General features: G+C 36.3%; 3 protein-coding genes across 3 annotated transcripts; all 3 read left to right on the top strand.

Moving 5' to 3' along the window:
- Window positions 1-9,524: 9,524 nt before the first annotated feature.
- On the top strand, window positions 9,525-17,191 carry LOC133516235 (ATP-sensitive inward rectifier potassium channel 11-like). The gene is made up of 10 exons (XM_061849051.1): window positions 9,525-10,314; window positions 10,492-10,645; window positions 10,956-11,147; window positions 12,955-13,026; window positions 14,362-14,472; window positions 14,919-15,025; window positions 15,412-15,561; window positions 15,650-15,769; window positions 15,976-16,074; window positions 16,599-17,191. Exons 1-10 carry the CDS (start codon window positions 9,857-9,859, stop codon window positions 16,765-16,767), a joined length of 1,632 nt encoding a protein of 543 aa, XP_061705035.1. The 5' UTR covers window positions 9,525-9,856; the 3' UTR covers window positions 16,768-17,191.
- A 245-nt stretch (window positions 17,192-17,436) lies between these two features.
- On the top strand, window positions 17,437-31,393 carry LOC133516233 (G protein-activated inward rectifier potassium channel 3-like). Its single transcript, XM_061849050.1, has 9 exons — window positions 17,437-18,305; window positions 20,921-21,047; window positions 22,382-22,570; window positions 23,264-23,335; window positions 23,483-23,590; window positions 29,270-29,376; window positions 29,571-29,723; window positions 30,461-30,580; window positions 30,958-31,393. Exons 1-9 carry the CDS (start codon window positions 17,761-17,763, stop codon window positions 31,286-31,288), a joined length of 1,752 nt encoding a protein of 583 aa, XP_061705034.1. The 5' UTR covers window positions 17,437-17,760; the 3' UTR covers window positions 31,289-31,393.
- Window positions 31,394-42,375: 10,982 nt separating this feature from the next.
- On the top strand, window positions 42,376-69,353 carry LOC133516232 (hyaluronidase-2-like). Its single transcript, XM_061849049.1, has 8 exons — window positions 42,376-42,659; window positions 56,564-56,738; window positions 57,093-57,261; window positions 62,858-63,000; window positions 64,908-65,083; window positions 65,589-65,775; window positions 65,970-67,142; window positions 69,133-69,353. The coding sequence occupies exons 1-8, from the start codon at window positions 42,601-42,603 to the stop codon at window positions 69,232-69,234; spliced, it is 2,184 nt and encodes a 727-aa protein (XP_061705033.1). The 5' UTR covers window positions 42,376-42,600; the 3' UTR covers window positions 69,235-69,353.
- Window positions 69,354-70,708: the final 1,355 nt, after the last annotated feature.

Here is a 70,708-nt window from a genome sequence, read left to right as displayed (position 1 = left end):
AATACGTATGACTACGGTAAATATTATTTCTGTAAAATAGAATAAGTTATATTCCATTATGGACTCTCCAGTTTGAACAGCCAGTGATAGTTATGCATAATAGGTTAATTCACCAGGCAGGCATTGGTAGAGCTTACCGCGCACATGATATGATAGCGATTACTAATGCTCCATGACAGCAAATGATGTACGTTGTACCTTCTCATGTCGTGCGCAACAAGCGCGCGCAGATTACGCCTTCATAGTTAGCTTGGATTAATATTTTTCTACGGAAAAGCGACTTTTTGCCATATTATTTTTGACCATAGACCATTCGAGACCTATATTTATAAATATAAATGCTAGCAGTTCCTGCCAAATAGTCACTAAGATTACAAATTATAATAAGTAAAACATTATTCAAAACATTTGTCATAAGAACTTAGGTATGATGCTGAAATGGATGGTTTTATGCTATTTAGTTTACACAAACCTCAAAAAAAGTGAGCTGCGGCGCGGTGACCGCATATTAACCGTGGTCCCAACTGCTTTGTACCACAGTGGTTCCACGGGTATTTTTCTCTTTGTAGGTACCACCGTTCTAAACCCCTGTTTAGGCTTCGTCTATTTAAGTTGTGAAGGAAACATTTTTTGAAAAGAAACAGTGCAGTGGGACCATGGTTAAAATAAATTACCCGTTGACCCACTGTGGTACAAAGCAATTCAGTAAGTACTAGGTAGTACCATTCGGTAATCACCACCCATAAAAATGTTTAATTTTATCAACTTTGCCTTACGTAGAATGAAAATGAATCAAGATAATTTAATTTTAATGATTAGTATTTAAGCATAAATCTGTCCCAACTAGGTAAATATTGAATAGGTACTTAATACAAACTTACAAAGTAATATGATTTATGCCCCAATGACCACTTAAACTTTTTTCCGTGATTCTCATAATATATGTGCTTATTAATATTTTTATGAGTTCATGTTTTTTTTTGTTAATATAATACCTACTTATACAAACATTCCATAGATACGTATTATCTAAAGTTGCGGTAAGTAGGTACAGTCAGCATCAATAGTAGCGGATGAAACAACGCGCCAAAAGTATCTGATATTCTGGATAACTTTTCCAAACATAGATTTATCTCTAAAATTTATATTCGAAAGTATATCTTTTACCGTCTTAATTGTTCTACATATAGAACCATCACATTTTGTTAAGCTGTTACAGAATGATAGGTACTTTGGAAACCTTGTTTGATCTGCTACTTTTGATGCTGACTGTACATAAATGAATGAACTTATCGGGTTTCACTGCTCACAGCTCAATTTGTCGAAGAGATTTCTAGCAGAAATTAATTTTGATTATTTGACAAATTGTGTTCCTAATAAGTTTATTTCTAACTAAGTACAAGGGTATATTTATGTCCCTTTTGCGGTGGAAACGGCGGGCTCCTGGGGTGCTGACACCAAACAGTTTGTGCGTGACATAGGAATAGGACACAGGCCTTCGACGTAGGCAATAGGGAGAGGATCCCCATTCGAGTCGTTTCTGATGCAAAGGCAGTCCATAGCCATCCAGCGTGGTAATGCCGCAAGCATTATGGGCACTTTTGCATCGTTAACGACAAACAAACTGGTTTTACTAGTTTCTTAAGCTTATTAAATGTAAATATGAAATGGTATTTCATAGAAAAATTTCCGTTACTTCGTTAGATTCGAAAAGCTATCCTTCCTTCTTAAAGATCCTCCTTCCATCCATCCATCCTTTAAGGATATTCGACATATTCGTTTCTTATTTGTAACAGTTTATAGAGAGTTTAATCCATTTATAAAAATAGTAATAGTTTAACGATATTTAGTAGTAGGTAGGTAGCTAAGACATCTTAATGTAGAGACTAACATTACCTATATATTTGTGTTCATATTCATAGTTAGCTGATAGCAATATCTTTCGAATTATATATGTTTAATTGTTTTACAGACAACATTATTTATTAGGTAGTATATCTTCTTATACATGTTAAAAAGTACTTAAAATTTGTCCTTTTATCAAAGGAACAGAGAACAGATGGTTAACACAATTTGGGTCACCTGTCTTCTAGCTACTCATTCCGAATTAGGCATTATATATAATATAAAATCCATTAGAAGCTGTTTATTTTTTAAATTGTAAAAAAGGCTAGGTATCCCATGGTGAACCAAAACTTAATGATCAAAAACTGAAGAACCTATTAAAAAAGTTGCATTCGGTAATATAAAATTAACACATACAGGCAAACTAAAAATTTGAACATCTATATGATTTATTCCACATAATGTATTTGTGCCACTAATTGTATAATATTTTTTTAATATTGCAATTTTGAGACCCGATATTAGGTAAAGGGGGCAGGAGCGTGTTACATTAAAGTCTGTGCAGAAAGACAAGATAGACAAGTCGTGGAATATATTGTATAAGGGAACTAAAACGTTATATGACTCTTCTCTTTCCACACAGACTCTAACCGTGACCAAACAGCCAAAACCGACTTTTTAATTTATAAAATTAACGTAATAATCGTTTTTTTAGTTGTGCCTACGTTATACTAGTCTAATTAAAACTAGTTTTCACTAAGGCACTTAGTGTAATCTAATTTTGACTAAGAACAAACAGTGAAAACTAGTTAACCCGTTAACACAGCTTTTAAGTTGACGCAGTAACTAGCGTATAAGGCCGAGTGAAACTCATGTTGAGGGCACTCTGAATACAAATGTTCACCAAGACGTTTCAGTAACTTTAGTTTATTAGTGAGAACGCATTGTCAACAAGGCATTTCGGAGTCAATAGATAAATTAATCTTCTATATTTTTTAACAAAAATACAGTACCTATTTCAACTTCTATCTGTTTTTCATAGACACAACGCGTTTTTAGGGTTTTTCAGTAATATGTGCATAACAATGAAAGCAACGATAAACTATTGCCCGTTTGACCAAATATAAACTTCAAATCTTGCGCATGCTTTAATACTTATTTAGGTATATTCCACAACCCATATATTTATGTCTCAAATCAGAATCTACGTAGAGTACGTCTACGCTTAGTCACCCGCCATCCCACCAAGCTCTAAATACGTATAGTCTGCCGTTCAGAAAATCTATACCTATAGGCATCATCAGTACCACTGATGGTAGTGGCTAGTGTACACAAACTTAGCGTGGACGGATTTTATTAACAACTTTTTTCCTCAATGGGAACGAACTCGCAATAATGTATATACTTATAATAAAATAACGTGGTGTCACAAGTATATGTTTAAATGTGATATATATGAATGCCATATTATGTAAAATGTCAGGCTGAAATAAATGCATAAGCAAATTATATTCTGTTTTAATTCTTCTTCCTCTCATCTCCGATTTCCGTGTTCCATCCTAAATAAGTCCGGGGGTCCGCTCGATAATCTCTTTACTACCTGCCGTTATCTCGACCTTTTTGCTACGATTTGTTAAAATTGAAGAGGATTGGTGCAGACACAGCTTTTTACTACAGCGATAGTCATCCCTTCCAATCCAGGGGAAAACTAGGTCTTGTTGGGATTAGTCCCACTTTTTTATGATGTTCTTCTTTACCAAACACTTCTAATATCATAGATGATTCGCTGATACATGAATATAATACATATTATAAGAGAATTTAATTTATTGATAAGTCCTACGAGCCGAGATTCAAACCCAAAAGTATCTTAAACTTCGTTTGCCTGACAATTTATGTAATTATTTGATAATAGCATTACGTGAACGACTCAGTGTAATTCAACCTTAAAGAAAAAGTTTTTTGGACAACATTGTCTTCCTTAATCACTTTATTTGCTGGAACTGAGGTGCAAATCCCAGCTTAGGAAGGATTATATAGCGCGGATAAAAATGTCGTAAGGTAAACATTCTAGTATTTAACAGTTTCATACTTAACTGTCATGTTACGAGTAATAGGTAGTTGACATCCTATCTCTCACCTACGAATATATTGCTGGGATTCAAAATTAAAGGTGACATTTACTGTGGGGATGTACATCACTGGTAGGTACATTAACGTTCGAGTATTTTCTCGGTACATGTTTATTGATATGACATGTCTTTAAAATCAGTCAGTATGATCGACGCTGTGAAAGTTGTGTGTCAGAAACGTGATCATACTTTAAGCGAGAATATGGACACTTGGACACTGCGTAATAAGCGAATAAGATAGATTTTAAGTAACTACTGTTCAATTCATTTGGTGTCAATATTTTTTTAACTATTAACTTGTTGATCTTCAATGCTCCAGTTTATGCTGTTTTTACATTTTTTTGTCTTATTATCAGCGAAAACAATGTAGGGGCAAGTGCTCAACCTGTGGACACTGTCCAGATTTTGAACTATTTTTGAATTTCGATAAAACGCCATCGACAGTACCATTACGTTCATTATTTTATTCAAAGAACAAATAATCAGTCTTTAATTACCACAGACTTATATTATGTTAGCTACGTGGCAACAAGAGATATAAGCTTTTTTAAAAAACGCAGTTATGTCCACAGGCACATCACATGTTTGTACCTATGGACATTGATAACCTACCTATGGACGTGACTGTACCTAGGGAGATAAAATCGACTATATAGGTTAAACAAAATTTTCTTCTGAAACTCTTAATTAACAAGACAAATATAATCATTAGGTAGCTAGATAATACGTTGGGCATCTTATAATACACCTTTAGCTTCTTACCATTTCAATATTCTCGGTACAACTCTTCAACAAATTCTTCGGAGTAAGACGAGTTTCCGTCATCGTCACAGTTATCGGAATCATAATTCAGCATTCAACATTTATGACAAATGAAACTAAGTTCAAAGTCAGAATCTATATTGTCTTTGTGAGCTTTTTAAACGCATTTTGTATGGTATCTAGCCTTACAAATAATTTATGTAAGTAAAGCTTTATTGCTATATTTTTATATACATTACATACATTTTACATACATTTGGGGGACAACGGTTACTCGCGTCCGCAGGATTTACCTTAGATGCCCTGCACGTGTCCCCTGGGTGGTGCTAAAGAGTAATCAACTTTGGCCGCTGCACTGCACTTTGTACTAAGAGCCTCGCAGCAAGTTAACAGAAGCGAATACTATAAAGAGATACACTATCACAATGAGCACTCAGACCAGAGATCTCGGACCATCAGTCCGTATTTGTCAAATCAATGTAGAAGGTATCAGCAGACCGAAATGCGACTACATTTCTAGACTAATGATAGAAAATAAAATCGACGTCCTAACCATACAGGAAACCCATACCAGGGACGATCAAGACTTAGAAAATAGAGGACTCATCCCCGGCTTTACACTTCTCAAAGCGCTGAACCACCGCAGCTACGGCATCGCCACCTACTGTCGAGCCGATATAAAGAATAGTAGTGTGATATTCGCAGACGCCTCCGCCGACAATTTTATCATCGTCGCTCAGGTAGATGAATTTAAAATAGCCAATATATATAAGCCTCCGCTAACCAAGTGGGCAAACAATGGCCCACCTACCTTTGGTCATCCATGCATCTACACTGGCGATTTCAATAGTCACCATACACTATGGCGCTACTCCGCAGACGACACCAATGGGCTAGCACTTGCACAGTGGGCCGAAACACATAATTTGTTCCTCGTGTTCGACGCCAAGGATAGAGGGACCTTCCATTCGGCTCGATGGAAGAAGGACTACAACCCCGACTTAATATTCGTTACCAAAGATGATTTGGGCGGACCCCTTTCTGCAGACCGGGTAGTTCTGAAAGACTTTCCAAACAGCCAGCACAGACCAGTAATTGTAAATGTGGGTACAAAGATCCCCCTTGTTAGCTCAATGCCCCTTCCTCGCTGGAATTTCAAGCGTGCGGATTGGAGCAGTTTCGCCAAATTTATCGACGCTGCAATTCGCTTCATCCCTCCTAAAGCAAAAAACTACGACAGATTCCTAGGTTTGGTCCAATCGTCGGCAAAACGTCACATTTGTAGAGGCTTCAGGAAGGAGTACATCCCAGGATGGAACACCGAAAGCGAAAGCCTGTACAGATCTTACCAGGCTACTGGGGATTGCTCGTTGGGGTCTGAGCTCTTAACTTCCCTAGACGCGAACCGGGTTAAGAAGTGGAAGGATACAGTGGAGTCAATGGACTTCAAGCGGTCAAGCCGCAAAGCGTGGAATGTTCTGAATAAACTTACGGGGAAGACGACATCACCACGACCGACCGCTTCTATTAAACCAAACGAAATTGCGAACAGGATGGTTTCGACCTCCAGAGCAAAGGGCGACAAACTTGAAACAAAAAAGATAAAGAAGAAGATCAAGGATCTGAAATCAAACTTCACAGAAGATCCAGAGCTAGGTAGACCTTTTACGGCCGAAGAAACCCACCACGCAATTAAAGGGCTACAAGCTGGGAAAGCCGCAGGTCCAGACGAGGTCCATAATGAGTTTTTGCTTAATTTGGGCCCTAATGCTGTGAAATGGCTCTCCCTTTTCTTTTCTGACGTTCTCAGCCGTAACAAACTTCCCAGATCCTTTAAGGAGTCGAAAGTCATAGCAGTATTGAAGCCGGGGAAAAAAGAAGACGACCCTTCCAGTTACCGACCAATAGCGCTGCTTAGCAATTGTTATAAGCTTCTTGAGAAACTCATTTACCGCAGGATAGCGCCCCTCATAGATCGTGTGGTCCCGGTAGAACAGGCGGGCTTCCGAACTGGACGGAGCTGCACAGACCAAGTTCTTGCCCTTACTACACACTTGGAAAACGGTTTCCAGAAGGGACTGAAGTCAGGTGCCGTGTTTGTCGACCTCACTGCAGCATACGACACGGTCTGGAGGGAGGGGTTAATCTTCAAGCTTCTTTCGGTGGTCCCAAGCTTGCCTATTTCTAACCTGATCTCTAACATGCTTACTCAGCGAAGGTTTAACGTCTATTTGGGCTCAAATGTTAGCGATGTCAGAAACCTAAGTAATGGGCTGCCCCAAGGATCCGTGTTGGCACCTATATTGTTCAACCTCTACATCTCTGACCTCCCAAAAACCAGCGCACGTAAGTTCATTTACGCCGACGACATCTGTATCGTAGCTCAAAGCAAAAACTTCGACAGCCTGGAGTCTACGCTATCTGGTGACCTGAAACTGTTGGCGAACTACTTTAGAACCTGGCGACTAACACCAAGTGTAAGCAAAACAGAAGTGTGCTGTTTTCACCTGCACAATCAATTCGCAAAGCGTGAGCTCAAAGTTCATTTAAATGGGTCCCTTGTTAGACACAATTTCTCTCCTAAATATCTCGGCGTCATCCTCGACCGCTCCTTGACGTACAATCAACATCTGTCCACAACGGCTCGCAAGCTCCAGACTCGTAACAACATCATCCAAAAACTTAGTGGCACCTCCTGGGGAGCAAATGCCGAAGTATTACGAACCTCGGCGCTATCTCTGGTGTTTTCCACGGGAGAATATTGTGCAGCGGCCTGGCTTGGCAGTGCCCATGCCACCAAAGTGGATGTCGAGCTGAACAAAGCCATGCGTGTTATCTCCGGAACGCTCCAATCAACTCCTTGCCACTGGCTGCCAGTGCTCTCTCGGATTGCGCCACCGGACTTAAGGAGGAAAGATGCCCTTCTTAGGGAAGCTGCCAAGATTCGAAACGACTCTCGTCTCCCTACTTATGCAGAGTTTATAGCACCCGCTTACCACCGTCTAAAATCAAGGAAGCCCCCGTACAACATCGCTAAGGAACTAGTGGATGGCCAATTCGACTTGCAACATGAATGGTCCAAGACGTGGTACTCCTTAATGGCGGAAAAACTAGGCTCCGGAATTACACCTGGCTCCAAAATAAAAGGATCGGACCTTCCGAGGCGATACTGGTGCAAACTCAACAGGCTTCGTACCGGCCACGGACGTTGCGCTCAATATAAATACCGCTGTGGATGGGTGGACTCTCCTGCTTGCGCTTGCGGTGCTGAAACCCAGACTATCCAGCACATAATTGAAGACTGCCCCATATTGCGCTATACTGCCGGTCCTCCAGAAGACCTGATATCCCTGTGCGACGAAGCCGTCAAATGGCTGACTGGTCTTTGTGTTGACATTTAAAAAAAAAATTTGGTTATTATATGCTTCTGTATTATGTTATGCCATACGATTAAATAAATATACAATGTACAATAACGCATTATAACTTATTGTCCTCTAAGATAGATTTTTTGGTATCATCTGTCTGTTTAGACTTGCTAGATCTAGGTAGTTCTATGTCTACTTTGTTTGGCTACTTATTTTTACTAGGAGGCACTGAAATTAAAGAAAACGGTAAGAAGTATTTAATCGTCCACAGGTAAAATCAGCAATGTTGAACGTATGGACAGTCCACAGGTACAAAAATGCAATTGTCCACAGGTAAAAATTCCTCACTTTTATTTTTAAAACGTTACTGATCATATTTAAAAATACCGGCGAAAAGCAAAAACCCAAGAAAACAACGATCAGATATTGAAATTAGACATGTGTTAATAAAATCAGTCGTATTAATCAATATTGCAAAAAAATATGCTGAGAATGCGAGTAAAAATTGACTTTTTGGCACAAAAACTTTTAACAGCAGAAACATATACAATTCCGTCCATTGATAGAAATGGCGTTTAGCTAGTGTAATCATACGAAATAAATACTTTTCGGATAAGTACACGATATTTGTCTATGTTCTGTTGTTCTTTTAATACCGGCAGTGTCCAAAGTTACAATCGTCAACAGGTAAAACACTTGCCCCTAAATTCTGGGAAAATCTAAAGATATATTTTTAACCACAATAGAGAATTACTGCCCGAGTATCTATGTATGTATGCAATGTACCTAACCTACAGCAAAACACTTTTTTCGGATTTATGTATTTTTTGGATTTCTGGACTCATACTGCTATCGGGCCACCATTATTTAGGAAGTGTGTACACAAACAGTTTTGAATGATAATAGTACCTACCTATACTGTAACATGCAGACAATAAAATATAGTGAGGAGTGGCGCATAATGAGGCACTTACTGACGCAAGCGCACTATTCTGAAACGTTTAATAAGTTCGAGAATTACTCACTTTTGGTAATCGCTGGATAATAAAACTAAAATAAGGTTTCTGATGAAACTGATGGTATAAATATACCTTGGATAGAATACAGTAAATATAATCTACTTTGTTCCAAAAATCTACTGAAAATCTATGTACCTAATATGAAACATATATATTATAAATACATATCTATTTAAATTTTCAAGTGATTCTTCACAAATACACTGTATCCACCTGAATTTTGCGATGTCGCTAAATTGGCTAGAAGTATTATTTAACATAAAGATATAAAAGAAGAGCCATCTAAAATTGCTGTCAAATTCTTATTTCTAAAAATGTTTGTTAGGAATTCGAAAGATTGTAGAATATCCCAGCATCTTGCAAGGTCAGCTTAGCTCTCTCAATTAGCGTTGATAACAGAGATAAAGCTGATTGTGCCGCGATAACACGTCGCCGGAGAGAGTCGGAAGAAAACTGGTGACGTTCCCAGGAATGTAGCAGACTTTCCGGAATTCTGAAGATTGTGATAATGATTGCATACCTTGCTGGATTTGAGCCTTTTCTTTTTAATGCTCTTTATTAAGTTTGCTGATCAAACTAATTGTCTAAGACAACAAGTGCAGCTTAGTAAAATATGTGTTAAAAGTGAACTCTAGTTATGCGTGAAAAATGAATTGAATCAAAATATATTTGTATTGCAAAGTGTTATTTATTAAGTGTTATTTTAATAATCGTTGAAACTATTTCAAATATGGAAAAAGACCAACTAATAAAAGATGTTGAATTTAACCAAATAAGTCAATTGTATGAAGAATGTTTGACTTATTTACAATCGAACATTAAGCACGGTCCCAGTGACATTAAAGAACTCAATTTGGATCTCGAAGAACATATATCGAATGAGGATGACGATGGTATAATATACGAAACTATACAAGATAATAAAATACTTAATGGGTTTATAGAATCGTCTAAGCCTGAGTTCATAGTTGAAAATGAATTAAACAATGAAAAATCGGAGAGTGTCAACTCAGTAAGATCAGAAATTAAGTCGGAGCGACTCAGAAAGCTCTCACAAACTTTACCAAGAATAATAATTACTCAGAGCAATGCAAGTTTAAATGTCAATAAGAACAAGAAAGTGGTTTATGAATTTCAGAAGCCCAAAGTACCTAGTATTGCTAAGAAACAACCAATAGTGCAAAACAAGTAAGTTTATGTATTAATAAAAACAAGGCATATTTTTTTTGCTTTTAAGTTGCCGTAAAGTTAAATTATTATAGCCATAAAGTAGTACACAAAACTGTGGAGTATCTGGTGTGGTAAGCGTGAAACATAAAATAACACGTAATTATTTGTCACATATAGAATTCTTGAAATTTTCAGTTTCGTCAAAAATCCACCGCCACTCCGTAACCGTTCAGCTTACGGTGACTTCCCCAAGAGATTAGTATCTAAAGGTGGAGGCGAGAACGTGGCCCTCATCTCTAATGTCCCGTTTGAGAAGATTCGACTATTGAATGACACATTTCATACTCTGGTAAAACTCAAACATTCATGAAAACTAGTAATTAGCAAACCATATGACGTATAAATTATGTCAGTTTCATATTTAAATTGAGCATTAATAGCGTTCACATATTTAAGTCACTTTATTACAGAATTAATAATTGGATTTTTGGAGTATTTTTTTTAACTGTGCTGAATCATTGTGTATAACTAAGGGACCATAAGTATTTGAAATCCTGTTGTAGTTAGTAAACATTACGAGTATATTCGTTTTATATGCATGAATAATGTTAAAATATTACTCATACAAATGTCAATGGTATTAAATATTTTCCGTCAAGATCAATCTTCGTTGGCGTTGGATTGTAATCGGTACGGTGGTTGTCCACTTCACCATGTGGGCGGTGTTCGCCCTGTTCTGGTACATCACGGCGCTGGCACATTACGACTTCGAACCAGACCCTCCTAACAGGCCCTGTATCACGGGGGGAAAGGACTTTATCACAATCTTCTTGGCTTCTGTTGAGGCTCAGGTACTATTATGAGTTTTAGTCCATTTACTCGTATGATTCATATGAGGTAAAATTATTTTAATAACTAAATTGGTTATATATGTTGCTTATAAAATTAATCTACTTGGAATAGGGGAGGCCAAGGAGGGTTGTGACAATTTTTACTTTAACGGAAGTATCCCAGCAACAAAGCATACCATCGCTATGAAGTTTATAATAATGTGCAGCTTAAATCATACTTTTCCAAAACATGTTACGATCATGAATTAAAGTATAACAGCTTTTGAGAAAATCTACGAATACCAGAATAACTCCCCGTGTCACAACTCTCCTTACACCAAGGTAAGTTGTGACAGCTTCTGAGGTAGGTTGTGGCACTTCTTTATTTTGACCATTCGATGACTATGAAAAAAGTACTACTTACAGTCATTTTATAGCTCATTTGTGTTATTTGTACCAGCTGCAAAAATTTGTATCGAGAGAATCGTCTCATAAATATTGTACTAGGCTCTTATTACACGGGAATAAGATGCTATGGCACATATTTTTGAGTAAGATGTGTACATCCATATTTTTACACTTGACTGTGCGTAATACTTAATAGCTGGCGAAAAATACTTAATACGAAATTGTACGAGTAGCATGATTCAGGACCAGCCGTAATAAAAAAGTCTAAAATCTAATCCTGATCAAAAAAATAATTATTATAGACCGATTCTAGCATACCTTCGGTGCAAGTTTCGTGAGACTAGACTTGGAGTTCATGAAATTGAACTCACTTCCTTTCATTTAAGGCAACACAAGCAAAAAAGGACATTTTCTGCTTTGTTTTCATAACTATCTACTTTCTTTGCGACTAACTTTAAGTATCTACTATTGGCTTATAGAGCCGAAATTTTATCCTTGATAGGTCTTTCTGTGGTCATCGCATCAAATTCAATATGTTGGCTATTGAGTTGATTATTTTATCTCAATCATTTGAAACAAGAAATAACTTTTTAGAATTAGACAGTACACTAAAAGACCAAAAAACCACCTAATCAGCAAAATAAACTTAAATAGGAGACTTCTGCATAGTTACAGAAAATCACAAACTCGTTATAATTCATAATTGCCAAACAATATGCAAACTCTAAACAATTTCACATCGGTCATATCTTGAAACTTGATAAACCAAAGAATATAAGATAAAATATCATAACAACGTAAACGTAATACTTTATGATATTGACACAATCGTAATTTTTGGGGAAAAGATACTTTTCGCGTTTTTCTGTACGTAAATGTTGTAAACCCAAAACCACTTCATATACGCCGTTGGCAGGTACTACGTCAAAATGCGCATTTATAAAGGGGCTTAAAAGCGCTGGTGCCAGCTCGCTAACAATCATAAATTAATAATAATCATAATTTTCGAGAAATCTTCATAGTCACAACCCTCCTTAGTCTACCGTACCTATGTAAGTTTGGTTGAGCAACGGGTATTTTGGCAGAATTTTTATAGCATAGAGGGTCTGTCCGACGTCCCACAAACCAGACCACGTTCGACGTGTTGCCTCCCCGTCACACTTACGTACAAATTTACAAGTGCAACAGAGAGGCAACACTTCGAACGTGATTCGCGGTAGGCCCTCAGGAAACGCTTCCGATAGTCCTTGATTGCCAATTTGCCCAGTCTTTGAAACTTGCCGACAAATTAAGATGATTTCTCTCGCCTTAATTCCAGTTAAGCGTTTCCTTATTACCGGCGGAGCGGAGTCTTTTGTTGAATTTACTTTTTATGTTACAAGTATAATGGATAAGTTGCATTGTGAATTACTTTTTTCAGACAACAATCGGTTTTGGAGATCGTGCCATAGATGAAGAATGTCCAGAATCCATATTCCTGTTTATAATTCAGGTAAGCAAACTAAGGCCCGTACCGAAAAAAAACTGTAAATTTCAAACCGCTGTAATTTTGTCTCTAAGCAAGATGACTACGGCATTCTTACCGCGATAAAAAGTCTTATTATTATTTTATTCTATATACCAATATAAATCTTTCTGGTTTTACGCTGTGCGACTTTACACCGGTAAATTGGTATTTTACAAATAGCAAGAAAATTTGTAACATCCTACATGCCTGATTTAGAAACACTTAAAATTACCTCGAAATTTCGCGCATTTCATAATAAATTACTAATTTAGTATGTTGTCTCTTGAACAGAGGCCTCGAAGCGGCAGATCTCTAGGAACAAGTGACTTTGGGCCCATCACAAAGATTGCTAATAGAATTTGCGAAAACGAAGCATACTCGTACCTGTCATTAAAATAATTCTACGGATTACACTCACGTATTTTTAGTCACTCGCCTTAGTTTTTAGTTCATACCTGTCATAATTATCGTAAAAACTGGGGTACATATGCGGCTAAATCGAAACGAATGACGATGAAAGTCAGTTCAGTTCTTCATACGAAGGTTAGGATAACTAAAGTTACAGATAATGTGTGTTACTTAATTCTAGGCCAAGTCGAAAATCATACAATTTCCTCCGTACAAGAATCGCGTTTGGTAGTTAACATAGAATAGAGTAAAAGCCCCAAACGTCCTGCAGTGCCGTTGTCTCAACTATTATTGAGCTCAAATCAAAAGTGTATTAAAAAACAAGAATGAAAAAGCCAAAAAACATTAACAATTCCAGCAGGTGATGAGCTGATGCAGGCAAATATGAAAAACGGGTCCGTAAAAAGCTGCCACTGAATGCGCTAGGAAGAAGCTGCCTATCACTCCTATAGAAAAAATAATAAATAAAAAACTGTCAAACATCTAAATTAAAAGTCGCTTTTTATTGTAGTTATTCTAAAAAACTTACTTTGTTCTCAATCGCATTAGTTTTTTTTAATTGAAGTTTAGTTTTTTGCGGTACACCCCTTATGGTCAAATCCCAATCTTAAAAGTAGCGATTATACTAAAAGTAGATTATAATACATATTATTCGATACAAATATCTCAAGGTAGGTTATGTACTTATATTTTCTTCTTTTATTAAGTTTTTTTAACAGGTCTTAAAATTATATCACACACATAGCATACTTATAATTATTCCTCTGACATGACAAAAATGCTTCAAAATGACAGTTTCATTTTCACAATTATAAATAATAAAAATCTTTTTTGATGTTCTGTGTAAGAGTTAGAGCTACTCAGTTTCTTTTGTAGAATACTGCTTCAACCATATTAATGTATATTTTCTAGTTAATCCTAGGTACCGGTCTGTCTGGAGTTCTAACTTGCGTCGTCTACGCCAAACTCACACGGCCAGAGAAGCTCTCCAGAGATGGCGTTGGCTTCAGCAAAAAAGCTGTGGTTAGTAATATGTTCAATGGAATATGGTAAATGGAGACTGTATTTAAAATTTAAAATACGAACGGTTATTTTTTTGTACATAAAAGTTTGGAATTTATTTTACTATAGGTACTTATGTCGGTACGCATTATTTATTCCCATCAAATATGTATGAACGATGTTGACGTAAGGTAAAACGAAAATTGCTGTAAATATTTCAAAAGGCGTTCAAAAAAGGACTTAGGATGTGTACGTAGTGTGCACTATGTAGGTGTTAGTTGCGTTGTAGGTTAGTAAAATAACTATTATGTATTTGCAAAACAAAAAACATCTTATCTCTTGCAACTAACGCTAGATGGTGTAAATCAATCCTTCAACCATATCACATCACACATATCTTGTCATGTATATTTATTTTGCTTGTGCTAAAACTTTACGCTTCGAAATTAATGGTGATGACATTTCAGATCAGCATCCGCGATGGGCGCCTCTGTCTGATGATGCGAGCTTGGGATCTCAACTACGACCACATCATCAGCTCCGAGTTTACCGCCCACTTTATCAACACATACAGGTTCTATTATAAGTGCTAACTACTAGTGACTCTGTGAGCTGTAGATCCCGCAAAACCCCATAGCTATGTAATTTTGAAGAAAAGAAAAACGTTTTAACATAGAAGTTCGACACAATTATTGAACCTGTTTACAATTTTTTTAACAAGAATGGATTGAGAACTGTGATCTGTAAAGAGAACAGCCGGATAGACAGCTGAACATACCTATTAAAACATCTTTTCCCAAGCTGACAGATATTACAACACCTCTGTTATTTTGGTTCCCTAGATTCATTTCTGAGGTTCCAGAGGCGGTTGGAATACGGCGGCTTTTCAAATTAAGTATGAATTACCCTTAATAACTTGATGTTTCCTTACTCATATTTTCATATTTGTATATATTATAGAACAAAAGAAGGGGAGATAATCCGATACTACGCGCGCAGTTTGACCCTGAAGCATCGGCAGTTCCTGCTGTGGCCGGTGACGCTCGTGCACGAGATCGATGAGGACAGTCCTCTTTACCGATACACGCCGGACGACATTAGAAACATTAGGTATGAGGATGAATAACTAAGATTATCTTCCTTGATAAGAAGCCCTTTTCTTGAAAAAAGAGATCCAATAATCTGTAATTGTTTTCAGTTTTGAAATAACGGTTGGGCTGAAAGGGGCGTCCGCTTCCTTGGGCACTTTTACACAGAGCCAGACTTCTTACATGCCCAGAGAGGTTATTTGGGGACATCGGTTTCCTTCTGTTGTCAAGTAAGTATTACCATAAAATATCTATTCTTGTATGATGGAAAATATAATATAGTTTTCAAAGACTATCCCCATACATATATGCACCAACCAAAACCAAATGGCTTGCACCAGCTTGCACCACCGTTTTGTCATAACTATCCTATTATTTTTGTACAGATTTTGCAGCTAAGTTAAGACGTTTAACTACTTGCTTATTTTTTTTTTAGATACAACATTCGCAAGCAGAAATACGCGATAGACCACACAAAGCTGGACACCATCGAGCCGGTAGAAACACCGCTTTGCAGCGCTTGTGAGTTTTACAAGTAAGATTCTTATTTTATCATATTATTATTTTACTGGTTGCATCTAAGAATATATGCACTAGTTGTACAAAAGCAACCGCCATTTAAAGCGGGCAACATGACTGTTAGAAGATATCATGTTGGCCAAAGGCACCTATACGACTACTACGAGTTGGCGTTTGACATTTACAGTAGCGTCTGCATGAACTCGATCGCTATCCCTCTCTATCGCACCACTCCATCAATACATGAGTACGAGCGAGATAAACTACGATTGAGTTTACACGGTCGCTAACGTAAACGTCAAGTTTAGTGTGTGACTTATACGATTATTTGTGCAGTGACAAATCTCAGGCAATGTTGCCTAATAATGATTTAAATGATTTCATTTTGTGGTATGACTAGTCAACATCACCTCTATCAGGTTCTGTGGTCTCGATTGAGCTTCATTAGTTATCAGTTCGTATCGTTCGTATCAATGGCTAACGTATCGTAACGTAACGTTCTGTTGCTTCAACTAATTTTACGTTTACCATTATTTCCAGAACAATGAAGTCTAAGTCACCACCCCCCTCGCCCCGCACCCCCGGCACGCCCGGCACCCCCGGCAGCTTCAGCGACCAGCTTTCGGGATTTCAACTCTCTCGCTCCTCTTCATTCCGCAAGAAGAAACTTACCGATCACAAATCAATGCCTAATTTTCTAAAGGCTTGAGGATACAACTTAAGTGGATTCCAAAAAAAATGGGACAGTTTTTATTTCGTAGCCGAATCAACTCATCTCCTAGTAGTCATGATTCTAAGTAGGAACACCTACCCTAACATTTCGTGAACAGTTTTCTTGAACAAGAACACCTGACCTACAATGATTTCTTAAAACACTTTTTTACCAATTAACATTTTTGAAAATATATTTCTCCCATTTTTCTGGAATACAAATTACGTCAACTGTAAAACATCCAATCATTACCTCACTCGTTGTATATTGGCAAAGACCCATTTTTTGCCTATTAACATCTCAAGAGGCATTGTTTAGTACAGCACATATGTTGTTAAACTATACTTCATAAACGTTAAGTTATTTCGTGGTTATAATATTAAAATAGTACATTAGAAGATATTATATATTCACTCAATAATCGACTGTTTTATTCCAGAATTCATCTTCAAAATCATTTCGTTCAAAATGTTCTAATTTCCATTCCCAACATCATTCAATATGTATTTTTATACTAAAAAAACATGTCTTAAAGTTTCTAGGCCACCTGATCAAAACATACAATACAAATATATGTAGGTGCCTCTTATCTTTTGTAGGATAAAGGTGTGTTATCTCGACAAGATAACATAGCTATAGTTCTGTTTTACGATCCTTTAGTACAACACACTTTAAAATATCGATTATTTAACTAGCTAGTGATTTACGAAGAAATAGTATATGTTTATGTGTGTGAAGCATAACACAAGCAATAGAAAAGTCGAATCAGTTACAGTGATAGTTATAGACGGTAAATAATAAAAGTGAGCAAAAGTATAGTTTGGGCTACCATGTAATCAGATTTCAAAACAAAGAATAGCATTTACTTTACTTACCATCGCCGATTAGATGCGAACCACGTTTTTCTAGAAATCCCTATTCATGTTTTTCTAGAAATATTATTATAATTATAGTTACTGTTGTGACTTCAAAAGCAAAATAAATGTCAACATGAACCTAGGTCCTACTTTTGAGCCTGAGAGCAGGAGAGGCAGCCGTAGTCGCGCTCTAGAACGATCTCTTAGCTACTCTGAAGCCATTGGAAATGGCTCAAAGCGCTCGTCTATAGAAATACCGCGCATCGTCGACACTGATGTATACAATAACGAGGAATTGAAAAAACAATACAGGATATCCCAAATAGAAGGAAAAGAAATCGCTTTCCCAACAGTACAGATAAATTATGATACTCAAGTAGTACCGTCAACTCAGAGTTTCGTTACTGGGAGCTCACTGTACTCCAGCGAAGATGACCAATGCCAGGGTCTGGTGATGACTATAGACGTGGAAACCGATAGCCCTACTACTGGAACGACAAGAATTTTTTCAGATGCGTCAACAAGACCTTTAGAGAGCTCTAATGTGACGAGTGACAATATTTATGATACAATTGAAGTAGTAGAGAGCGTGTACGAGAACGACCATTACACCGGGCCGCCTTCTCAGGGTTATTCATCGCGACTGGGCAAACGGAAGAAGAAGGAAAATAGACATCGGTTAGTAAGTAGTAATATTTTTTTATACTACGTCGGTGGCGAACTAGCATATGGCCCGCGTAATGGTAAGCAGTCTCTGTAGCCTATGTACTCCTGCAAATCCAGAGCAGTTACATGCGCATTTGTACGATATTGAATATTATTTTCTTCTGCGCCAACTCAACTTTGAGTTCTAACGTTCTATGGCTTATTGATGGAGAATGACGTCCACCATTTGCAAATTGTTTTGTGCATACAGTTTAAATACGATAAATACAAATGATATTTTCGACTTATATATAATATTGTATACTATATAACATAAGTCCCGAAAATATATCATAAATAAAAAGACACGATGGGCAAAATTAAGCGACAAATTTGATAGCTCTATATTTTGATAAGATATTGAGTTACTCACTATTGGTACCTACACTAGAATTCCGCGGAATTTGTTTTGTGAATTAGGAGTAGGCATTTTAGTAGGAACCCATACAAAACACCTTAAGAGTCGATTTTGCGAAATACATATATAATGTGTTCTTCTTGACACGTTATCACGGATGTGACCTACCATCTCACTGCGACATATAACTTCCAAACAAAGCAAATGTATGTAAATATATCTATATTACTTATATATAAAAAAAACAGTTACAGCCAACTTTTTAATACAAATAAAAACATAGATAGGTACGTACTTTCAAAGTAACAAATGAATGCATCAAAGCTTAAAACTCATTGTAGTTGTAGCCATTGCTAATTAGTTAATTACGCATGCAATGAAATGTAAAATAATCTTTACTATCATAAAGGGATCGCTCAAACAAAGTAGAACATAAAGGATGTAGAAAAAAACAAGTTGACGGTGGGTCGGTGGTACACACTAACTATCGCAAATGCTGAGAAAATGCAAGGTACTTCTAATATATAATCCAGGCCGCGTAGCCAACACGCAAATCGCTTACGCTCCGTAGCGATCGAAACGCAACTGTCACTGTCGCACTAACATGGAAGTGTGATAGAGAGAGACAAAGCGTTTCGCTGTCGAAGCAATAGCGATTGTAACCTTGGCTAGGCCGGCAGTAACTATAAACATTAGCGTTTGCGTCAAATACGTAGTTCTGATTTTTTTCAGGCTTGTTTATGATGTTGGCCCAATGAATAATCCAAGTTTGAGACCTCGAGCGCCGAACGCAACTTTGTCAAACTGAATCACTCGATTATTTTTCGGTACCTTCCATATACAACGATATATTGTTTTTTGCTTTGACCCAATAGTGTGGGGTATTGTTGGATAGGCCTTTCAAAACGATAAGGGTCGTAATATTTTTTTTTCATAAAGTTAATATTTTCAGAAATAATCGCTCTAAAAGAAAACGAATATGTGTCCCCCCACCCCTCTAACTTTTGAACCATGTCACTAAAAATATGAGAAAAATCTTGAAACAGAAGCTTAGTAAATACTTTCAATGAAAACTATAACGAACATGATCAGTCTATCCGTTTTAAAGTTATTGCAAATAATCTTTTATTCTTAGTAAAAGGACGTACAAAGTACAAAGCGCTGCGAAGGAACTCCCTTATGCTTGTAATGTAGTACCAGCACGACACTTACTAAATAATAGCCCCCGTTAGGCCTGTTGTGATGGAATGGTAACTACGAAACCCTACACTGAGTATGGCCCGACATGCTCTTGGCCGATTTTTTTTTTATATTAACAAAAAGTTGATTTTCTTTCTATACAGGTAAATATTGTAACAGGGTATTAAAGTCTAATTAGGATCTTTCTGCATCTGAATTAGGAGAATTTATAATCTCAATATTTTTTTGACCTATTTAATTTAGTATATTAATTGATTAAGTCTTCTTCTTCTTCTGCCTAGCGTTGTCCCGGCATATTGCCACGGCTCATGGGAGCCTGGGGTCCGCTTGACGACTAATCTCAAGATTTGGCGTAGGCACTAATTTTACGAAAGTGACTGCCATCTCACCTTCCTACCCAGAGGGTAAAACTAGGCCTTGTTGGGACTAGTCCGGTTTCCTCACGATGTTTTCCTTCACCGAAAAGTGACTGGTAAATATCAAATAATATTCCGTACATAAGTTGGTACGAGCCGGGGTTTGAACCGAAACCGAAGCCGTATTGAAAGCTGCACGCTCTCACCGCTAGGCTACCAGCACTTTCTATATTAATCGATTAAATATTTGGTTTTAAGAAGACTGCAAAACATTTGAGCCTATAAGGTATCAAAATCGCTGCCAACTTAGCTTGATCTAACTCTAGGCAGTTAAGTAACAATTGATCGTTTAGGACGCCTAAGAAAAAACTTATTGTTTCCAGACTGGCCAAAAACATGACCTACCTACTCATAGCGTGTCAAAAAATATGTGGTTTCTTTTATTTATTTTGCTAAAATAGTGTATATGTGTGTGTGTGTGTGTACGAGTATATATGTGTACGAGTGACATTTTTAGGCTGGCAAGTATTAAATTACTTACCTCATTTGGGAAAATATGTTTCTGTCTATTACTTTCTATACTAACAACACGACAACAACAGAACTTGGCCTCGAAGAGGCATTTCCACAAATGTTTAACTTGTAGAAATTCGTTAACAACTGCTTGTTTGCAGACGCAGAGCCGGCCGCAAGACTCGCTCGAGACGCGTGGTGTGCAAGGACGGCGAGGAGAACGTGCCCGTGCGCAGCAACATTCCCGCCAAGTCCATCAAGTACGCGCGCGACATCGTCAACACAGTCGTTAGTAACTATTATTATTACCTACATATCATTAAAACAATGTATGGAATGACATCATGCCTCATGTAGGTACGGAGCTGCAAGCTGTGTTACTTACTCGTTATTGTTGTAGAGGGCGATAGCCTTCTTTTTCTAAATGAAACCCGAACGATCCTTTTTTTTTGTGAAGTGATAAAAAAAGGCCGAGCACATTTTTATCAATCCTCATCCCCACACAAAAAATCTTGGGTCTCAGGTATACGAAACCCTCGAAATCGAACGTATTGAAGTTAGACTAAAATTGTATTGAATGGTTCGTCCCGTTTCCGCTTTATGAGCAGCTTAAGAGTCTAATAGCATTGCGATCCTAACCGAACGTATGTAATTTTTTAGGGAGAAAACGGTTTGCACTAAATGTTAACAAATTTTGATTTTGATTTCGATTGCTTCAGCATAATATATTCTAGGTTTATAAAAAATATTCCATAGTTTTTAATGTTTTTATAAAACAAAGAGCTTAATTCGAATAAGTTTTAATCACATTTTACAAGTTTGTTTTATGAAAAACTACTTATGTATACTTTTAAACGAAACCTATAAACTAAGAATATATTATGCAAAATGTTTTCTTGCGAAATGGAAATTTCATCAAAAATGTAAGTAGGTACGTTCGGTTAGGATTGCAAAGCTATTCTTCCCTCTTAAGTGAGAGACCGGACTGCTGCGCACTCAATATTTATATTTGATTGGAATTATATTTTTCGCCGCTAAATGAGGCTCTTGATACTGCGTTCGTTACCATGACTGTTGACGAGCCGAGTTCTCGTATGAGCCAGCGTAAAGGAACCTACAGATTCATACTAACTATGCGTAAACGGGAGATGTACTTATACTGGTCCGTTTATGCTGTTGATTTTCCCTTGCCTACCTACACAACCGGTTGTTGTAACGCCACGTTAAAAAAAACGTAGTGCGTTTACGATAACACTGCTTATAAATAGTTCCCGAGACATGATTCTAACCTATTCGCCCGCCAACCACATGGCAGAACGGAGCAAACTAGTACGACGCGGCAGTATTTAGTTCAAAAGGTATTTTATACTAAGTATATAATGACCTACATTCTCATATTTAACATTGTCTTCGGTTTCCAAGAAGGATTAATGTGTAAAATGCACATTGTTCCATAACAACGAGTGCTAGCTTGAGTGGTCGGAATATGTACATATACATTCATAAGTAATTTAGGAGGATTTTAACTTCAAAATGTAATTTAAATTTTAAAAACCTTCGGGACTTTTCCTTGATTTTAATCATAAAACACGTGTTCTTATTATGTGAAATGAATTTTGCAGATCAACGCAAAATGGCGGTTCATACTCCTGATGATGGTGGCAGCCCACTTTGTCTTTTGGCTAACGTTCGCGGCCATCTGGTTGGCAGTGTCCAGCTCCTACAGCGATGACATCGGGGACGGGAAGGACCATTGCGTCATCGGGACCTCTTCCTTTGCTGGCCTATTGATGATGGCCGTGGAAACGCAGGTAAGATTTTTTTATTTATGTAACATGCAGATCAGACTCTAGGTAGAACTTATTGTTTTTCAATTACAACATAACCTCATTAGGCCACGCTACGCATGTTGTTTTACTATTTTCATAGGCGTGGCCACGTGGTTTGCGACTGCAAGCGTGCATACAGTTAGGTAGTAATCCGTGCCTTTTGTTTAATTTAATCGAATTATGTAATGAATTGAATTCATACTCGTACAATTATTTGTTCATTAAGAGTCGGTCTTGTCGAGAGTTCCATACTGTCACACTTTTATTTCATTTTAGTTCCATAAGATTTAGACCCATTCACTGTATTTTATTACTTGTTGTTATGTAATATATTTGTTTACTTATCACATTTCTATACAACTATCTAACCCTTTTAGTTTAATAATAAAAACAAAAAAACAGGTTTTAAATTAATTTTCTATTTATTTTTATTGTTTGTTGTAGTGGCAATAGAAATACACATTATTATACTAAGTACATAGCTTTTTTTTTTGAATGTTTAGATATATCTCGCTGACAGACAGACCGACGGCGGGGGTTAATAATAGATTTCCATCTGTCACCAGTCGGTTACAAAATCCCTAACATCTGACCTAATAAAATCATTCTCAACGAAATTGGACAATCGTGGAAACGGAAAATAAAAGATTTCATTTTTGATGTTTGATTTTACAGATGACGATCGGTTATGGTGTCCGATATCCGAGCGAGGAATGTCCAGAGGCTATCATTATTATGGTTGTTGAGGTAACTAATTAGTATCATCCGTATATTACTATGTCATTTATATAAACTATAACATAACAAATCTAGATCTGCGAAGTGTTAGAAAATGACTAAATGATCTTATGAATTTTACGTATGATATACTTAGTAATTATTTTTCAATTTCAGATTGTAGCTGGCACGGCATTGTCAGGAGGACTCACTAGTTTGTTGTTCACTAAACTTGTGAGACCGAATCGCCACGTTACATCTGTAGGATTTAGCAAGAAAGCAACAGTGAGTACAAGGTTTTTCTCAAAATTATATAAATAAATTAATCTATATTTTAAAAATAGGATAATTAAATAGTAATCCCCAAATAAACATTCATTGAAAAAAACATTATAATTTCAACATTATAACCTCCTCATTTCTATTTATCTGAGAAATTTGTAAAATAATAAAAAGAATGTCCTGAACGCGATTCATATTTGATTAAAGCATTCGGCCGTTATGATGGTGGAAAGCAGTGACGAAATAAAAAGAATATATTGATGCAATATTGATTAGGTTTATTCAGAGAGAAAATCAACACATGTTACACGATCGATATAATGACATCAAAATAGAAAACCATGTCAAGAAAACAAATTCAAATATTCCCGCGATCATAGACAATATGAACAGCCAGCACTTTCCAACACCTTCTCCTGGTGGATGCTCATGTGGCTGCAGTATGGCACTATCCACACATTAACGTCTCACAGTGTCCAGCAAACTTCACTTTACCCAATGGCTTTGTCATTATGTCTGCTAACTGTACTTCGGTTGGGCAGTAGCTTATGTTGATCAGCCCTTGCACAAAGTGTTCGTGTATGAAATGGTATCGCACGTCTATATGCTTAGATCTTTTGTTGCAGGAACCAGATTTTACTAGCTGTATCGAGCTTTGGTTGTCGACATGAAGATTTATTTTTGCTTCTATATCTGTTATTTCCTTTAAAAACGATTTTAGGTATAACGCTTCTTTACAGCATTCTGCTGCAGCAATAAATTCAGCTTCTGTAGATGAAAGGGACACTATGGGTTGTCTCTTGGATGCCCATGAAACAGGTCCATTTGCTATCATAAGTACTGAGCCAGATGTGCTTCGTCTCGTCTTCGGATCTCCCGCATAGTCAGAATCCGAGTAGGCATTTATAATTTCTAACGGGCTATTTCTTTTAAACAGTATGCCCTTCTCTTTCGTTCCAACTAGATATCTGAATATTCTCTTCACTTTTACAACATCTTGTTTAGTCGGATTTTCAACATTTCTGCTAACTAAATTTACAGCCTGTGCAATGTCAGGTCTCGTTCTGGTCGATAGATACAGTAGACTCCCCACTGCCTCTCTATAGGGGCACAGGGGTATTCCTTCTCCTGAGGAGTTTCCTGTGTCGACTTGGCATCGTTGCTTCCAGGTGTGTCACAAGATTTAGCATTTTTCATATTATATTTTTCCAGAGTATCGTTAATATAGGTCTTCTGTGTCAACCTTATTCCTTCTTTGGAGTTATGAATTTCCATACCCAGATAAGTATTTGGATTTTCATTTCTTTTCATCTCGAATTTTGTTTCAAGTTTTTTCAATAAGCAGTCTATCTTTTTTCGGTCTTTTCCTATGACCAGTCCATCGTCAACAAACAATCCAATTATTATTGACTTGTCTTCGTTTACGAATACGCATCTTTCGGTTTTTATTGTCTTGAACCCTAAATCAAACATCGCTCGGGTAAAGGTTTTATTCCATGTGAACGGAGCTTGTTTTAATCCGTATAGTGATTTTCGTAATCGACAAACTTTTTCCGTTCCATTTTGGCCAATGTCATAGCCAACAGGTAGTTTCATGTAAACTTCATCTGTCAGTTCGCCATATAAGAAAGCGGTCTTGACATCAAAAGTCATGAAGTAGTAATTTTTAGATGCGGCAACGGCTAATAATGTCTTTAGAGCAGATTGACTTACAACTGGGCTATAAATTTCTTCAAAATCCAGGTTACCCTTCTGCTCGCAGCCACGTACGACTAATCTCGCCTTGTACGTACCGTCATCTTTTATTCTAAATACCCATTTGTTGGACAGAATCTTGTGTCCTTTGGCTTCTGACTTGTCAACTATTACCCACGTGTTGTTCTTTTCGAGTGAATCCTTCTCAGATTGAATTGCCTTCTCCCAATTTCGCTTGTCCGTGCTTGTCACAGCTTCTTCATAAGTAAGTAGCGAGCAGTCAGTTTTATTTTCAGACGCAGACATAGTAACACAACTACTTAGCTCGTAATCTCGTGTCCATTTTGGCGGCCTCACTACTCTCTGTGGTCTTGCACTTGGAGCAGGGTCAGGTATCTCAAATGGCTCTGAAATTTCTGGATCAGCAACAACAGGTTGGAAAAAAGACTCTGAATCAGAAGAAAATTGATTAGGTTCCTGAAAAGGTAAGTAATTATTAGTTTTACAAGATTCTAATTCAATTTCAATTTCTTCTTTTTTAGATTCTGAACGTGCTCGTTGAATATTTTCATATTGTTCATCAGTATTAATTTTGAAATGCATCTTCTCCATTATTCGTACATCTCTGCTGATAACAATGTCATTTTTCGCCGGTATGTATATTCTGAAACCTTTTGCGTTTCTCGCATATCCTATAAACACTCCTTCAATAGCTTTCGCAGTCAATTTTCCTCTGCGATTTTTATTCAAAACAAACGCTCTGTTTCCGAATACATGTAGGTGATTTCCTGATGGTATTCTTCCTGTCCACTTCTCGTAGGGCGAACTTCCTTTCAGAGCTCTTGCTGGGCTTCTGTTTATCAGGTAATTAGCAGTGTTCACTGCCTCTGCCCATAAATATGGAGGGACATTGGAGTCAAGCATTAGACATCTTGTTTTTTCCATCAGAGATCTGTTTTTTCTCTCGCTACACCCGTTCGATTGAGGTGTGTAAGGAGTAGTCAGTCTTCTGTTTATACCATACTCTTTGAGGAGGTTGTCGAAAGATTTTGATCGGTACTCACCACCATTGTCTGTATGGAGGTTCTGTATCTTGGTTTTATGGAATAGTTCGACGTTCTTCTTATACTCCTTGAATTTTTCGATAACTTCACTTTTTTCTGACATGAAGTATACACAGCAGTATCTTGTGAAGTCGTCTATGAACGTGACGTAATACTTCGAACCGCCCAATGATTGATGCTCGAAAGGACCGCATACATCACTGTATATTATCTGTAGAGGCTCAGTAGAGAATATTTCACCATAGCTTTGAAATGGTAGAGTTGACATTTTACCTTTGATACAGGTTTCACATGGTTCAAGAGATTTTTCTTTGAAATCAAGTCCTCTTATCATCTCATTTCTTTGCATTAGTTTCAGGTCTCTCTCATTAGCATGACCTAATTTTTTATGCCACTTCATAATTTCGCTTTCTACTACAGGCGTGAAATTTGCTGTCTCCGTCGACTCTTCAAGTTCAAGGTAGTATAACCCATCTCTTCTCTTTGCTTTTAAGATTACACTTTCGTCTTCTAGTACACTAGCTTGATTCTTTTCAAATAAGACTTTAAAGCCATTATCTGTTATTTTGCTTACTGACATTAGATTATTTGTCAAGTCCGGAACGTAAAGCGTATTTTTTAAAATATATTCGTACTCATCAGCATGTAGTACCACTTTTCCTTTACCTTCTACATTTGCAGTATGCTTCTCTGACGCCAATCGTAATTTATCAGACACAGGGATTAGGTTTGTCAACAAATCTTCTTCTCCTGTCATGTGCGACGTACAGCCGCTGTCTAGACACCACGATCCATTTTTGAATTTTGACGTATCAGTACTTTCAGTTGTCAGACATACATTGAAGCTCTTTTGTTGATTTTTGTTTACGTTTTTCTTTTGTTTTATCTTCGACCAACAATCTTCCGTTGAATGCCCTTTTTTATTACAATTGCTGCACATTAAACTCTTTTTCTTTGCTTTCACGTAGAATGCCTCTGAAGTTTGGGACTTAGATTGCCTCCTTGCTTCATGTTCTTCGATTATTTTTACCTTGAGAGTTTCAGGGCTAGGCAAAGTATCTCTCGACTCAATCGCCGTTCTAAAGCTGTCGAAATTTGTAGGCAGACTGTACAACATCATTATGCTTAACAGCTCTGAGTTGATAGTGACTTTCATGTCTTCTAGTTTACCTACGACATCCATGAAGTTGTTGAGATGGTCTCTTACATCTTCTTGAGGTGACATTTTCTTCAAAACTAATTGTTTTAATAGGGTAGCTTTTCTGGCTGGTCCCGAGCTTTGATAGATGGATACTAATTTATCCCATGCCTCTTTTGACGTGTTGCAACCTTTAATTTGCTTAAGTTCTGCTGGAGATATTAGCAGTAATAACTCAGACCTTGCTTTTCTATCTTCTTTTTCAAAAACACTTTTTTCATCAGTAGTCGCGGTCTCCAATAACTTTTTTTCGCCGCTCACGTATTCCCACAAGTCACTTCTTATTAAGATTGCTTGTGCTTGTAGGCACCATGTGTCGTAATTAGATTTCGTTAATGTTTCGATGTTACGAAAATTCGAACCCATTTTTCTTTTCTCACTTTTACACTTTTTTATTCTTCCATTTTATTTATCACTTTTATTTTTACTAACCACGCTCTGCTACCACTGATGGTGGAAAGCAGTGACGAAATAAAAAGAATATATTGATGCAATATTGATTAGGTTTATTCAGAGAGAAAATCAACACATGTTACACGATCGATATAATGACATCAAAATAGAAAACCATGTCAAGAAAACAAATTCAAATATTCCCGCGATCATAGACAATATGAACAGCCAGCACTTTCCAACACGTTAGAGTATAATTCGATCGTTTTGATTCATATCTAGGGCTTCCAAATACCGGACTTCACACAATACCGGTATTAATTCGAAGACGAATCGCTTAAAAATGTATAGTTTTATTAAAACGGGAACAAAAAGGCTCACTGTATATCCTAAGTAAAAGCTTTTAGTAAAACGATAAAGGCATGGGACTGGATGGCCAGTCGGGAACAATTTTTCGCCAATCTAATTAAAAATTTCAATAAATTCTGATCATATCAGGAGGTGTGGATGCAAAAATGAAATTGGCTCGCCGATTCCACTTTGTTCGATTGTAAGATTATGATCGATCAAATGAAGGCACGAACGCAAAAATACCAATTTCCGACGCTAGTATGCACATTTGGGCACATTTTTTAAAAACCACGAGCCCTCGAATTGACCAAAAATCTAAAATTGGTGGTTAAATTGTGTACCTGTGGATGCTGAATGAGATGATGAGATCGACGCCAATTTCTTTTCTGATCAAATTGGTCAAAAATCATCATTGCGTCTGGACTGGCCTTAAACAATCAATGTCGCCATCTGAAATAATTTTATTTCACACTCCAGATTGGCAATACCAGTAGTCACATTATTAGTCCAACATAACCAACTTTTCATCAAATTTCCGCCAAAATTGGTTTACCATACTACACTGTCTTGCTCTTTTTTTATGTTTGATAAAATTTTAAGAACTAATTATATTAATATCACTATTATCATATTCATCACCCAGAAAACTTCAGAATTCATCCACCACCATCACCAAATATTTATCTGACGCACAGCAACGATCTTGTTTCAATAATAAAATGAGGAGTATATGCCAGTTAGATGCGTGTTGCGTGTTGATAACAAATTTGACCATTCTAATAGATATAAAGGTTGTATACTGCATATTTCCCTTGTTTTTGAAAATACCGGGATCCCAGTATTGCATTTCAAAATACCGGTATTGAAAATTGCTTTTAAAAAGACGGGATCCCGCAATACCGGGATCCCGGTATTGGAAGCCCTATTCATATCGCAAGTAATAAAACAAATCAAGTTATATTCAATGGTTTTTTTTATCAGGTATGTCTCCGCGATGGACAGTTATGCCTCCAGTTTCGTGTGTGGGACCTGTTGAACGTACACTTGATCGACAGCACCATTACAGCTTACATACTCAAACCAATCAGGTCAGTTGTGAAACATGCTTAAATAATTCCATCTTATAATAAAAAATAAAAACTTCTACATGATGATTGTTTCTATCAATAAGCTATTTGTGATGAAAAACACAAACTGAGACATGCAACTGAACATAGAATCTTGACAGTAACCAGTGGCTTAAGCTCGGACTTGTGGTTGATTCTATCGTATTTCTGCCCAGGACCCTGGAGGGTGAAATGATGCAGAACTACATCCACCATTTAAAGCTGAAGGAGGCGCGCGCGTTCCTGCTGTGGCCTATCACTGTAACACATGTGATCGACGTTGAGAGCCCGCTCTACGAATTTTCTGCTCAGGATATGATAGACTATAGGTATGTTGCTATTATTGATAACATTCAACTTCTTTTTTATCGTTTTTTATTAATAATTTGTAGTTGTACAGGGTGTTTATTTAGTCACCTGCAATAATTTACGGGCTGAATATAGGTCACACTGAGTAACTTTTACTATGGGATCAACCCAGACAACGTGAAAAAAAAATTACTGTCCCATAAAAAATGACAAGGTCCGAGAGCCAAAATGTAAGAAAAAGCCAATTTTTTTAAGAGATTTCGGGGATGGTCCCATAATAAAAGGTTGCTCAGTATGACCTATATATTCACCCCGTAAATTATTGCAGGTGAATAAATAAACAACACCCAGGTACCTTCCTGGTCATAACATCCATATGCATTTTCATAATTACTCTTACCGTACCTAATAATATCTTGCATACCGAAGCGATCAAAAATATCTAGATCACAATTTAATTTGTATTAATGTTATAGTGCATATTTTTGCGCGCTGAGCAAGGCTAGGGAAAGTCCTCTATTCAAAAGTAACTAACAATTTAATAACTACTAACCCAAGTAATCTAACAAATAAAATCAACGAGCTATCTACAACATAACTACTAACCATGATGTAACTATGTATACTAACCGATCGACTAACTACTAGTCACTTGCATGATTGTAACAGAATGTCTCCTTATCTGATTAAAAAATAGGGAAGGTATATTTCACCGACGATATCCATGTGGTATTTCAATGTCTGCCTATTTTTTCAGATTCGAGATCGTGGTTTGTCTGACAGGAGCATCGAAGAATATGGGAACAGTGACACAAAGTCGAACTTCCTACTTATCCAAGGAGATAAACTGGGGGTACAGATTCAAGAATGTGTTAAGGTACTAAACAGTTTCGAAATAAGTTTTTTGACAAAAAAATCATGTTTGATGCTAGGTATTATGGCTCACTGGTCTTATCTTTTAACAGGCAACTAGCACTCGTCGAGATAATTCTAACAAACTCAAACACAATTAGGTTAATGTGTTGTTTTGACCAATGATGGCGACCTGTATCCATCATCAGATCAGTACCATAATATTTCATTGTCACCTAACTTAATATAATAATAGGAAGCCCTCTCCATATTGAATAATGGGAAGTTGGTCTAATTCAACTTGGAAAATTTGACCCAAACGTAACATTGAAAGATAAACAAAAGTTCGTAAAATAAAGTTCAGTCTTTGTTATATCTCTAACAACAAAAACTGTTTTTCAGGTGGTCGAAGCGAAACGAGGCCTACGTCATCAACGTAGAAGACCTAAATTCGATGGAGCAAGTGGAAACCCCGCTATGTAGCGCGAGTCACCTGAAGCATTTCGAAATCATATCCTCTGCTGACCTGTCCATACCAACGAGCCCGTCGTTCCAAGGCAGTCTGACGAAGAACACGTCGTCGCTGAGCCATGATCAAACACTGAGCAGAAACCCTGAGTCACTTCCTTCAACGGTGCCATCAACCCCCAGTTTTGGACCCTCTGGGACGCAAAGAAGCTTAAATTGGACCTATAAAAGAATTTTGCCGGAGAATGATATGAAGATTCAATAATGTACTGCTACGATGAGCAGAATGACGGCCGCCTTTTGTGTATAAAATCGTTCATGTTTCACTGTTGTTAATATAAATTATTTGAAAAATAAATCATCAACTAAGTCGGAGTCATTTGCTTTATTGTATACCTAATATAAGTAGTATTTCAGCCATATCGTGACCAAAACAGTCTCTATGAAAAGCTATCTTTCGAATACTATTACAGTATTCGAAACCTACCCATTTTATGTTATATATTTTTAACATGTTTATACTGGATGCTATTATTTATACTGTAATTCAAGAACCAAGTTTGTGGCATTTATTTATTTTGATAAAAATACTGATTAATAATAAAAGAGTTCGGAGTAGTTCAAACTCGAATACATGCCAATCATATGAAAAGGTACTGAAAATGCGTTCTCTTACGTAGGTATGTACTTACAGGCAGAAGTAGAAAAAAAACTTAAATTGGGGTAGGCGCTTAATCGTCCATTTATTGTTGCCTTTTTAGGGTTCCGTACCAAAAAGGTACAAAAGGAACCCTTATGATGCGACTCTGTCCGTCCGTCGGTCCGTCTGCTAAATATCTCGAACTACTTAAGCTATCGATTTGAAATTTGGAATAGTTATGAAAAACGCTAACCCAGACACATTGGAGTGTATTTTTTTTATTAATTATGAAAAAGCCCATTATAAAGAGGGGGCAAAATTTCAAAGTCTAGTTACTAGGTCAAGTGGGGTATCATTTGAAAGAGCTCAAATTGAACATTACAAAACAATTGACTTATGAAGGAAAATGTGAAAAAATATGTTTATGTGCAAAATGTTGCCAAGACGAAACCATGAGGCTCGCACTGTCAAAAAGTTATCAGATCTCTTGTAGAGCCAAGCTCACAAACTCTACACTTTAGTCAAAATATATCCATCCCAAAAATTTCCATCCCCATTTTCACCCCCTTTGGGGACTAAAAATGTCAAGTTTTTGAATTGTTTTGTTGTTTGAATTGTTTTGTTGTAAATTTTGGGGGTTCTCCATACTTAGAACTGAAACTCAAAAAATCTTTTTTCATCAAACCCATACGTGTGGGGTCTTCAAAAATGATATTGAGGTTTATAATATCATTTTTTTCTAAAATGTATAGTTTGCGCGAGAGACACTTCCAAAGTGGTAAAATGTGTGTCCCCCCCCCCCCCCCCCCCGTAACTTCTAAAATAAGAGAATGATAAAACTAAAAAAAATATATGATATACATTGTCATGCAAACTTCCACCGAAAATTGGTTTGAACGAGATCTAGCAAGTAGTTTTTTTTTTAATACGCCATAAAATTAAAAAAATTAAAAATATCAAACCCATACGTGTAGGGTATCTATGGATAGGTCTTCAAAAATGATATTTAGGTTTTTAATATCATTTTTTTCTAAACTGAATAGTTTGCGCGAGAGACACTTCTAAAGTGAAAAAATGTGTGTCCCCCCCCCCCTGTAACTTCTAAAATAACAGAATGAAAAATCTAAAAAAAATATATGATATACATTACCATGCAAACTTCCACCGAAAATTGGTTTGAACGAGATCTAGTGAGTAGTTTTTTTTTAATACGTAATAAAATTAAAAAAAATTTTTTTTTTCATCAAACCCATACGTGTGGGGTACATGAGAGCTATGCAATTGAAATTTCTGATGCTTCATTGAAAATGCCGAGAAAATTGTTTATCTGATATAATCCAAACCCAAGTTATGAGGGTTCAAAAAAACGACGAAGCGCTTCGAAGTGCCATATGTCATCTTTACTAAAATTTCCGCTCAAGTATACAGCACTAAACGCATGCCTTCGCGTGGTTTTCTTCTCGCTCGCGGCAATTTAGGGGTTCCGTAGTCAACTAAGAACCTTTTCAGTATCGTATTTTCCGTCCGTCTGTCCATCCAACGCTTTGTTCCGTGATCGTTAGTGATGAGATGAGATATATAAATCAGATACGCCGACAAAGTTGCACGATAAAACTAGATATTTTTTTAAGGGAAGGTACCTACACGAAAACTGTAAAGTTTTTTTTGCTTCAACCCTATATGTGGGAGGTCATTCAAAACAAATAAGAGTGAAGAATCTTTTTTTAAACATAATATTTTCGGAAATTACTTCCAAGCGATTAGAGTCAGATTAATTTCAAGTTTTCAATTTCGTAGACTTAAGTTAGTCTTAAGTTTTGTTTTTTTTGAAGTATTTTTTTTGTATCAAATAAACTATTTTGTATTTCGTTCATTCTTTCTTTAATCGTAAAACATTGATTGATCTGTCAATTGTTTTTTCTTTAGAGGCTCAAATTTGTTTACTATTCATAAAAATGTTTATTTTAAGTATATATTTCAACGCAAAATTTCTTTCTGAGAACATATGGTTTTACTCTGATAAGCTTTAAATATATTTTTGCATGTTTATTAAACAAAGGAGTTAAAACAATATCAGGTCATCGACTGCAAACAGATGTTACAATAAATATTTTTGGATCCAAACAATATGAACGATGGTATTGAGATAAAAAATTTACACATTTTCCTTTCTTTTTCGGGTTCCGTAGTCAACTATATAGGACCCCTTAAAATGTCGCCAAGTCCATCTGTCTGTCTATCCAACCGAGGCTTTGCTCCATGATCGCTAGTGATAAAATGAGGTATGGCTGTTTTTGGGACACAGCCACAATGGTTTACGTGAAACGTGGTGTAGACAACTATTACGAAAGGCGAAGACCGAGATCCGCCTAGGGCCGCGGCCCCGAAACGTCCTGAAAAGGAATGCCTACACGGGAGGCTAATGCTCATACAAAAAAAATAGTACAAGTGTCTGAATTCGATGACCGAACGCCGAGCTCCACGCAGAGCCATAGGCCCGGACCGTCCGACGTGTGCATGCTTCCTGAAAATTTCACAAGTTTTAGACCGCGAGCCAAGAGTACTTATAGTCAGTCATCGCCTCCCGACTAATACTTTGTCAGATGATAAAAATCTTAAGTTTAAATGCTATTTTGAATAAAAAAAATAGTCAACCGGTTATACCGCGGTGAAAAAACCGTCAGTTGATGACATGAACATGTAAAAAAAAATTTTTTTCAGTCATCGCCTCCCGATTGTTACTGTATCAGATGATAGTTTAGATGCTATTTTAAATAATAAAAAACCGTCAGCCGGTTGTATCGCGGTGGAAACACCGTCAGTTGGTCACATGAACATGCAAATACAATGCAAATGCACATACAATGCAAAGTATGCGTAATGCGTGATGCGTTCCAATCTGTTTGAAACGCCTGATGGCAAAGTTTCATGATTTTGGCATTACTATTATAAAAGGTAAAGTTAAAGTTTCACATGTTCACGCGACCAGCTAACGTTCTTTCCACCGCGATACAACTGGCTGACGGTTTTTTTTTTTTTTTAATAATAATAACATCTAAACTATCATCTGACAAAGTATCAAACGGGAGGCGATGACAATTTTTTTTTACGTTATTCGGTGTCTGCCTTCGGAGCCGCAACTGACGTCCACAAGGGTTCATCATACATAGCCGTTTACCACTATACGAGTTATGGCCCGAGAGGCGATGATTGGTCATGGAAATCTGTTCCTGGCTGGCTTAAATACAAAGACCGTAGAACCGAAAACATAAGGCCGAAGGCCGAGCTTCGGGAGATTAGTGCTTAAACACAGAATAATAGTCCAAGTAATCTTAATTGCGAAAGCCAAAGGCAGAGCACCGCATAGGGCCGAAGGCCAGAAGCGTCCGAGAAAGGCGGACTGGAGAAAAATTAGGCTGTATCTGGCACACAGCCGCAATGGTACTTGTACTATTGATTGATAATGTTTCGTGTTTGATCAGCACTGCATTCATGCAGTTCTCCCTTCGGCCTTCGCTATTAAAATACCTATTTTAATTTATTTGTGGAGTGTCGTTACATACAAAGTTACAACAAAATTTTATTGATAAAGTTAATATTTTCGGAAATAATCAATCCATTGTAATGGAGCAAAACATATAGTGTAAGCTTTTAACTAAGTGACCCGTTAAAACGCGTAGGTGACAAGTATATAAAAATAAAATATATTTACTCTGACTCGAGATTATAACATTTTTTGGGCTCCTCCAGAGCATCCCGTTTAATATTATTGAAGTAACAATTTCCAATAAGAGAAGGTACCAACCTTAGGAAAGTAAACTTCAAATTTAGCTTCATAGCGTGGCGCCTATATAATTACCTATTTATACTCGTATGTAACAGAAACATGTACCAACAACTGTCGTCGTTTGGTAAACTTCCATCCTTTAAGCAAGTACTTAACTTACCCAATCTAAATTACAATACTATTTAAATGCTAAGTCCCCTATTATGGTCTATATACAGGCATTTATCAACAAAACCTATTATGGAAATTTCTCACCATGGCCAATTGCTTCAATTAAACATTATCAAACATTTCCACGCCAAAACAATGAAACGACAACATTATATTTCCAATCATAAGAACGCTTTCCACTTACAGAATAGAGTTTGTAATCCTCTAAACAAACCATTGAAATTAAAATTTTATGTGAAGCCCTGAAAACAAATGAACCAGCCAGTGTAAGAAGAAATCCGGGTATTTCCGTTGGTGCCAGATAACGAAACGATAGAGAATCGAGGGAAGAGGCAGAGTTCAGGTTGTATTGGTTCTTGCGCAATCCATACATTCTACAGATAATTGAAGTGCATAAGAACTTCCTGTAGGCTAAGAGCCCGTCTCAAGAAATGCTCGAAAAATGTAATATTGATACCCGAGCAAGCGAAATTTAACTACAAGCGTAGCGAGGTGTTCGGAAAGATGAATCTTGAGCATTGCAAGGGGTTCATGGTACGACGGTTAAACAAATTTTGCCACCGAGTAAACACAAAATTTTTCATCACACCAGTGTGACGAAAATAATAACTCTAATATGATATCAAACAAAATCAAACCAAATCAAATCCGAATAAACCTCATTTAAAATCATAATTTATATCGAAGTTCATAAAATCAATTCTACCAGCCAACATAAGGAAACAACTCAAAATTTGAATCAGATTACTTTGCCACACATGTAGATTTTCTGCAAAATGCAACTTTTTCATTCGTTTTTGAACAATCAAGAGCGTGTTTACCAGCTGCTGTGGTGAAAATCAGTTTGTCACTATTCTTTGAAACCTCGCATACAGCTCTTTATCATAACAGTAAGTTGGTTGGAACTTAGAGCTAACTGTTATATAATAACGCCAGTAGTATACTACTACAATTCATATCTGTAAAATTAAAATTATTCAGGTAAGGCGATGTAAACAATTTCATCAGTCCACGCTTTAGTAATGTATCACTTCAACAATACAAATGATGTATTCAGTTAATGGCTGGACTTTGAACACCTACAATTTTGTTTAAATACCTAAAAAATCACTCGGTCGGATCGAATTATTACACGTTTTAATTAAAATTGTGAACCTAAATGTATTAAGTGGCTTTAAATGAATGATGAATGGATTAGTCATTGGCGAACGAGTCACGGAGTTTTGTGGCTATTGCAAAACTACCGTCAGCAGATCATGGACAGGCTTCCTGCTCTGGAACGCAGTAATCTGTGCACAACAGTATGATTAGGTGGTATTATTTATAGTATTTTATGCAACAGTTGTATAAGAAGGGTCAAAAAAGGCGAGTGGCGTGAGTTACAATGTGAGCCGGAGCCGAAGGCGTAGGCGAACATTGTAAAGGAATACGCCACGAGAATTTTTTGACCTACTTATACAACGTTGCATACAATATTTTTCCTACGAGTCAACAAAAATAAATCTTAATTTAGGTAAACAAATTACAGCAAAAGTATATAGCCAAGACGCGCGAGCATACTTTGTTCCGCGCCCGGCCCGCGCCGGGCCGCGGCCGGCCGGTCCGCGACACCTCCTCGTAACTCATGAGGCCCTAGTACTTGCTACTTGCTAAATTTATTTTTTGGACAGTTTTTTCTCAATTTTGGCCACCGTAGCCTACGGAGACTAACAAGCAACGCTAAGCGGTCTTCGTAGTCAATGGGTGTTGCTATATTACGGGTGTCACATGCGTGTTTCTGACTTATGAAGTAATTATTTTTACTATGCAACCAAATGAATATTTTGTACGTTGGCAGCAATGCACTTAGTTTAAAACTGTATTCGTTTTGGTTTTGTTAGGTTGGTAGCCATTAATCGCAGTAACGTTATAGCTTATAAAAGCACAAGAGCTTTTATGAGGAATAGACAATATAGACTTTTCTTGAAACCTTTTATGTATGTTCTTATATTCGTGTTAATGAATGCATAAATGACAGATAACAGTAGAGGAGTAGGAAAAATTCATAAACTTTGTTTTGTGCAATGTTTCTTACGAATACTTATTTTAGATGCGGATCTTTTAATGGTTTTTGTTAAGCTTTTTATTGATTACTTTAGTTAAACACACCTAGTACTCGTATTTTATATACACCATAAAACGTGCACAGTCTGAAACATTAGGAAATATATATTTAGGATAACCAAAACCAGTATTATTATTTAAAGTAACTAGTAGAACATTAATAAGAATGGAATCCACGGAGCTGCTCAAGTCATGCCCTTAATATAATTTAATACTTAATGTCATTAAGCCTCGTATTCCAATACAAATGAAACCCGATGCGTTGCAATGTGATTTAGAGCGACAGATAATTAAACTAGTTTAACGAACTAGATTGATATGTATTTTTATGTTAATTACATTTTGAGAATTTGAGAGATTAACATGCAAGTATTTGTTAAGTTACTCATAATATCGGCAATATTATAATTACAAAGGTGTCCTTAAATTTTAAAAACAGTACTATAAGTAAAACAAATAACATGAATTTGTTTTCGTACTGTTTTTAGAGTAGGTACCTACATACTGTAGCAATGCGCTGCGTAAGGCAATTAGTTCAACCTTGCTTAGAGCCAGTGTTGTTGTTGATGGCATGCCTTACTCGGAAGACGCGTACTGTTTACCTTTCGTCTCGCCCACTCACACCCACGTCTGTAATGATTGATATAACTCCATGTTTAATCAAACATAAATACAAGTTTATTAACCAGAATATGTTTACAAACATGACGACAATTGAAGCTTACAGATAATTAACTTAACTGAATTTTACAATAAAGCGAATATCCGTGGGTGTCGATCCTAAGCTAGTCGCAGTTTATATCTTGGCAACCTGTATTGTAAATGACCAAACCTTAAGAGCCCGGTAACGATTTAAGAGCAAAATAATGTTTAAGAACGGTTTCAGCAAATGTTGTAGATTGTTTAAGTATCAAAATTACGTTGAAATTAAGTCGAGTTTCAGAGAAATTGACACTTGTTTTGATGGAATTTCTGGAGAAAATTGATTTCGTATAACTTTCATTTACACTACTTCTAATTTATAATAACAACGTAGTTTATTAAAGTTGAAGTACAGGATATGTGTAATACAAAATTACCATTTTTAACAGTCCAAACTTTACGAAATTTACAAATAAGAGCTTTAAAATCAGTGCTTTACGCGCGTTTACCCAAACGTCCATCAGAAAAAAAAACATTACTAATTAAGTGAGTCTGTTTTCAAAAAAAAAATTTATTTAAGTTAAAGATAACAAGACGTGCTAATAGAAACCAGTACTTGTTATTTCTAACATAAGGTGTACAATTTCATCGACTAAATCTATCAATTTAACATTTTTGCGACTAAAATCGATAATTCCCTCTTAACTTATAAAAACACGATTTGACACATTTTAAAATAAAAAGCGGTGGTGGCCGAGTGGATATGACGTCCGACTTTCAATCCGGAGGTCGCGGGTTCAAATCCTGGCTCGTACCAATGAGTTTTTCGGAACTTATGTACGAAATATCATTTGATATTTACCACTAGCTTTTCGGTGAAGGAAAACATCGTGAGGAAACCTGCATAACATCTACGAAGAAATTCAAAGGTGTATGTGAAGTCCCCAATCCGCATTGGGCTAGCGTGGGGACTATAGCCCGAGCCCTCTCGCACCTGAGAGGAGGCCTGTGCCCAGCAGTGGGACGTATATAGGCTGAATTATTATTATTATTTATTAAAATAAAAATACCTATGGCTATCTACCTCCGCTCAAATCAGTTATAACTACTGCGATGAAAACGCTAAACTTGGAAAATAAAATTAGAAAATCTAAATCATTACACAATTTCAACAAGATTGTATTGAGTGCTAGTAACTTTACATTATTCCTAAGTTTGAGGGACTATTTTAAACATGTGGTTCTTTTTCGTCGATGCTCTGACATCGAACATACAGGAGGAAGCACCCTGGTGTATGCTGTTTGCCGACGACATTGTTCTTGTCGGAGAAAATACACTTGAGATCCAGAGCAGGCTGGGAAAATGGCAAGAAAAGCTAGAAAGTGTGGGACTGAAAATAAGCAGAACCAAAACGGAGCATATGTTCTGCGATTTCGGTGGTTTATCCAGTTTTTCCCATATTGCCTTGGATGGTGTATCCCTACCAGTCTGCTCCGATTTCCGGTACCTTGGGTCATTGATCCAAAGTGACGGCAACATCGACCGTGACGTGAAAAATAGAATAAATGCGGGATGGATGAAATGGCGACAAGTCTCTGGAACAACTTGCTATCCACGAATGCCCCTTAAACTTAAGGGGAAAATCTACAGGACGATCGTTAGACCTGTTGTAATGTATGGATCAGAATGCTGGGCGACGAAAGTGACGGATGAAACAAGAGTGCACGCAGCGGAAATGATAATGTTGAGATGGATGTGTGGAGTGACGAGAAAGGATCGGATTAAGAATGAGTATATAAGAGGAAGTTTGAAATTAGCACCGGTAGCGGAGAAGATAAGGAGTGGTAGGTTAGCGTGGTATGGGCATTTAATGAGGAGGGATGAATGCCAAATAGGCAAAAGAATTTTAGAAATGAATGTTGATGGACGGAGAGCGGATGGTAGACCCAAAAAAGCGGCCAAGTGCGAGTCGGACTCGCCCATGAAGGGTTCCGTACCATTTATGACGTATTAAAAAAACTACTTTCTAGATCTGTTTCAAACCAATTTTCGGTGGAAGTTTGCATGGTAATGTATATCATATATTTTTTTAGATTTTTCAATCTGTTATTTTAGAAGTTACAGGGGGGCGCAAACTATTCATTTTAGAAAAAAATGATATTAGAAACCTAAATATCATTATTGAAGACCTATCCGTAGATACCCCACATGTATGGATCTAATGAAAAAAAAATATTTTTTTTTTAATTTTATGACGTATTAAAAAAAACTACTTACTAGATCTCGTTCAAACCAATTTTCGGTGGAAGTTTGCATGGCAATGTATATCATTTTTTTTTTTTTTTGATTTTTCATTCTGTTATTTTAGAAGTTACGGGGGGGGGACACACATTTTTCCACTTTGGAAGTGTCTCTCGCGCAAACTATTCAGTTTAGAAAAAAATGATATTAGAAACCTCAATATCATTTTTAAAGACCTATCCATAGATACCCCACACGTATGGGTTTGAAGAAAAAAGATTTTTTGAGTTTCAGTGCTAAGTATGGGGAACCCCCAAAATTTATTGTTTTTTTTTTCTATTTTTGTATAAACATCTTAATGCGGTTCATAGAATACATCTACTTACCAAGTTTGAACAGTATAGCTCTTATAGTTTCGGAAAAAAGTGGCTGTGACATAATCGGACAGACAGACGGACATGACGAATCTATAAGGGTTCCGTTTTTTGCCATTTGGCTACGGAACCCTAAAAACGATGGATGGATTGTGTGAGGATATGAGAAAGAAAGGAGTGAGTGCTGAGGTGACGAAAGATAGAGGAGAATGGAAGAGAAGAACATGTTTTGCCGACCCCACATAACGTGGGATAAGGGCAGGAGGAAGAAGAAGGTTCTTTTTCTTCGGTTCTTTGAAACCGGTGTCAAAATAAGGATTTCGAAAATTACATAAAAAGCAATATGAACAAAATGTTGATATTCCTTAAAGTATAGCTAATTTTGCTGCCTGTTTTAACCGATCAATTGAATAAGCCTATTTATTAAAAAACAATCAAATTAGTACTGTTTTTACCTATCCTCTTTTTTGGAAGATACGCTTCACCATGTGTATACATGCAGGCATATACCTACAATACTAGTACATACTTAAAACAAACATTAAGGAACAACTGTTCTACAAGTTCGAGTTCGTTTAAATACCGGGGCTACAACAAGCAAGTCAGTAAAACTGATGTATATATTAGATAGAATAAATTAATTACACGAGAACACAACAAAACAAACTTACGTTAGATGCCCGCATCATGTCCAGACCTTTACATTTTTCTTGTCAGAATGCCTATGCAAAATGATAAAATAAATATCGTGATGTGGGATGAAAATTTGTATATTTTATTGCGAATGAGCAACATTAACCTAATAGGTACCTTATTAATCGTTTTTTCAAATTGACCAAGCCATAATTAACCATAAATTATTTCTTGAACTCTTAAAAGCTTAATTTAGTCTGACACTTTACGATATCAGAACCGCTTTAGTACCGAAGTAGTATTTTAAATATTTAATATTTCAGACTGATTTTAATATTATTTTGCCGTGGATTTATATCTTTGTCCGCGTAATGACAGTTCTTTGATATTTCTTCGTGTGTTATTTTTCATATATTTAGGAACACTTTAGAACCAATGTCTATCACTTTCTTTTAAGTAAGACGTTTACTATTCAAGGCTATTTATATACATTTTGTGTATTAATTACTTATGAAAGTTTTCGTTATGGTTAACAGGACTAAATTATATCGCAAGTACCTATAAAATGGCTCGATAACAATAATTACGTGTAAGAAGTTAAGGAATCACACCTCGTAGTCTTTTCAACTCTATTCTTACGTTTTAAATTCCTAAGGCGCCATTCAAAAGGCTTTATCACTAAACAAACAAAAAATATACAGAGCGCGTGGCACAAAAAAAACACAACTCTTTGAGTATGCGGGTTTGAGCAAGCAGCTACATTAGTCCTTATTGAAAGTGTCATACACCACACATCGAAGTGAGCGCGCATGGCAGACGAACGCATCCAACTAAACGTCAAAACTTGGCGGGAAACTTAAAGAAAATATTTAGATTCATTTAAGGGGATGTTTTGGAGGACTCATTGTGTTGTTTTAAATAATTTAAAAAAAACGTTTAGTTAGATAATTAAATGTAATATTAAGTGATTCTTTAATAATTTAATAATGAAGTTATTTGTGTTTTTAATTTTTGCCGGTTGTGCAGTTAGATGTGATAAGTCTGGGTGAGTAAATATGTTTTATTTATTTAAGGAATAAAAAAAGAGCTACCTTAATGTATTCTCTTGGCATCTTACCAATAGGTACATTTATAACGGGGCAAGTCACTGACACAAGGAAGTCGAAGACGACTATTAAGTATAAACAAAAACCGTACCGTTACCACACAATATCCAGTGACTTAATATTTGAGAACATTTTTCTCTGGTACGTACGTAGCTAGATTAGTATCTTAAACATCTTACTAGCCCTGTAGTGAAAAAAAAATCTTATTTAGAACTTAAATGTCCATCATGTACCCATTCAAAACATAGGAAATACGTAAACTATTCCTCAAAGGTTAACTGGAAGAGATCTCATACAGGGATAAGTTCGCCTTTGTTGTATTTAATTTACTCTGTAACTATGTCTTTCGTGTTTTTTATTTTATTTCTATGTACAATAAAGTATATACATACATGCATACTATTTCATATTTAAGGTGAAAAACAAGAAATGCAAGTGATATTTGAGTGCATAATTTTAAATCAATGTCACATTGATGATATACAAACGTTGCCAAGCAACTACGAACATGATTGATTTTAAACATAGACCAAGTTAAGTCCTTCTCATCTACTTATAACTCAAATCCCTAGCTACAAAGGGTCGAATTTTCTTTAGCTTCTTATTAAAATCAGTTTACGCTGGCTACAGATAAAAGTAAACAAAACTGACCGAAATGTTTTGACGTCGTGTTTTCGTTATTTAAGGCACTTAATGAAGAGCTTAGCTCACGTAGTAAAGGTATATTTTTGCATGGCTGGTTACTGGTTAGCATAGCGATATTGTGTGTTGAGTTCATTCATACAGAGGAAACAATTTACTTACAATGGATTTGGCAATGGGTAATTTACAACACACGTAGCTTTCTCTTATGGATGTCAAAAAATGTGTGAAAAGATTTAGTAGAAAGGCGCGAAAAATATCTTTACACAGCGGCTACTGTATTTTAATGATTGGTAGAGAATTGCTGATATACCACTTAACTTAGAAGCGATTTAAATATGCATTTTATTAATAATTTAAAATAATAAGTTTTTGTCAAGCCTTTCATTGTTGATACAAGCTTTTATTGTTCACTACTTTTTTTCAACAGGCACTAATACTCATCGAAACCATTCTAACAACCCCAAACACAATTAGGTTGCGTTGATTTATCAGAGAGTTCCTATGGCTATCTCCTGTCTCCATCTATCTATCCGTCTGTATCCATCTTCTCGATGGTACCATAATATTGCATTGTCAGCCAACTTACATATGTGTTCAAATTTCCAGCTTCTTTGAAAACTTAGAAGTAAGTCAAATTTAACTTGCAAGATTTGACCCGTACAAACATAGTTACATAGGTACAATTTACATACATACATTGCAAGTTAAATAAAAACTTGTATTAGAAAGATTGATATTGTTTGGTATGTTAGCAACGGGCGACAAATTCCTATGCTCAATTAGTTTCAATTTATAGACATGCGGAAATTATGCGGAATGAGATTTGCTTCAGAGAACCAGGTTATAAACTGAAGTATCCGAGTATGTAACTCTGGTACGTAATTACAAAACTAACGATAATATCATGTCCTGCGTAATATTCTCAGAACGGCACAATTTAAATTAGAATTTATACGTAACACAATCTCTACAGACTATAAGTATGAGTACCTGCCGGATATCGATTGTAGGCAAGTAAAAATACTACACGAAACCAGACAAAAGGTACCTATAGTAGAAACGCATTACTTACCTATCCCTTTGAGGGATTTCTTCCAGCTGCTCTCATAAAACTTTTTAGATGTTTGGAGCAATAGTCACGAGAAAGTAGTCGTTTTCTGATTTGAATCGCTGATCTTACTTAAGTTTTTCAGGCTCTTAACCTCTCAAAAACTGGAAATAGCTTAATTTTAACTGGGCAGACTAAAAACTATGGCAATTGGCCATGTTTCTGTACTTGCACCGAAAGGACAAACGATATAAAACGAAATATTTTGTTTAAAATTAATGACATGAAATTATCGTTTTTGCCAGTAAAAATAACATACAACATTTTTTACACACAGGTATATCTAGGCAGATAGATAAGAAGGTTACCCTCGCTGTCCGGAAAACTCATAAATTTCATAATTTTCCTGGGGAATTACGATTTTTATTTTTGTTTTGTAAGTTTTGTTACATAACCAGCTTTTATCTCATACTTTAATTGAAGGCGTGCAAAAACAATGTACTTTTGTTTCTTAAATATGCATTGTTTGTTATAAAAATCGAATTGCAAAATCTAAAAATAGCGAAATCTACCGCTGTATCTCGTGTCCCACGTGCGGCTTGGCACACCAAAATAATCATAACTTTGGGCATAGGCAACGCATTATTATCAAATACTTATAAGGGAGTAATTAGAGTATTGACTTAACTGTTTATAAAAATTAAAGCGTTATTCATTAAAAACAGGAAAGCGTTTTTGTTGTTGTCGAGCGGCAGTTTTTGTTATGACTCAAGGACCGGAATACCGTCCTAAATTTGGTTTGTTTATTTATTTACCATTAAATTTAATTAACGACACAATAGTACTTAGGATTCGATCTCCAACGGTAGTGGACGCAATTTTTGATTGATGAACAGTTAATTTTCTTGAACGACGCATTTTGCTACAGTAACTACTACATTTGTATGGGCTCTTCTTTATTGATATACAATTGACATAAAAATGTGTTCCCTCATAATAACAGTTGACAATGTGGTGTCAGAATATTGTGATTAATAAATACGTAAATCGGGTACATAATGTCGAAAGATGTCTAAAAACATTTTTTTTTCGACATTTGTATGGCAACATTTGATCATACAAATGTTGAATGTGGCATAAAAATATCGACATCGCTATAACAATTTAAATACTACCATAGAATGACGAAAAAATGCCATTTTCGTATCAATAGCGCCTTACAAATGCCTGAATAGCACCATACTAGTACAAATATCGATATTTAAACGTCTATACATATCTAGCTAAGTATAATAAGTAGAATGGTGCTTAGTACAGTTTTATTTTTTGTTGCAAACTAATGTAGGTACGTGGCGTATGACACAACGTATTCTCACCCGACGTCATGTTTGTAAAAACGAAAATATGATAATGTATTTTTTCAATAATATTGATATACCTAACTATTAACATAAATGATATGATTAACATGATTGCCCTGTGTATACGCGAACAGGTTATAGTTTTTTTTTATTTGCTGCGACGTGCAATATAATCAGTAAATATATTGAATGCACAATTGGACCCTAGCACTATATAAGTGAGCTGTGACAAAATCGCGGGACAACAGGTGAATGATGATCATGTCATTTGAAGAGTACCCTAAACGTCAGGTTCCATAGTCATATTTGAGTTTTTATAAAAATAACACCAATATGTATATAAATCTTAAATCGGCATGCAATAGTGAATTTAGGAGTAACAAATAGTACCTACATTGTGTATTAAGGACGGTAAAGAAGAATTTAAGAACAAGTGTTAATTTTAAACCCGAAGCCGAAGGCGAGGGCTAAATAACACGAGTTTGGAATTCTTGTACCACTAGTTCGTATTTATTGTATAACTACACTTTAAGCAAATTAATTCTTAAATACGGTGACATTGCAAACATTCGTTCGCCATATTGTCACAGAAGGCACAGAACAGACTTATCCGGCATTCAGCCACGATTGAAAATTGTGCTCTTCAAAAAATATAGCACATTCCATCTCAGTATACTGGCATACAATCACACCGTTTATGAACAAGTGTGATGAAAATAATGTATTCGATAGAATTAAGAACCACTTCCTTTTTTAATGCAGCTAAAAAAAGGCCAGACTACATGACAATAGTGCCCACGGTATAAAAAAAAAAACATTAAATTGCGTGTCATGTTGTTCGTTTTAATCCTTTGTTAAAATACTAAATGCTATGGGTTATGGCGAATTCTCAGACAATGAGGGTTATAAATAATAGTGGCCTAGCCCTGAAATACGCAGACTAGATATGTGGACAGGATTAAGGGCAAGTCGTAAACGGAGGTCAACTATCTGATATGAGACTCCATGGGGTTTTATTGTATTATGCGGACTATGGTGGTCTGGAATGTATATTATGTTATATGTTGAGTTATATATTCAAAGTCGATTTATTTGTAATTTAGATAAAAAATATGAAAGGAAGAGGCAGGACATGGAAGTAAGGATTGTAAGACAACATCAGTGTAAAACAATTAATTACCTAATGACCGACTGACCTTTTTACACAATGTTTGTTTACAAACTTATTTCAGTGCTGTTTTTCAAGTATTTTATCGGGCGCTGGAATTTTTATGCTATCATTCACTTGATCATTATCTAACCGTGGAATGCTTGGAAACTGTGTAACGTTTACTATAGGGTCAGAAATAGACAGATCAAGACATGTTTAGACAGGTATATGTAATATAAGTAGGTTCTCAATTTGTTTTCTGTTGTCCCATAAATTACAGGCATTGATGAAAAAATACCCTATTTTTTTAAGAGGGAATAGCACGTACTCTTCTATAAAAAAAGAAAAAACTTTTTCCCACTCCTAAATATTTCTCATTCTCCATGATTTTTAGTATGTTATTGACATAATGAAAAAATTAGTTTTCCTTTTCTGCGAAACCACAAGTATTTTTTTTTAATTCGATACCTATAAACCTCGAATATATTTTGCCGAAGCGATCGACATCAAAATCAAAATGATTTGTTAAAAATTAGTTAGTGGAAACCGTTTTCCCCCGCAATGGAATTTCATAGAAAAAGTAACGTTATTTTGTTAGAATCTATTAGGTTTCGGCGAAATCTAAGATTAGACTCCAAGGGGTCTAGCCAAGAATCAATAATGTATGACTTTTCGTAGCATATGTCATCCAGATACGTTTTTTTTTTCGTTTGGCGTTTGTCTATGTATAGGCAAGTGTAAAAATATAGACGCATGCAAATTACTCAACAATATGTCCCATAGTTATTATCTCGCCGACATAAGAGCTATGGGATATATTTTTGAGTAAGGTGTGTGAGCCCATATTTTTACGATTGTCATTTTGGCTATTCTATACTATTTTTATCTTTTGGTAACAGAAGAGATTTTTTCGGTCGGTATTAAGAATTGATTAAATTAAATATTATATAAAACGACGAAAATGATGTAGGCAGTTTGCGTTCTAGACCGTTCCCGATGTAGACTAAAAGTGATATAGGCAAAATATTACACTAGTCATTTTGCGTTTTAGACCATCCGCGAATAACCCCGAATAACGAGAAATAAATAATATATGTATTTCTCGTAGGTAACTTCGAGTGGTTTTAAAATTCCATGAAAGGTTGGCAAAGTACAAATCGCATTTTAGGTATACCTATATGTAATTATGTAGGTCACAAAAGAAAAAAAAAAGAAAAAAGTTGCAAGTACATTATAAGTGTGAGTAATAATAATAAACACGCAATGTGTTTATCTATGTTCAGGTCAAATCTTGCTAGCTAAATAACTTCACATACATATGTAAGTTGATGATTATGACCATCGAGTTGATCTGATGACGGACACAGAAGGTACTCAATGATAAAACAACGCAAACTATGTGTTTGGCTTAGTTAGAATTGACTTAATGAGTGTTAGTTGCCTGTTGAAAGAAAAGTACAGTCAGAGATAAAAAATGTACCAAAAATAAAACTTACATTTAGGTACATGCAACGGAGAACAAGTGAAATTTTCAACTTCATTGGTAACCGGGAAGTAGGTTAAATTGAACTTTAACCCATACAAACAGTTACATAGGTAGGTTAGTAACAAAAAAAATGCCGACAATAAAACTGCTTGTGAGTTGAGACACACTTTTTCAGCGTTATTGATAATGTTACGATTTAAGGCCACCTGCAGAAAGGCAAATATTTGTCAACTGTAAATAGTTGTATCGGTCCCTGAAACTGGGTCGTCGGCCAACTTGTTTGCCAGAGTCGGTTATCTCGTAAATCCGTTGATGAAGTTACGAGTTGCCTGGAGTTACTCGAGTTATCCCAGTTAAAGCGAGTTAGCGTTCGCGCTGGTAATTATGCAAGACAAGATTCAATAATAAATATAAAGTGCATCACCAAGAATTCTCTAACATCGCTACTACAGAGCATGTAAAAAAACATCTTGGTAGTTTTCTCTTTCCATCTACTTATTTTATTATTTATTTAGCAAAATAAATAATAAACAAACATTTTATGAATTGTTTCAGTTCATTTCAATTCATTTATTCACCATAAAGCATTACATGGTATGTCGTTACAAACAATCAAATAATTTATATAATTACACTATATTATAGTAAAATAGTTGTTGTCAAGCAAAATAATTACGTAAATTCAATGTAATTACTTAACATATCTCATTCGACTCCATTAATATGATATACTATACATAAAATGTATTGTATAATACCACACCAGCTCGTAAAGGATTTCTTTATTCATAACTGATGAGAAAGTTGCCTTCTATTCACAAGAGCGACTAAGTAATTTGATACAAATTTTGAGCTGCTTTCTTATTCTGGCTGATAGAATTAACATGTTAAGTCAATATTTTGAATGATAAATATTTAATTTAGTAATAGTATTTTCCTCGCGTTGATGTGGTGAACATTTTTGTATTTCACTCGTTAGCAAAGTTTATTTAAACCTCGTGCTTTGAAACCCTCGCTACGTTTAATAGTCCACTTTTAGGACCAACGCAACGGGTTAGGTTTTAGGATAACGAGTGAACGAGTGCGGTATTCTCGAGGTTTGATTTTGGAATCTTTCGCTCGCTCGGGTATAAGTAGTAGCACAAGGGGTTAAATAACAACTTTACCCCCTTGTAATGTAGATAACTATTTCACCACACCAGTTCATAATACATTTTAAGAACAAAACTTTGCGTTTTATCCACATGTGTGGCAAAGTAATCAAATGCAAATGTTGAGTTGTTTCCTTATGTTGGCTGGTAGAATTGCCTTATAAATGATGATTTTGAATGATAAATATTTAATATCAACATTCATTTTGAATTGATTTGGTTTGATTTTGTTTGATATTTCACAGCCAGTTTTTCTTGCGTTGGTGTGGTAAAAAATGTTGTGTTTTATTCGGTGACAAACAAATTTTGTTTAACCCTTATGCCTTTAAGCCCTCGGAACGCTCAAGATTCCACATTTTGAACCACTGACGAATCATTCGCTTGCTCGGGTATCAATATTAGCACGAGAGGTTAAACAACAACTTTGCCCCCTTGTAAATCAAATTAAAGCGAAACATCTGGGCATAGTCTATTTGTTTTAGTTTGAAAAAAGTTTTGGATCTCTCATGGTGGCCTTTTAGAGAAAATGGCATATTATAATTTTATTATAATTTTATTATATTTCTTTTTAAACTTACGACAACTCTGACTTTGACATCCAATATAACTATAATGAAGCGTTTCCATCGACCAGCTCTAGCGATGGTTCATCGCCATGAATGTCCGATAGGCTTTGGTTTTTAGCTGATTCTTTTAGCTGTCTCTCTCATTTCGCTTGCATCAGAAATTCTCGGTAATCAAAAATGTTGCGTGAAAAACTGTTTTCATGTAAAAATAAAAATTCACCACATTTATTCTGTAGATGCTCAATTGAGCAATCATGAAGAGGACACTTGTTTTGGCAGCATATTAAACTTTTGTTTCTTTAAATCACACCAAGGAGTCAGTGAAATAGTGTCAAATTAAGCTCGATATAGGTTTGTCCGAAATATATTTGCTAGACGATATTGAAATCATCGTAAAGTCCCTAAATAAAATAAAAAATATATAAAACCTTCTGTTGCGTCTAGTGCCTAATTCGTGTAGTATGTTGAATCTAGGATATCTAGACTGCTGAATAAAACTATAGCGGACTGTATACACTAATTTAATTACTGGTAATTACAGAGGTATTTATAATTATTTTTGGCGCGACGCGATATGTGTGCGTTCCGCGAGCCGTAAGTTCGATTCTGACCGTCCCCCCGCGGACCGGCCCCGGTCCCCGTCGCTGGCTAACCGGTCCGGTGACGTGACGGTGGACGTCATCGCTGTTGCTGTGGAGTTAACTCGATGCGGCGGCGGGCTTGTCGCCAACACCTTCTTATATCAGATATGGCGTAAAAATACCCACAGATCATACCCTAAGAACATAGTAATACAAAATAATAAACAAGTCAACAGTTAGACCAGGTTTTATCTGTATTTATAATAAATAAACGATACAGTCTTTATACGCTATCGAGACAATTAACTTTCTATACATCTCGCTCGCACTTATATGCAAGTACGAGCAAGATGCGTAGAAAGTAAGTTACGTTCTCCATAGCATTTATGTCAGTCCTGAACTGTTGGTAGACACACTCATCTTTTTAGGGTTCCGTCTTCCGTACCTCGAAAGGAAAAAACGGAACCCTTATAGGATCACTTTGTTGTCCGTCCGTCTGTCTGCCTGTCAAGACCCTTTTTCAAGAACGCGTGGAGGTATCAAGCTGGAATTTATATCAAATACTCAGGTCTACTGTCCCTTGGAGCTGTGAAAATATCAAACTTCTAAGCCAACGCAAACAAAAGATACAGCCGTTTATGCCGCAAATTTTCGACACTCGTAAGGGAATCAAAACCTACAGAGTATTTCCCGTGAACTCAGAATCTTGAAATTTGGTTCATTTTTGAAGACCTATCCATAGATACCCCACACGTATGGGTTTGATGAAAAAAAAAAATTTTTTTAATTTTTATGACGTATTAAAAAAACTACTCACTAGATCTCGTTAAAACCAATTTTCGGTGGAAGTTTGCATGGCAATGTATGTATATCATATATTATTTTTAGATTTTTCATTCTGTTATTTTAGAAGTTACAGGGGGGGGGGGGGACACATTTTTTCACTTTGGAAGTGTCTCTCGCGCAAACTATGCAATTTAGAAAAAAATGATATTAGGAACCTAAATATCATTTTTGAAGACCTATCCATAGATACCCCACACGTATGGGTTTGATGAAAAAAGATTTTTTGAGTTTCAGTTCTAAGTATGGGGAACCCCCAAAATTTATTGTTTTGTTTTCTATTTTTGTGTAAAAATCCTAATGCGGTTCATAGAATACATCTACTTACCAAGTTTGAACAGTATAGCTCTTATAGTTTCGGAAAAAAGTGGCGGTCACATAATCGGACAGACAGACGGACATGACGAATCTATAAGGGTTCCGTTTTTTGCCATTTGGCTACGGAACCCTAAAAACGGAACCCTTATAGGATCACTTTTTTTCCGTCTGTCAAAACCCTTTATCTCCGGAAAGTCTAGAGGGATCGAGTTAAAATTAAAACCATATACTCAGGTCTACAGTCCCTTGAAGCTGTGAAAAAATCAAATTTCCAAGTTGACGTGCTAAAAAAGATACGGCACGTATATTTCGGCACTATCAAGGGAATCTAAATTTATTGTTAGACTTTCTGTTTACCTAGAACTATGGAATTCGGCAAGTAAAATCGTAAATATGATATTTGTAATTAAATCATAAAAAATACAGATGTACCTACCTATAAATTTGTACGGAAATTCGCACACAATTTTTACTCGACTGCCAAAGCTCCTCCCTTTGGCAGTCGGGTAAAAATTGTGTCGGGTTTTTTGTTTATTTATAATAATATTTTTTTTTTTTCTATTATGCGTTACTGAAAAAAAAAAAACAACGACAAAAGAAAATATCCTCATATTTACTTTTTATTACTGCTAAATGTTACTTAAATATGGGTTCCATTTCCATCCTTAGTTTGAGTAAATAAATAAACAATCAGTACATATTACGTAACGTCTCGTCCCGCAAACTCGTACAATAGGTATGATGTAAGAAGGCAATGACCCGCACATATGGTGTTAATGTCAATGTTGTTCTATAATTACATACAATTTGGTGCGATGGACCTGCGTCTAACAACTAAAATACCATGTGTAGGTATACCACCACCACATAAATACCACGTATATTTGAACATTGCCACAGTTGTCAGTGCCAACTTTGGAACGTATTTGCCACTAGCCATTTTGATGTAAAGACTCAAAGCCTAAGTTCACCAGGTAGGTTTTCCCCTTTATTTCGCAATGTTTTCATCATTTTATTCATCGATTATTCTACAAACTGTAAAAAAAATTGCTTGGGAAGCACTAATTTTGATAAAAACTTACAAGCGTTGAAAAACGAAAATTTTACGGTAGAAAACTATTACATTTCTTCAACTTTTTCAAAATTTCACCCAGCTCGCGTGAATATAATAGTGCTTGCATTCATGAGCTTGATACATGAAAACTAGGAGGTGCTATCGGCTACAATTACAACCGGTCCAAGGACTGGACGCCGGGCTGAGTAAATTTAGGGCATTAGTTATTAATTTTATCTTGTCAATAGTTCCAATACAGTTTTGTCTAGGTACTCCTAATATGTGTGATTCACAACAGTAGCAAAGAAATAGACTGGAGTAGCAAGAAGACATGTCTCAGGAGTATTCTCCTTTTAGGATGCGTTTTAAGTTGCGCTGTTGGCATCAGAAAGTACATGCATTTTACTAACAGCAATCGCTACGCATATCTGTCATACGAGTACACTCATGCATATCGTACGCGCTTCGTACGCGGTATCTGGTCTGAATGTGTTGTATATTTACAACAAATTCCGCACGTTTGTCATAATGCATTTGTCCACCGGTACGTGAATCTGCAAGGTCACATGTCCGGAACTGAATAGCCGGTTCGCAATAAGGCTAAAAGTCTGTCGGGTTACACGTCTGCAGCTGTTTGCTGCAGATTTGTTTATACTATTATAAGGTTGCATAAAAGACAACAAAGACATATCCTTGGTTATATCGGTGTCTCTAATATACCATGAAAATGGTAAGCTGGCCAAGGACAAGTTTTTAATCTGTCTCGAGACATGACAAGCACAGGATATATAGGAAACAAAAATACCACTCTATACCACCCCATTCTGCACTAAACACTAAACTTACGCTTTATTAATCGATCATTTTATTATATAAGAAGGCATATAACTGAACTGACTATGACTAACCCAATGTTAACCAGACAGATACAGAATATTTGTTTTGAAAAGTATTTTAAGCAATTTTGTAGGTAGTCAAAGTGTGTACACATCTATTTATCTAAAATAAATCTACCTTCTTGTGAAAGTCACTCTTTTTGGTAAATTAATCTCTTCTTCTTCTTTCCAGACCTTATCCCATTTACTTAGGGTGGTGGGTGATCCCTCCCTGTCCTCTTCTTCCACTCTGCACGGTTTAGTGCTAGGTGTGCGACATTTATCCCTTGCTCTCTCAGACTTTTCTCCACTGTCGATAACCAAGGTGGTGGTTTTAGGCATCGCTAAGGCTACATTGACCATATGTTCAGGAGTTCGTATCTGAATGTGCCCGTACTACCGTAGACGTTTCTCAACAATTTTATCTGTTATCGGTGCGAATTTGAAACTGCCCCTGATGTACTGGTTTCTAATCTTATCCAGCAGAGTGACTCCTGCAGACCAACACAGTTTTCCCATCGCTGTGATGTGAAGTTTGTTTAGGTGGCACCTGATCGTCGCCCAGCACGAGCCGTAAAGTACTGCAGGTCTTATGGCAGTTTTGTGAATGCTTCCCTATTTTGTTTTTTTTTTTTCGTTTATCACACCAGTGAGTATCACACATCACACCAGTGAGTTTTCGCCATTTTAGGCGTACGGTATTAGTCCTATGTGATTTTTCCATTGTTGCTTATAACAGACCTAAGATATTTAAATTGTTCCACCGTGGGCAATATGCAGGCCATGTGCTCTGGCTGATTTTAAGGGTTTTTGTTTGTAGAGCATCGGCCCAGAGATTGAAATTGTTTTGCAAGTCTTCTGCTGATTCAGATATCAGGGCAACATCATCCGCATATAGGATGTTCCACGGTACCGGCTGCTAACGTTTCCTCGTGACGTTACGTTAAGCAATATTCGGCTAAGCGTGGAACCTTGGAAATTGACGCACCCCAACTCTCAATGAGAAGCTTTTGGTAACGTCTTGATACATGTCCCTGATTAGGTCAATGTAGGATTCCAGCACAAAAGCTCCTTCACACTACCTATTTGTTTTATAATTCAGACATTAAATTAAATGTTCGTATAGAGATTAAATTTATATTAAATAAAAGAGCACTATAACAAAAATTTCCAACTCACTTTTTGTAACTTAAAAAACTAAGCCCACGCTTGCAGTAAATGATCAACGAACACAATAAAAAGCGGCCAAGTGCGAGTCGGACTCGCCCATGAAGGGTTCCGTACCATTTATGACGTATTAAAAAAAACTACTTAACTAGATCTCGTTCAAACCAATTTTCGGTGGAAGTTTGCATGTCAATGACACCATCCATCCATGTACATCATTTTTTTTTGGTTTTATCATTCTCTTATTTCAGAAGTTGCAGGGGGGGGCACACATTTTACCACTTTGGAAGTGTCTCTCGCGCAAACAGTTCAGTTTAGAAAATAAATGATATTAGAAACTTCAATATCATTTTTGAAGCCCTTACCCCCAAAATTTACTGGTTTTTTTTTCTATTTTTGTGTGAAAATCTTAATGCGGTTCACAGAATACATCTAGTTACCAAGTTTCAACAGTATAGTTCTCATAGTTTCGGAAAAAAGTGTCTGTGACATACGGACGGACAGACAGATAGACGTAACGAATCCATAAGGGTTCCGTTTTTTGCCATTTGGCTACGGAACCCTAAAAAGGATTGAAATGAATATTGGTGTAGGCAACAGACAAACAAAAAGTCGCTCCTAATTCACGTTGAAGTATTTTGAAAGTACATTTTACTTGATGGATATTGGTTGTACGGTCACGTCTGAAAATATCGATACGAAAAAAGTGCCAAAAATATGTATACACGACTTTATTGCCCATATATTAAGGTAGTGTATACATATTTTAGGCACATTTTTCGTATCGATATTTTCAGACGTGACTGTACGTACCTAACCATTTAAACGATAATACTTAGCCGTATTTCGGAGCAAATAATTGAAAGTATTTGTGCGGCCCGTCAACATATTTAGTAAGCCCTGATTCCGACCTACACAATGGAAATTTTATGTCGTAAATACCATGCCGTTCAGAAATAAAGAGAGAATAATAATTTATAATCCTGGACGAGAATAATAGTTTTAAGTGCCTTGGTAGTTATGCAAAGCACGCGCACAGCTTGCAGCGTAGCAGCGATAGAATTTCAAATCCACATAGCTCACCTCACTCAAGTTTCAGTTCACACATACTTGATTTTTCACTGTTCCCAAGTACGGTCAGCATCAAAAGTAGCTGATGAAACAACGCGCCAAAAGTATTTACCAGTGCCACCCTCAATTATTAGTAGTGATAAATCTCTACAATGTGAAAGACAAAAAGAAAGAAAGAAAATACATTTATTTAACGCCACAGCACATTACATTGGCGTTCAAGAGTATCTGCCACAGTCTAATTCTTCTAGATATTATAGAGACATCTCTTTTTGTTGAGTTATTAGAGAATGGTAGGTACTTTTGACGCATAGTTTGATACGTTCGTTTTAATGTTGACTCTACAAGCTGCAACTGAATTTGTCAAACACAACACTAAAGACATTTGATTTAGACATTTAGATTAAGTCAAGAGTTATGAATATTAAGGTACTGTTACACATTTAGATTAAATCAAGAATTATGAATATTAAGGTACTGTTAGATTAGTGAAAGTTGTCAAAACAATTAACTATTACTTCTTTCAGTAACTACTACGTAATAGAACGGCCATCAGACACGCCCGTCCGAGAAATCAGGCCGTTTCAAGTATACTGGAACGTGCCCACCTTCCAGTGCAAATCCAAGAAGGTCGTTTTCGAAAAACTGTTCGAAAAGTACGGAATTATACAGAATCAGAATGATACTTTTCAGGGAGAGCAGGTAAACATCTAGATAAATAATGAAGTCAAATACTACATATGAACCGAATAATAAATCTTAAATTTTTAAGCAATATACTATGTCATTTTTGAATAAGTAAACTTTAATAGTTTCTAAAAAAATAGTTAGATCTGGTTTATCACACAAATCATCTCTAGAGATTGTGAGATTAGCCATTACATAATTTAAAGCAAAGCAAAAAATGTGCAAGCACTTAACAAAAACATCATACTCGTAGTCAAATAGAATGGCAATTAAAATACCAATAATAAATGAAAAGCGAGTTTATGATGCATATAGAATTGCCAACAAAGAACTTCAAAGTAATCGATTCTTTTAACTTTTTCTTCAAAGATCACAATTCTGTACGACCCCGGCCTCTTCCCCGCGATTCTGAAGGAGGAGAGCAGCGGAAAGCTGAGGACCCGTAACGGCGGGGTGCCCCAGGAGGGGGATCTAGACGAACACCTCACCGCCTTCCGGTACGTGCTGGACCAGGCCATACCGGACCCTGATTTCAGCGGTGAGTTCTCATAAACAACTTGTATCGTTACCTATCTGTCTTGGGAAACAGATAGCTTGGAGGATTTAACAACTGGAGTCGCCTTTAAGAGCTTACCCCTCTGTCGAAAACCTCAGCCAATGGTCATATGTATGGTATGGACTGACGTTTATCTGACATGGCTATTTGTACGTTACGTACACATATCAAATGTATACATTTGACGTGCCCCTCCCACGCACAAATCGGTAGACTGTTTTGCACAGAAAATTACAGACAAGGCGTCTTCAGTTGTTAAATCCTCCAAGCTATCTGTTCCCCAAAGTTCCAAAGATAGACAGCAGTCGATACGTACCTAACTATAGGCTACTTTAATAGTAGTTACCTATTTATTAACATGTATAAACAAGTCTATTTACAAACAAGCAAAGTGCTTCCATTGCTGAATGGTGTTATGCAACCCGAGATGGTCAAGTGCAGGCTACAGAATATATACTGTACAGAAATGTCACTGCCGGGTAAATACTCTAACCCATTATTCATAAAAAAAACATTGGTTTATAAATTTGTAGATTTTTCTTTATTTGCGCAATAAATTTTAGTGGTCCCGGGTTCGAATACCGGTAAAGGTATTTGTGTGATGAACACATATATTTGTGCCTGAGTCATGGGTGACATATAACTATGTATTTATTTATCTATATGCGTATGTATATCGTCGCCTTGGTACCCATAGTGCAAGCTTTGCTTAGTTTGGGGCTAGGTCCATATACTCGTATATATATATAATTAATGAAATGTAGGTAGTATATAAGATGAAATAAAAGAGAATATAGAATACGGAATAAGTTAATTAAATTTATCAAATCAGTACCCCTATTGTAAATTTATTCGATATCGTGACGTGACGTACGCATTTGCGTTAAGTCTCATTTTGTATGGGATTTTGAGTTTCCATAACGTCTCGATTGGCGCGCTGTTTCTAAATCCCATACAAAAATAGTCTTAACGCAAACGCGTACGTCACGTCACGCTTTCGAATAAATTTACACTAGGGGTTCTGATTAATAAAAAAAAAGTTTATTGCGAGTAACAATAGGACTCATAATCACATACTATTTATTAAACTCATCAATATCTCCGATGGGTACTTTAACAGAAACAATAATCGCTTAACATACAATGTAGGGGTGAAAACGATAACTTGTGAGCTCTCTAAGACTTGTTTGCTTAATGTACAAATAAATTTGCAGATTACCTACCTATTTATAAAATAAAAAAGGCGGGGCACTACTTACACCTACCTATCTTTTCTCGAATCATTTCATCTCATTTTCAAATCCTCATAGCTTTGTCTGAGATAACACCAGGGAAGCTCAACTTCACAGGATAAGATGTAGTTAATAAATATATGGAAGACATTAAGTTTCATCAATCTAGCTTTAATATTTTAGATTCAATAAATACCTAAAATACGACGAATTGGGCACACACTTACCTACTCATTGACACTAACCTCAAGGCTACTTCCCGATGTCTTAGAAAGGGAAAATTTAGAATGGAGCCCAGGATACAAAGAACAGAAAAATCTAAGCTGAAATTTGGTATGAAGCTTTACATGGTAGGTATGGGGATTTACATACAACGTTGTAACTTTTACGAATCGTCAATTAACTGTGTCGATGTGTGACTATGGTTTATGTAATCCATTTACCGGCCGACTGTAAACAAACAATAATGACGTTTTATCCTGTAATTTCGCTTGCGACCTGGATTCACCGCCTTTTCACATTTTTATTTTTATGGCCCATATTTTTTTTAGTTTGTTTATGTAGGTTATTTGGCATGCCGCAATGTGAACACAAAGTAAAATTCTTCAATATCTGTAATCGTTATTTAATACGTTATTAAACTTATTAATCAACTTCGCTACTATTAGTTACTGTGATGTAAATAAATCTAAGATGTAAATAAAACATCTATGTGATATTAGTGGAAGATATGTAGTGGCAGGTGAATTTAGTATGGTTCCTAAATGTTTTATGCCTGAAACCCTTAACGGCCGCTATTTTTAACTAATAAGCTTAACTTTACAAATCAGCACAAAGTATCAAAATATATTGCAAATCACGTCTTGACCTGCCGCGTCCGCGCCCTTCTTCTGGCATCCAGTTCGTAGTTAGTAGCTACACTAGCCCACCCGTCTGGAGGCATGCAGCTGTGGGTACATTAAAAAAATCGCGTGTCTCAACAACGACTGGACCTCATCATGATGTTTTCCGCGCGCACTACTGCCAGACAACCCAGTGTACCTACGTCTGGAATCCGGTTCCGCATAGTTATATAGAATCACGGGCCAACATGCTACGAAGTACGGACTGGCCAAATAGTTGTTTTGTGAATTAGCTTCGAGTAGTTATCCATAAATCACGTCTGCACTTGCAATTAGAGCACTGGCAAGGTCAGCGGACACCGGTTCGATTCCGGAATTAGAACTAATTGTGCCGCAATTGGTTACATACTTATGACAACCATTCAGTGCCGGATTAACCATTAAGCAAAATAAGCACTTGCTTAGGGCACCACGTCTAGGGGGGCACCAAAATCATAGGAAAAAAAAACGCGCAGGCTGCATCAGCATCGCATTCGTAGTGTAGTACTTATGTACACGAAACTTTTTGATACGTGTGCAAGTACCCATCTAATAACGAAGGGTCGTAAGAGAGTGAGTACACGTAAGCACATCTCCAACCTTACGCGGAGGCCATCAAAGCTCATGGCCAAAAAATCTTACTGTCGGGCTTGTGGCCAACCGATTTTCTCGACGTAGATTACCGATTTTGTAGCGTATTTTGGTCTCTTGCACACCAGATGTGTCGGCCAGGCCGAGTTGCTGCAGAGCTGCGATCCTGCGACCTAATTGTCAAAGTGTAATAAAGGGCCCTGCGAAGGCCGAAAAACAAAAGCATCTTATCAAGTTGCGCTTTCGAGTTAAGGCAAAGGCCGAGCAGTAGGAGGACCGTGATTACATAGGTTCGATTTCAAGCCACTCTTTTACAGTTCGGCGTTAGGTCTTATGCGACGCCAGGCCTTCTACTTTTTGCAAACTGCCCCACTTTCTTTGGCCATGGATCCAAATCCATGCTGTCCTCTTTCGCAGCTGGGCTGCCTTGCTCACACCTCGCCATTAGTTGTATTATATGATAACGCGCCGCGATCTGACGCTGCGGACGTCCAGCTATTCATACCTCGCCATTGGTCAAATTCAAGCCTTGCTTTCTTCCAGCTCGACCTTTGGCCTCATCCGTAAGCGCTGATCGAACGCTCCGCGCATTCAGCCTTAGACTTTGCCTTTAAAAACACCTTCACGATTTAGGCCAATCAAATTAGATCCAAAAAAATATTATGAGGAATTAATTCCCAGCAAGCTGGAAATTGTTTTAATACATTTATTTGGTCCTAAATGCGTGTAATCCCAGTTTGCTCTATCCCAGGAGGTGTGCATACATTTTGGGATCCTTAGGAGATTATTTTTTCCTTTGGATGGGACCGGTCGATCGCGACTGTTAGTCCAGTCGATCGTGGCAAGGCAAAAAATATAAATACGTAGACCAATTTCATTTAAGGTTTCACGAAATACCAATTACGTAGATCGCACAGGATTTCGGTAAACAGGAGATCTTGGGTCTAATCAAGTTGGCCACCCCTGATGTAGAAGGAACCCACTATCAATTACAATAGCACTTGGTGGATCAGACACTGGTAAGAAAGCGTTTTCGGATTATTAACATGATTTTACCAAAAATAAAAAATGTCGACCTAATTTACAATTTAGGTACTACGAATACAGTATATTGAGGTACCTTAAATCAATCAATCCATCAATATATTTTATTGCAAGAACATAGTTAAATTACATTTCGGATCCTTAGATATCAATTTTAATAATACTTGTAATTAGAACAAATTTTCCGTCGGCCGTACCGTTTTCGATTTACAAGCAAAAAAACTGAAAAAGAGGAAATATTTATGCACACCTCCTGGAATGGAGCAAACTAGGATTACACGTATTTTTAGGTCGAAAAAATCTAATTGTATTGGCCTAATTGTGACACATTATTATTTATAAAAACGAGACTTATTCGCGTTTACTGCCTATGTCTTACGTCTTCGCTTACACTTGGACCATGGTTGGCTTGGCCTCCGGACTTATGCGAAGCACGGTCTTCGAATTTGCTTACACTTGACCTTACCTACTCTGTTCTGTCAATTTCCGTGATAAAATGATGTGACGGATTGAAAATTCTATTCTCAGAAGTAATGCGGCAATAAACGTCATTCAATTTACCAAGAAAATTTAATGTAATCTTGATGAGGGGGCACCATGGTCTAGAAATGCTTAGGGCACCAAAATGTCTTAATCCGGCACTGCAACCATTTATGTGATGACATAACGGGAAACAAGTAGTAGGTAAACGATCGTGTTACCACGCTGGAAATACATAATATAATCTTCTAATTCTAGGTATATTTTTAGAATTCCCTTGCCAAAATGTCAGAAACACTAGGTCAAAAGATATTTACCTTAATGTAAAATTGTAGATAATTACCATTTAACAATAATTACCAGCCCGTAATATTGAGGTGGGTACGCATAGGTATTGTCAGTTTCAGCGTGAATATAATAAAATCGTATAGGACAAATTGACAGATAAACAACACATTACGTAGACACTTAAAAATTAAAAATAAAACATTCCCTTTTTTGTATTTCAACCGCCTTTTCATGCCACTCCTATGTTTTATATATATCAATGTCATACAAAACTAAACCACTTGACCGATCTCAGTATTGAAGGTCTCGGTGTACAGCTCTGAGTCACTATATGAGCAGCAATCGATTCAGCGAAGAACGCATGCTTATCGATTGATGCTTTATTTGTTTAGATTTAACAACAAGTCTAGCACATTGTTGAGATAACAAAGAAACAAATAAAAACACTGACTAAGAAATGTGGGAAGGACACTAAGAATTCTTGGAATCTCTCAAGCTTAAAAAAAAAAACAAATGTTGTTCGCTTCTTAAAATCAAAAGTATGTAATTATGCGAGAGGAACGAATGTCAAATTTTGGATATATACCCGATCATAAGTACTACTAGTAGTTAATAAAGTCAAATAAGTATAAGGTGAGTACTCACTATTAAATTATCGTCAACATTTTATATGTTCACTTTTTTGGCACGCAATGTTTTAGTTTACTCTGGCGAATATTAAATTTACAATGTTTTTAAACGTGCTCGATTAAAAAATAATTACTTTGTTTTTTATCTGTCAAGACATATCGTCGAAAAAAAATGCGTTCGTGAATTAAATTTGCATAAAAAATTCCAATACATCTACTTCGGAGGTTGTCGAAACTTACAACACTCAAACGTATAGTCGAGTTCATAAATATGTATACATTTCTTCATCTTAATCCTTTGATAAGGTAATAAAATGTATACATATTTATGAACTCGACTGTACATCTCCGTTAGACAGTTTTTATAGTAACCTTAGCCCAATTCCAAACTGTGACTATTCTTTATTTCCAAGGACCTTCCCCTAAATTTCAGGAATCGGCATAATAGATTTCGAGTCGTGGCGTCCCATTTTCCGCCAGAACTCCTGGGGCGTGCTGACCCCGTACAGGAACCTGTCGTTGCAAATAGAGAGACAGCGGCATCCCTGGTGGACGAAGAGCATGATAGAGAGAGAGGTAAGGTATTTTGTAAACTATGTAATAAATGGTAGGAAAGTAGCAATCTGAGTAGAAATTTCTTTCGTTACAAAAAGTTTTAGTAACGAAACCATTAAATACCATCAGACAAATAAACGTTAATTTGGTATGTAGATAATGTGCAATTTTATTATGTGTGGCAGCTGTTTTGTCGTGTTGTTGTCTTAACCCATTAGCGCTTATGCCCACTTTTGGGAACCCACCATTTTTAGTAGAGTTACAATAGAAAATCTAATCAAACGCCGTAACTCAGGTGTAGCCAGGTGTATACAAATTACAATGGGCGGTAATGGGTTAAGTAGGTATTTACAAAATTTCAGTACTTTTGTTAATAAAGTAACTTTTTATTTAGGAAAAATTAGGTAAATAATCTTCTTCTTCTTTCCCTTTTCCCACTTTAGGTGGGGTCGGCTCTCATAAAAATTAGGTAAATAATAGTTTTGTAAAATGATTGCGTACAGTGAATCTTTACCTTTGTGGAATATCCATTACTATATAATTGAACTACATTTTTCAAACTATATCGTTTTTACTACTTAGCATTTGATTAAACTTGCATTAGATTCCAAACACCATTAAATGAGGTTACAACGATAACTTAGTGCCATTATGTAAATATACATGTATATGTTAGCTATCTTCTTTAACTGGGCTATAAAACCATAAAATTTTATATTTCTTAATTTTCTATAGCCATATACATTTCATCACTGTCGCTCTAAATATATCGCTACGGTCGGTATGATGTTATGATTGCAAAACGGGCGCCCTAATTCACTCACAGCACTTTATTCATCGGCATATTCCATCGGGTTGATGCCAAAACACGTCTTAATACATTCGAAGAACTGGTTCGTTGTCTCTTTATCTATTGTTCTATAGATTTAAATCATAACAATATCTAAATAAGAAAAAAGGAAATTAGAAGACCTGTGACCAATTGTTAAAAAAAAACATGCTTACAATATTTTAATCTATGTTTTCACTTCTCGACCTTCTCGTGCACCTGTATGTTCGTACAATCTTGTGTTCAACTTACGACTCAATTCGAAAAATGCTTATAAGATGTCACACCGATACGATACCGATCTGACAGTGTGAAAAGTGACGTTTTTGTTTGAAGTAACATCACTTTTACCACTGAGAGATCAGTAATGTATTGGTGCGACATCGTATTAGTATTGTTCGTATTGGGCCGTTACTTTATAGGTTTTGGATAAACTGAACAGTTTCCGGTTTTTCGCTTCTCACTAAATACGCTCCGATGGCATTATGAACCCACATACAGAATAAAGAATGGCGCATTGATAATAATAATTTAGTTCCTTAGCAATTATTTTTCGTGGTGGTAATACTTTCTATAGCCCATAATATCACATAACTATCTCAGTCTAATGAATAAAAAGACAACAAAGAGTTATTCGCCATCCTCTAGGTCGAACTAATCAAACCAGTTCGTAGATAGGTATACATTAAATAGATAATGATACTAAGTAACATCACTGCTATGACTGTCATAAGCTCTAATGCTCTTTCCCGCTAGAGTACGATCTAAATTAGCTAAAACTCAACTCGTAGGTAACCAACTGACCAAGAATTATATCAAACAACAATTAAGAAACATCCCGTTTTAGTGCTTATAACAACACAGTTTTAATTAAATGTGTAATGCGGTCCAAAGGACAAATGAAGCGTGTTAAAATAATCAACGTCGCGTATGATATATGTAATACACTCAGATACTAGTAATATACCTACGTACCGTCTAAGCACTCTAAGCATCGATAGTATTCAACTAGATTCTTATAGTCAAAGGAGCGACCAAAAGTTTAAAGAGCGACAATATTTAGCGCTAAATTTACGAATTCTCCTGTTGCAAATTACAGGCAAAGCGCCGTTTCGAGCGCGCCGGACGTGAGTTCATGCAGGCAACCGTGGCGCTTGCTCGCCTGCTGCGGCCGCAAGCCAAGTGGGGATACTATGGGTTCCCGTACTGCTTCAACATGGCGGGCTCCAAGCCAGTGGAGACCTGCCCCGCAATTGTACAGCAAGAAAATGATCAGTGAGTATTTTTGAGTAGTATTCATCTGAATTAATTTTTTTAAAGCAGAAACGTCTGCAAGCGGTGCTATTAACCTAGACCCATATGGTGGGAAAATTTGCTGCCTATGGATGAGGTCTTGGTTGCTCAGGTGGCAGAGCGCTGGAGTATCGATCTAGAGGCCGTGAGTTCAAGTCTCACCCAACACAGTAATTTTCCCACTTTTAAATTTATTCTAAGTATTCATCCGATAGTATCGCTACGACCTCGCTAAGCGCGAGTTCAAACAATGAGAGTTAGAGTTTGTTTCCCTGCTGCGACCTTAAACCATATCACTGGCTATTACTGGGTCATACTCTAATAAAGGATTAAAATCAATAAAATCATGCTCCAACACCATACAAAAGGAAAATGGCCGAATGAGCGATGCTCTGAAGCTCTAAACAAACTTGCACACAGTGCTCGTCACTACCTTCATCACTGACACAGTTTGTTGACGTTTACAAGATTGTTGTCTTATTTCCAGGATATCTTGGCTTTGGACCGAGAGTACCGCGCTTTACCCTTCCGTGTACAGTTCGAAGAACTTGAGCTCAGCTCAACTAGCAGGGCTCATACGCGGTAGGGTGGCGGAGAGCGTGCGAGTAGGCCGGGGGTTGCCTATACTACCCTACTTTTGGTTCAAGTACAGGGATGCCGGATTTATGTCAGAGGTAACTACGTGTTTACTAAATCCTTTCAGTGCTAATCAACTTATATATAAAACCATAGCCGACCATTGTGCTTTCAACTGTAGTTTTGTCTTAATGTCCCTTTTAAGGCCTGTCTCTGCTTTTTCAACAATAAGAAGGATGAGTGTGACAAAAAATCAGCTTCATTGCCTAATCGTGTCAAAACATATTTTCAGGTGGACTTAAAAACGGCACTTAAAGCAATATATAAATCACACACTTCCGGATTTATACTATGGGGAAGTTCTAACGACGTTAATTCGGTTACAAAGTGTGAAAAGCTTAAAACTTACTTGGACTATATCCTCGGACCCGAAATAGCCAAATATACAAAACAGACATACAAAAGGGATGAATCAAATAATATTAGCAATGATACGAAACCAAATAATTTCATTACACAAAATCCATTGTTTTTCATGACTGGTGATTCCAAGGATGATGAGAATCAGAAAGTGGATTCTGAAAATGAAGAAATGAATGACAACTCAGAAAAAAGTCAAAGCCATGTTGAGGATGAAATAATGAATAGTACAAATGACTCTACTCACGCTAAAAATGAAAATAATATTTTATTAGATATCGTTTTAAGTTTAATTGAAAACATACACAAAAATTACGACAAACACGCAATAGAAGCGACAATGAAGAAAGTTAATAAGGATCGAAAGAAAGGCACACCAATCCACGATACTTTTACACAAATTAGTGACTATGAGTTAGGTTCAACTACAAAAAGGCCCACACATCATTTAAAAAAGAAAGGTGCCCTTTTCAATTTCCTTTATCCACCTAAAAACACAGTATTAGATAATTATACCCTAGCAACTGAAGAAAGTGTTGCTTTGGACTATGATTTTAAATCTACTACAGCAGAAATTACCTCAATAACAGAAGACAGTTTAGTAACGGAGCACAATTTCATGTCCACTACAATAGACATGTTGTATGATAATGATAACAAAATTTTGGATAAGGATTTTAATTACTCTACTGTTAGCGAAATTGACACTAAAAATACCAGTACAGATTCCTACAAGCAAGAAGAAACTACGGCACCGATATTTTTTGATTATGAATTTAATTACACTACTATTAGAGAAAATAATTTAGACAGCGCTGAGACTGTTTCCACTAACATAGATGAAACCACAGTACAGATATTTTTTGATAATGCAATTAATTACTCGATATCAGCGGACACTACAACTGAATATTCTTATGACATTAAAAGTACAACAGAATCGGAAAAGGGATCTGCCAATGGCGGAGTATCAAGTATGGCTGATAGGACGACAACTGAAGACGAGGCAATTAACGATACTGTGACTGATGATTCTGAATATCAGGTGGTTATAACTCTTAAGTAATCTAACAATCATATTGCAAATAGTGGCTTTATATTTACTTATATATGAAAATTGATAACTCGAGTGATTGATAACGCTCCGCGCATCGGGTTTATCGTGTTTCTATTGACTCTCGTTATTATGTCCAATATGTCCATACCTCCCATATTGCGCAATATCTAATATGTACTATAACATTTTTAACACTACTCGTGCATTTATATTTCTTATTAATATTTTAGGTTTATAACATATTAAAATATTAATGGGAAGCGAATGAGGTAGATGGATTTTTGTGACTAATAACAAAGGGAAATATAACAATTATTTTATTATCTCGGACAAAAAATATCTATATGAGGTATATTCGTGTGAAACTGTTATCAAACTGATCAAACAATCTTATGTATTGCTATAAGATTAGTACCTAAATAATGAAAGCTGTTAAAAAGGTATACCCGGGTAAGACCGGACTATTTTTCGGCGAAACGAATGGGCCTCACAAAAAAGAATATTACTTATTTCTCACTAACTTTTACCTCCGAATGTTTAATGCAAATGATAAAGAAAAAAACAAGCTTTTATTATTAATTCACTTACTACCCCTTAATAAAATAGTTTAGGAGTTAACTACACTCAAAGTTGAATTACATTTTTTTCAAGACACCAAACCGATAAGCCTTCTTGGACTAAGATCGGACTAATTGCTAATTCAACTCCAAACCAAGCAACATAAGTTGCATACGTTGAAAAAATCCGGTGTTTTCCATTAAATTTCAACTTTGTTACACTTTTTTTTAACGTTCGTACCATACGACTGACACCACTGATCGGTTACTACAATATGGCAAGAGGGGCGGGATGAAATGGCATCACACATTTTATTGCTAGTGATGTAAAATAACTACTATTTTGGTAGCAATTGCGATCATACTATCTTATAGAATAGAATAGAATAGAAGAAGCTTTATTCAAAAACACTAAATTAAACTTAACTAATAGCACTGACATAATATCATTATAAAGCGTCACTGAAATGGTCTCCACTCAGCTTCATGTCAAGGAACCTTTAGGAACCCCGACACTGGTCTTCCGTGGAAACCATTCCGAGAGAGCGCAACTACAAGCTATACAAATTAAATAGAATACTACAAACTATAAAAATTAAATATAATTGTATGTAAATTGATTTGCAAGAGAGTTAAATTATTAAAACTATATACCCACAATAAAACTGTAACAACTATTGATCTGTACAGTAACAGTCATACTGACAGTAACTGACATATGACTTACGAATAAAAGTAATAAAATAAGATCCACAAAGAAAGCAACATATACTATATTAAGTACACAAAAGAATTAGCACAGACTTCTAATTAGGGTTTTTCTGTACATTTAAAATGTATTTTTAGGGTTCTTTGAGATTAACTTTAAACGAATTACTATTTAATCTTACCCTCCATCCAATTTTATCCGGGTATATCTGTATCAAATTACTTTGCGTAAAAACTTAGACAGCTGCGTTTCTCCGAAATTATAAGAAAAACCTAGCTAATAGTGAAGTATTCTAGACAACCAATACTCTTTTTCTATGCAGAAGTGTCTATTAACATATCTCTATTTCATGTACTCGTCTCTAAACTAAAACCGTCGTGTACACTAACCAATTTCGATTTCATTATTTTATGTGATCAATAGTTTGCTAATTGTCTGCGATTTTACTATATTGGTGAGTATGTATGTATGTTAACACCATATTGTACACAAGACAGGTTAAGATACAATAAAACAGAATGTTGGCAATGTACAAAGGCGAACTTATCCCTATAAGGAACTCTTCCAGTCAATGAATAATTATCCATTTGAGATAAAATAAATTTTTGGTTTATTATATTTCTCATAAGTTTACGTAGGTATATACTTACGGCTTTTATATTTGTGACTAACCCTCTGTGTGTCTCTTGTTCAAATGTGTTTCTGTCTTTAGGTACCTGGGTCTTCACAAGTTGACAGAAAGTACTTCATTTGCTTATTCTTCTACTTCTATTTGGTGTTATTATGCCTTTGTGATATGTGTGGTTACTGTTAAGACTATAGTCTTAGATGTAGTGGCCGGTGTCTTCTTAAATGTGCTTATTATCTGTGATATAATCTTAATTATTAATGTAAATATGTATAGAGTCAGTACAATGTACTTCATTTTAAATATTGTTACTATTAAATATAAATATTATATTTTAAATATTGTTGTTATTGTTATAGATGTTACTATTTTGAGTAATAAAGTTGATTTAAATAATACCATTGTTTATTGCGTACTCTTAGTCAATGTTAATTTTTAAATACTTGTTTATAAATAAGAAGGTAACATTCATAAACAATTATCCTAGATTAGTAAATTGAAGAAACATACACTTACAGGAATAACTGTGTGAGGTCACTACCTCGATTATTATTAAGCATATAACGACAGGTTGGAATTCATAAATATCTTTCACAATATTATCTTTAGACATTATAGACTTTAGATATGAACGATAAACAATGTCGTTACTCCGTAACCTTAACTCATTCAGTTCGTTATACTTGTTCAGTGCACATCATATTTTATTCTATTGACTAGCCATATAAGTAAGGACGCTAAGAACGAAGAATTTCGTACAATGACTTGCGATTTTTTATCTCTATCGCATTCGCATAATTGCTGACCCGCTCGCTCAGTGACATTGACCACCGGCAACATAGCCTGCATATACTTTTCTAGGCCAATAGGTACATGGCGCGTTCTATAAGAACTATCGCTAAATTATTACACAAGTGAGTCACTGGAATTATCAAGCATCACGAAAGCTGAGGGTCTACCGCGAACCACGATCGACGTGTTGCCTCCATCGCACTTGTAAATTCGTACGTAAGTAATCTGTACTGGTATTTTAAGTGTGTCTGAAAGGCAATACGTCACGTGGTCACGGCCCTCTGAGTGTACCTGGAGGCCTAGCCAAGTGACAATTGTTGATAGATTACGCCAATCGAAACTTCAAATAATGTATGGAAATGGAAAGATGCAAATTTGTCTTCACGATACATTTTTACTTTTCGATCGGCGGCGTTTGTCGATATACGATTATCATCTTGGCTAGGCCCCCGGGATCATACCCGATCTTATTTCGGATTGGTAAATTTAACTCTTAGTTACAATACAATAGGTACTTGGCTATTCGGTGATACGTAGTTATTTATCCGGTGATAGTCAGTTTTAATTTCTTTTAGCCGGGTACCTGGTTATTTAATTACTCGAAATCTTATTACACCACATTAGCCACATCCATGTTATCTTTTAAACATTGTCTCAAGCAATAAAATTATTGTGCAACTCGGCTAAAATACAATAAAACTGACTATCACCGAATAATTACGTATAACCAAATAGCCAAGGTTTGCCCTACATACATACGAGTATTAAGCATACCTATATCTATAGCTTAAACTATGGTACCTACTTATGGTAGACAACATTACAGGCGGTCGCTAAAGAGAGGTACGTAGAATAAGTCACGGCTGTT

The sequence above is a fragment of the Cydia pomonella genome, chromosome 3, assembly GCF_033807575.1.
Source record: "Cydia pomonella isolate Wapato2018A chromosome 3, ilCydPomo1, whole genome shotgun sequence".
Taxonomy (NCBI): domain Eukaryota; kingdom Metazoa; phylum Arthropoda; class Insecta; order Lepidoptera; family Tortricidae; genus Cydia; species Cydia pomonella.
The sequence above is the reverse complement of the archived record's forward strand: the minus strand, read 5'-3'. Positions and strand labels throughout refer to the sequence as shown.

Excerpts from the sequence above, each read along its gene's own strand:
- LOC133516235 (XM_061849051.1), top strand. The coding sequence starts at position 9,857 with ATGGAAAAAGACCAACTAATAAAAGATGTTGAATTTAACCAAATAAGT. Across the intron at positions 15,562-15,649 it reads GACGACATTAGAAACATTAG|TTTTGAAATAACGGTTGGGC; the intron begins GTATGAGGATGA and ends AATTGTTTTCAG. Across the intron at positions 16,075-16,598 it reads AGCGCTTGTGAGTTTTACAA|AACAATGAAGTCTAAGTCAC; the intron begins GTAAGATTCTTA and ends CATTATTTCCAG.
- LOC133516233 (XM_061849050.1), top strand. The coding sequence starts at position 17,761 with ATGAACCTAGGTCCTACTTTTGAGCCTGAGAGCAGGAGAGGCAGCCGT. Across the intron at positions 23,591-29,269 it reads GATTTAGCAAGAAAGCAACA|GTATGTCTCCGCGATGGACA; the intron begins GTGAGTACAAGG and ends TTTTTTTATCAG. Across the intron at positions 30,581-30,957 it reads AGATTCAAGAATGTGTTAAG|GTGGTCGAAGCGAAACGAGG; the intron begins GTACTAAACAGT and ends ACTGTTTTTCAG.
- LOC133516232 (XM_061849049.1), top strand. The coding sequence starts at position 42,601 with ATGAAGTTATTTGTGTTTTTAATTTTTGCCGGTTGTGCAGTTAGATGT. Across the intron at positions 57,262-62,857 it reads ACCGGACCCTGATTTCAGCG|GAATCGGCATAATAGATTTC; the intron begins GTGAGTTCTCAT and ends CCTAAATTTCAG. Across the intron at positions 65,776-65,969 it reads ATGCCGGATTTATGTCAGAG|GTGGACTTAAAAACGGCACT; the intron begins GTAACTACGTGT and ends ACATATTTTCAG.